Source organism: Lactuca virosa, chromosome 6 (assembly GCF_052849685.1).
Source record: "Lactuca virosa cultivar CGN04683 chromosome 6, Lactuca_virosa_CGN04683_v6, whole genome shotgun sequence".
In the NCBI taxonomy this organism is placed as follows: Eukaryota; Viridiplantae; Streptophyta; class Magnoliopsida; order Asterales; family Asteraceae; genus Lactuca; species Lactuca virosa.
Window position 1 is genome coordinate 125888926 of NC_136431.1, and position 72089 is coordinate 125961014.

Below are 72089 nucleotides of genomic sequence, written 5' to 3' on the forward strand. Positions count from 1 at the left end.
GTCTTCAGGAATGATTCTTTTCTTTCCCCTCTTCTTACTAATCGACGTAGCAGTAGGAGTCCAAGAGAAATTTGGATTCATTTGTGTTTTTTTGGTTGCTTCTTGATTGACGTAACCTTTCTCCATTCCCCCTTACGATCAGACTTTCTTTTCCCTTCTTCTGATCCATGGTCGCAACCCAAAAACTATCCTTTTTTTCTAGTCGACCATTGCATCCCAAGGGGATAATTATACGATCGAATTAAGCTCCAAAGAAAAGTTTGGGTCGACTTCCTCTCCAGGTAGCATAGTCGCAAGAAGAAAAATGGAAGAATCGATCAAGTCTTCAATTTCATTAAACACGTCGACGATTGAATTATGGGAGTTTCCATTCAATTTTTTGATTAAACTCCTCAAACTTTCAGCCATGAGCTCCTTACACCCTAAACCTAGTTTTGATGAAATTTTGAGTTTCTTTTAATGACACTCTAGCCCCTCACACCACTCACATCAATTAAATAAATTGTATTTACCCAAAAGACCAATTGATTAAGTTGTAAACCTTTTATATATATTTAATCATTCTTTTAGGTATATAATAACACCCTTTTTATTTAATTTATTTCAATTTATAATCCTTAAAACCAAAATCTTTCACTCAAAAATAATTATTCGAGTAACGAAAACTAACATCATTGTCGGTAGGATTTTCAGGTTGTTACATATACAGTTGGGACCTCGATTTGTCAAACCTTTTCGAGAAGTAGCCAGGGTGGGCAAGGTGGCCTCCAGTTGGATCTGCATAAGGAACTTAGTCATATTCATAGCACCTTCCATGTTTCTCAACTTCGGAAGTGCTTGGTGGATTATACAGTGGTGGTTCCGTTAAGTGACATTCAGGTTGATGAGTGACTGAATTATGTGGAGAGACCGGTGGAAATCATGGATAGGAAGACGAAGGCCTTGCATAACAAGGTGGTGCCCTTAGTCAAGGTTCAATGGAACCATCTGAAGGGTTCTGAATGGACTTGGGAGCCTGAGTTGGAGATACGCGAGCACTACCAAGTTCTATTTGTAGCTGAGGATTTTGAGGACGAAATCTAGTTCAAGTGGTGGAGAATTGTAACACCAAATTCCAGAAGAAGGAATAGATTTTGGTGGATATATCCAACTTGCAAGCCTCCTCATCATCTTCTACCACATACTTTGGACATTCGTGAGTATTTAAGCTCCAAAATTTATGATTCTATGTGCTTAAATATAGACTTTTATGAGTGTTTCTCCATGTTTAGGCTAGTTAGAGTGTTAGGATTCCATAAAGTTGGCAACTTTATCAATCCCCAAAGTCCCTTTGTAGTTAGAAATGTTAGATCTGACGTTTGGTGGAGTTTTGAACTCATGCATGAGGTTTTGACCTCCTTTTCACCATTTGTGCCCTAACTTGAGCTCAAGAGTTGCATAAGACATGCATGTCTATAAAGCATCAACTTTTATGATCCCTTAGGTGTAAGAAAGCCTTCTAGAATGTATGGATTAGTGGGTTAAAGGATTAAGAGCTTAATGGATTAAGCTAGCTAGAGTAGCTCCCCCGATGAGGAGGATTGACCTCCACTACATGGCAAGAGGTGGCCACACGACTGTTTTTGTCCTTTAGTCTGCACGATGTGGCAGAAGCCTGGCCACGTTGTGGCGACCGGCTATGAGACCATTGACTATTGAATTTGACTTTGACCGTTGAATTTTGACCAAACTTGGGAAATTTAGGGCCATAGATTGAGGAATTGTCTCTATTTGATGAACAGGTGACTCGTCGTATCAGTTCTTGTCTTCTAGTGGGTTGTGTGGATATCTGATAGCTGGAGAGGTGAGTTTTCTCAATATACTTTGTACTGTAGTATGTGTCCTTATGTGTAGAATATTGTTATGTTGTAGTGATCCGTTAGACTGGTAGATCTGCTACGATTACCTATGCTTTCTTTTTATTGTTTTGTGCATATATCGACATAATGTGGTTGGTTTAAGGTGGTACTGATTTGTGCTGTAGAACAACATATCCAGGAGCGGTCCAGTTATATGTTGTAGGGTTGGGAGCAATCCAACTTTATGTTGTAGGCTCAGGGGGCGGTCCAACCCTATGTTGTAGGTCTGGTGTACATGCATCATATGTATATTGTTGTGTGAGGTATTTTAGGGGAACTCACTAAGATTTGGCTTACAGTTATGGATTTAATTGTTTTCAGGACTTCAGATGATCGGGGGAAGACGAATGCATCATCGTACACATCCTCCTGCTGATCTATGTCTTGAGATATTATTTTGATACTCTAGTTCCTATAGATTTGCTTTGAAAACAATGTTTGTCTATTTTATGGATTTATGAAAATGTATTTTAAAAATGTAAACTTTGTCAAGGTTTTTGGGATGTTACAAGAAAAGGAAAATGACGATGTTAAAGGTGATAATGAAGAGGATGATGAGATGATGATGAAGATAATGATGAAGATGATGATGAAGATAATGATGGGTTTGAAGGAGGAAAAAATCTTGAAGTTGGAGAGAAACACGATGAAGGTGGTGAGAATGTTAAAGGTGGAAAGGAAGAAGAGGTAGAGAAGAAGGATATTCCAAGGGAGAATACTGAAGGATGAGGTAAGTAATAGTATATATATTTCTAAATCATATATGATTATTAATAACATCTGTGTACAATCACATATGATTAACCACATATTTTATTTATATGCAGGTTTCGAGGGGAGAAATATGGATGAAGGAGAAGGTGAAAAAAGTGATGATGATAAGGGAGAAGAGAATGTTGAAGCAAAAGGTAAAAACCAGTAATCACTTATGATTACATATGTTATTATCACATGTGATTATAGTCACATATGATTATAAAGAATCATATCAATATCTTTGTATAATTACGAATGATTAATAAATTATTATTAATTTCATTCAGGTGTGGTGGGGAGGAATGTAGAGGAGAAGAAGGTTGGTAAAGGAGAAGAAAAAACTAGTAAAGAAGAACAAAATGTTGAAGGAGGAGGTACATATGATTAAAATAAAATATTTTTATTATGTTCGGGTTTGGAAGTGGATGCAGGAGTAGTTATCAAACATGTATTAATTGTTTTAAAGTGTTTTGTATGTAATTTGTACAATTAATTGTTTTAAAATAAAATATTTTCTGTTAAAAATGTTGTATTGAAAAATAATTGTTATGTATTAATTGTTTTAAAGTCTTTTGTATGTAATTTGTACTATTTAAAAGTCTTTTGCATGTAATTTATAATCAAATATGATTATAATAACATATGATTATTACAACTTATAATTTTCTCCTCCTTGGATATTCTCTATAACTATTGATATCTTTATGTATAATCACATATGATTATACAAAAACATATCATTATTTATAGATAATCACACATGATTAGCACAAAGTTTTAATTACATATGATTATAGAAAAACATATCAATATTTATATATAATCAAATATGATTAAAGTAATTATGGATTTTGTTAAATCCATAAATCATTTTTAAATCACATATGTTTAAGATATGTTATAATCATATGTGATTATAATACGTTATGCTAATCGTATATGGTTAAAATACCCAAAAGTGATTCAATCACATGTGAGTAAAAGTTTTAGCCATATATGATTAAAATAATTTTTTTATTATGTTCAGGTTTGGAAGTAGATGCAGGACCACGTATTAACCATTATTTTCTATTAAAAATGTTGTATTGGAAAATAATTGTTAATCATTAATTATTTTAAAGTCTTTTGTATGTAATTTGTACAATTTAAAAGTCTTTTGCATGTAATTTTTAATCAAATATGATTATAATCATATATGATTAATACAAGTTATAATTATCTCCTCATTAGATATTATCTATAAATATTTATATGTTTTTGTATAATCATATGATTAACACAAAGTTATAATTACATATGATTATAGACAAACATATCAATATTTATATAGAATCAAATATGATTAAATTAATTATGGATTTTGTTGAGGTTAAAACTTTTACTCACATGCGATTGAATCTCGCTTGGATATTTTAATCACATACGATTATACAACTTTTATACATCAATCACGTATGATTATACACATAAAACAACCCAAAAAATCATATGTGACTAGAAAAACAACTTTTATACATCAATCACATATTATTATACACATAAACAACCTACACTCTTGGTTAATCACATTTGATTACCATCTTTTATATTCATAAAGATATCCAATCACATATGATTATGATCTGATAAGAACATTGTATAGTGTTTTTAAGAATCATATATGATTACAGGGTGTTTAACACTTGTATCCACATATGATGAACACTAGTTTTTCATTTGTGTGATATTTATATAAAATATAAACAAAGAAGATGTGGAAAAAACAATAGAGAACGTTGTGACGAGTATTTTTGGGATCACATCAAAAATACCAAACTCATAGTTCCTAAATGACAATGAGGTCAACTTTATTTATTAAAAGAGAATGAATGGTTATATAAAAAAAAAGAGGATTTTAATGCCATCTTATGATCTCCAGATAAGCCAGCTGACACCACCAGATAAAACAAAAACAACAGAACAAAAACTTATCGAGAACAAAGAGCCAATAAAAGAGGTAATACTTCTTGTTTTTGTATAATCTCCTCTGTTTATTGTCGTAATCACATATGATTTAGATATTTCTTAAACTTATACTCACATGTGATTACTAGGAATTATCAGTTTTTTAATTAATTTAACTTCATTTTATGTTTTATGTATACTCACATATTATTCCAATGTTTCTAAAAGTTATAATCACATATTAATCACATAATCCCACTGAAAAATAAAAACTTAAAGTAAAAAAAGAAACTACAGTGGAGGAAGTTTAAGATTCAAAACCAAAAATACTGAAATAGCTTCTTTCAAAAAACGATATTAAATAAGTTGTGCCTACAATTTCTGAACATAAAAATGTTACGGGTGAACCTCAACAAAAAAAGGAAAATGAAGCCTGTAGAAAGCAGGAGGTCTCCTTACAAAGAAAGAACTATTTTCTTGAGACTAAGATGACAACAAAATAAGAAATGTTCAGTGAATGGCTATTCAACCTGCAAGGAAGCGAATAGTAAGTTATTCATATGTGATTAACACCTATATAAATCACATTAGCATACTTGTTCAACTTTGATCAATCACATTTGATTACAAACATAATCACATGTACTTATAGTTATGTTGTGCATACTTGTTCAATATTCATCAATCACATGTGATTACAAACATAATCATATGTGATTATAGTTCTGTTGAGCATACTTGATAAACATTGATAAATCACATATGATTAGAAAAATACATGTGCTTGCAATTACTAATATACAATAATATGAACTAACAAAATGGTTTCTATATATACAGTGATGAAATGTTGTCAACAATAAACAAAATGGTTGTATTTTGTTAAATATTTAAAAGCTTGTATCAAGTAGAATATCTATTTTATGATGTAATTAATTGTTGTGCTGAACTGCTTAACTATTTTTAGAAGGATAAAGATATAAAAAAGCTCTCCATACAGAGTATTCTTCAAGATACAAATGAGAGTAAGGTAAACATATATGATTCTAATACTAAATTAATAATAGTTGTTTAAATTCATATATGATTATACACTAAATCACACATGACTAACCATGTAGACAAGTTATATTAAAGATGAGCGAGTCACCAAACCAAAAAATAATGACAAGAAAAAGCAAGATGACAAGAGAAAATAAATAGACAAAAAGATGAAACAAAAACTGGAATTGGAAGCAAAGGAAAAAGATTAGAAAAGATATAATCTCTTCAAGCAATATCTTGTCGACTGGTTAATGGCGATGAAGAAAACATTCAAATGAAATGAGTTGACCTCGTAAGTTATATAAAATCTTATTATAGTTTCTATCCTTACAAGCATAGTGATCATAAACAATAGCATATCAGGTGTAACGATGCATGACAAGTACATGCCCATACATAAAAACCTTGTAAGTAACATTTGATTATTTTAAGAATAAAAACAAATGTTGATTTATAAATTATATATCATAATCATATATAAAAGTTGATTATTTGAAATCAAATGTTATTATAAACATCCATATTTTTAATTAAATAAAATATTTTTAATCACATGTAATTACTTGTACCAATCACATATGATTATATAAATTCGAATAAAAATTTGTAAACATATGTGATTATACGTTTGAACTCAAGCATAAAACATTATGCTTGTAATCACAGGTGATTATATAAATAGTAATAGTATTTTTTTTCTATGTGTAATCATGTGTGATTAAATGTCTTATTTTTTTAATTTTCAGAAAAAGTACTGCACATGATATTTGCAAGAAATAAAACATCCAAGATGATATGCCTTGGAAGACCCACACGTGAAACCAGATCTGCTGGATTTGTTATGTAAAACAAGAAATAATAAAACAAATTGTGGAGTATTTTTCCTGAGATATATGTAAACATATAAAGGGAAAACATATGGGTCATACAAAACTGGATTTCCAAAAGAAGGATATCAAGACACAATGTTGGATTGGGTAAGAAGCAGATATGCCTACACAATCATCATTTCTGAAATTAATTACTTGGAAGATGATATCTTGGAATTTGTATATCAATACAAAAAAAGAAGATAAATAATAAAGAATAAATGATGCAAAAAAAGCTTGTAATGAGATCCAACAAATGTTGAAGATGGATGAGATATGGTGGATGTGTGAAGATGAATAGGATATGCTGATATGGTTGATGTTTGAGGATGGATATGATATGCTGATATGGTGGATGTTTAAAGATGTATATGATATGGTGGAGGTGAGGATGTTAGTATATATGTTTGTAAAGGGATATATGAAGATATTGTGTTATAGTGTAATTGTTTGTGGAGGTGAGGTGGTGAATGTGGTTATGGTGATATGATTTTGTGAGTAAATGATGTCGATAATTTACTTATTGCTTTCTTAAGACAATGTTTTGTTTTTAGTTAGACTTGTTTTTAATTAGATGAATATGCTTAAATTTTTTATGTTTAATAGTTGATTAATGTTTAGACAATTTTTAAGTTTAATCACATATGATTTTGTTATTTATTAAACTTATAAAATTTATTATTCTTTGTACATTCTCATGTGATTTTGACTATAATCACATATAATTTAGATAATCATATATGGTTTTAATATTTCATACACTTATAAACTTTCTTGATCTTTGTAGAATGACTCTTATCAAATATGATTTCCATAATCACATGTGATTACAATCAATCACATGTGATCACAATCATGATATTTTACGCTTAATTAAAAAATCTCATTTATTTTATTATCTAATCACATATGATTATACATATAAACATAATTAAAAAACCATATGATTCAATCACATATGATTTGAATCTATTATGAACACTGTATGATTTATACATCAATCAAATATGGTTAGACACATAAACATATTTCATATATCAATAACATATGATTATAGACATAAACAACCAACACACTGGTATAATCAAATAAGATTACCATTTGTAATTTACACAAATAAATTCAAGGGATAATGACTTAAAATGGTAATGTATTTTTCGATTTGTACACATTTGGTTACTGAGTTTTTATTTCGTCCACATTTACCCCTTCAACTTGTTAAACTGTACACATTCAGTCCTTATAACCGGCTACTGTAGGTTAGCCGGTAAAAATGACTTAATAGGGTAATATATTTCTTACTTTATACACATTTAGTCTTTAATATATCTGTACACATTTAGTCCTTAATATTTTTTTTGTTGCGAAATAATTCATTTTTGTTTTTTACTCATTCAATACTGATGAATGATTTCTTTAGGTTTTTCTCACGGCATCTTCCGTGGGACAATCATTAATGACGTCTTTGGGGCTTTTGATGTTTATGTCCATCGCGATCTCGACTACTTGGTAGCTTAGGTCATGTGTTCTGAACGTCATAACTTCTTCATACAATCTCAGATTTTAACGATCTTTATGTCCATGCGTTCGTAATTTAATCTACTACAACTTTCGTTCAGATTACTCCCGTTAAAAGTAATATATTTTTACTTACGATCTTTATATCCGTACATTTTTTTTGAATGCATGTATGAATGTTCTTTTTATAAAATCGTAAGTAAAAATATATTACATTTTAACGGGGGTAATCTTAACTAAATTTGTAGTAGACTCAAAAAATGAACACTTGGATATAAAGATCGTTAAAATTTTATATCGTACGAAGAAGTTACGACGTTCAGAACACAAGACCTAAGCCAAACCACAAGACATACACAACCAAGCAGTCGAGATCGCGATGGACATAAACATCAACAACCCCAAACACCTCATCAATGATTGTCCCACGTAAGATGTCATGAGAAAAACACAAAGAAATCATTCATAAGTACTGAATGAGTACAAAAGCAAAAAAGACTTATTTTGAAACAAAAAAATATTAAGGACTAAATGTGTACAAAATGAGAAATATATTACCCTATTAAGTCATTTTCCCTGCTAACCTGAAGTAGTCGGCCATAAGGACCGAATGTGTATAGTTTAACAAGTTAAAGGGGGTAAATGTGGACAAAAAAATCAGTGACTAAATGTGTACAAATCGAAAAATATATTACCCTTCTAAGTCATTATCCCTAGATTCAATCACATATGATTTTCATATGTCATGAACATTATATGATTTAAACATCAATTACATGTGATTAGACACATAAAAATCTTTTATATATAACGAAAGGTGATTACCATATGTAATATACACAAATGGATTCAATCACATATGATTTATATCTGTTAAGATTAGACACATAAACATAATTTATATATAAATCACATATTATTTTAGACATAAACAACCTACACAATGTATAATCACATGTTTACCATCTATAATATACACAAAGAGATTCATTCACATATGATTTACATATGTTATTGTCACACCCCCAAACCTGACGACGGAAACGTCCGGGGGTGGATGACTTCATGTTTAAGTATCACAACACATGCATCGTAGTAATCAAAGTACAACATCCATTGCATTAATAAGTATAAGCTCTTACATAAGTGTTCAAACATTGTATATTGACAACAAGAGTTATATAACCAAAAGATAGAAGACATGACTCTATACTGCTTTGTCTTCTCCAAAAACTCCGAGGATGTACCTGTCTACTGGTTCCATGAGAATACAAGTATTTTGAAAAGAGAGTATCAACATAAAAGTTGAGTGAGTGCATAAGTATTTATGTTTAAAGTTTGTTTTTTATTCCTTGAGTATGTTTACTGTTCCAGAAAATCCTATATTTTCTGATGTAATTGAAAAGTAGTTTTAATTCCATAAAACCATTCGGTCTAAGTTTGATTGTACTTATAAAATAGTATAACATAGTTTTAGTTCACAATAAGACTATAAGAAGACTGTTTTATATATTGTTATGTTTTATTTGTTATAAACCGATACTTTGTAGATGTACCCTTTTTAATAAAACCCGGTACTTTGCAGATGTATCCCGGTACTTTGTAGATGTACCCCATATATAACCCGATACTTTGTATTTGGACCCCATATATATATATATATATATATATATATATATATATATATATATATATATATATATATATATAACCCGGTACTTTGTAGATGTACCCCATATATAACCCAGAACTTTGTATTTGTACCCTAGTATTTTGTATTTGTATTCCTTTAATATATTATCCATATTCTAAAAGTATTATTCATATCTTGTTGTAAATAAATGAATTGATAGTACGTTCCTTTCCTAGTATACTTGGAATGTAAAGTATATGTACATGAATCATACATGTGTGTTTAGTTTTGTATTGTATCTTTATCTGGGTAAAGTAGTGTAACTTGTATATTTGACTTAGTAAAATAGCGTTCTTGAATCATAAATTATCCCTATTATAATTTATATGTATGTTCTGTATTAGTACGAACTGTTCATGAATACACCCCTTTGCTCGACATGTTACAAAGGGTGTTGAAACTGAATGAAATAACATTTATATTTATATACATATATAAATATATATAACTAAAATTTAAACGACATTCGGACAAATAACTATACCCTAAGCCCACATCCAAACAAGGAAAAGGAAATAAAGCAAGTTATTAGTCCTAAGCCCTTTTAATCTTATATATATATATATATATATATATATATATATATATATATATATATATATATATATATATATATATATATATATATATATGATTTTTGGCAAATATAAGTTTAAAAAAAGTTTGTAAAACATTTTAAAAGAGTTATCAATATTTAAAAGATTTTTGGTGACATGATGTAATTTTTGAAGTATTTAGAAATCATTTGTTTGTAACACAATTTCCTTGTGTTAGAATTGTATTCCCCCCTTAAAACTGTAAAAATAGTAAAAATGTAGGGGTATGAACTCACCTTTTGTGGGTATTTTGATTGAAGGTTCGATATAGGATGTTATTTCCACGAGTGAAGTCTCGAAGCAAAGCGGAGTGAAGTAGGGGTGTTAGAAGCAAATTGCGAGACTGTTTGGGGTTTACGGCTAGAAGAGAGCATTTGCGGCCACCTTTAAGTGTGTGTTCTGGGTGTTCTTGGTGAAACCAAGAAGATTCAAGGGTTGACGGCCCAAAGATATGAAGTTTGGAAGATGTTTGCTTGGAGAAACGGAGAACACTCGGTGTTCTTGGCAAGATCCGAAGGAGATTCAAAGGAATTTGGATAATAGTTGAGAGAGAAGTGTGAGTTTTCGGATAGAATTGTAAGAATGAGAGAAAAATCTGGACTTCTCATATATATTCATGCAAGTTTGCGGCCGAAAACACTTTCCGAGGAGATAAGATCTTCGGGTTCACGGTTGCGAACCTCGTTTGCGGCCGTGAACTCCGTTTGCGGTCCGAGGGTTTACCGCCTAAGCGAAGGTTTGCGGCTCGAATGAAGGAGGCTGCGAAGGCTATTTGCGGTTCCTGCGAAGCTTCTCAGACTTTAGATGTTTTTGCTTCTTTATTTTAACAACACTTTTACCAAGTGTTTAAATGTATCAAATAGATTAATTTAACTTTATTAATTTAACAAAGCACTAATATTGACTTTTGTTGAATTTTACAATGTAGAAAATAACGGGGTGTTATAGTTATAAACATTGTATGATGTATACATCAATCATAGTTGATTACCATCTATAATATACATAAAGAGATTTAATCGCATATAAGATGTTATGAACACTGTATGATTTATAAATCAATCACATGTGATTAAAAACATAAACATAATTTATATATCAGTCATATATAATTACATACATAAACAACCCATACTTTGGTATAATCACATGTGATTTCCATCCGTAATATACACAAAGAGATTCCATCACAAATGATTTGCAATTTTTATGAAAATTGTATGGTTTATACATCAGTCACATGTGATTAGACACAAAAACATAATTTATATATCAATCATATATGATTATACAGATAAACAACCCTGGTATAATCATATGTGATTACCATTTGTAATATACACAGAGAGATTCAATCACATATGATTTGCATATGTTATAAACACTATATGATTTATACATCAGTCACATATGATTAGACACACAGACATAATTTATATATAAATTAGATATGATTATACACATAAAAACCCTAGTATAATCACATGTAATTACCATCTATAATATAGGTAAAGAGATTCTATCGCATATGATTTGCATCTATTATTAACACTGTATGATTTATATATAAATCACATGTGATTTGACATCTAAACATAATTTATATATCAAGCACATATGATTATACACATAAAAACCCACACTCTCGTATTATCACATGTGATTATCATTTGCTATGACCATTGTGTGTTTAAAGACTTGAAAAAAAATCTATTTTTACAACATAACTGAAAGCTGTTTGATGACCATATAAAACTAATAATCACATATGAATAAAATCTAAACTTTATTAAAAAATATTATTCATAAATGAACGTTCTAAAAAATTTATAAATTTATTTATATATCTTTTTTGAGGATCAAATCTCGTTGGAAATGTACAGCTGTTGTGTGGTTCTCTTTTAACACATGATGAGCATTTTCTGGTCTTGTTTTGTGATTTCGTAATTGATTTTCCAATTTCACCAACAAGTCTTTTATTTCCACATCCTTTATTATGTTGAACATTTGCAATATGAATCTCAACCTCTTGGAATAGTAACCTCATAAAGTTTCTCAACCACATTTGGATTTTTAATCGACTTTTCGATTGAATAATTAGTCTTTACATCCTTCAAGAAAAGTTGTGTTATTTCAGCCAAAGACACTGGCTTCTGCTTATCAACTCTCACAATATCTAAAGAAGATTTGATATTAAAGAAATACTTTTTTAATCGGTTTGGTAACATCTACATCCTCTTCATCAAAGCGGTCTCTAGTTAGTTGACAATTCAAAGATATTACATCCTTTCTTCGTTGCCTAATAATATATGGTTTGTGTATTTCCTTACAAGTTTTGTTCATCAGTACTCTGAAAGCATGTCTGCACAGTATACTGAAACGGTTAAAATGTCCACAAGTGCATTTCACTTTTTTTAGCAAATTTGAGTTCCACCCGTAACAATGCAAAGTCACATATGATTATACATCAATCAGATATGATTATACAAATAAACATCACACACTCTGGTTTAATCACATGTGATTACTATATTTAATTCACACAAATATATTTTTTTACATTAATCACATATGATTATATAGATGAATAATATAAACTCTACTTTAATCACATGTGATTACCATCTTTTATATACAAAAAACATATTCAATCTCATGTGATTAGCATGTGAAAATTATAAATCTTTGTTTATATCTCATTTGATTATAATCACATCTGATTATGATCAATCTACACATAATCGCATCTGAATATTGTTGGATTAGGGTGTCTAAGGTCTTAAGTAAATTAGTATAATCGATTGAATAATAGTAAAGTCATTTTTGGGTTGTCCTTATAACCAGGAAAAGGACCGAGATTGATTATAAGAGAGAGACGATTAATTTTAATACATTATGGGATTGATATATTAATTAAAAATGAAATTATTAATTAAGAATTAGTCAGAATTAATTTAAATAATTGTGATGAATTAATTAGAATTAGTTATTGAGTCTAAGGGGTTAGAATGCAATTGTTCAATAGTTAAACAAGAGGCATTCTAGAACCTCCTTGAGGGGGGACGGTTCTGGTGCTCTCTTAGGAGGGTTTTGGAAGTTCCTGATGGGTTTTGAGCACTCTAACAACCCTATGGTGCACATACAACCCTAAATTATTTGGATCTATGTTTTCTCTAATTATACATGCAATTTGATTTTCCAAAGCACTATCCTAACTAGCATACAAAGCATGGGTACTTGAATAACAAAAACTAGTTAGATGACATACCTCTTGTTGTAGCTTGTTAACCTCAATCTTGAAGACCCTAGCACCCCAAATGTGATGCCTCAAATGATTCAGAAAACACCACCAACAATGGAGGACTTGAGAGAGAGCTTCTTGTCACAAAATCGGCTACGACTCTTCTTAGGAATACTTGGGGGCCGATTTTGGATGCTAAGGGACTTCTTTTATAGTGTGGAAAAACTAGGTTTACATCCATGCAAACCCTAATGCACCATGACCTTTCATATTACTTAGGATCCACAGATTAAACCTCCATGGACTATCCATGGACTACCATATTGGTTTAGCCCATCCTAAATAACCATTGGCCCACACTATAAGAATCATTGATTTACCAAATCAATCCCCGTATATTTAATTAGTCTCTTTTTATCACTAAATTAATTCCAAATTAATTCTTGATCAATACTAATTAAATATTATGATTTCATATTAATATATTAGAACTTATAATATATTAATAAATCATAAATAACCTCTACTCAAAAGTCCATCCTTTCAAATTGTTCCGGTGAAATGCAACCCAAATAGACGATGCTATTTTCGGGTCAAGTACATACCAATTATAGTTATGGACTTAGACACCTTATCCAACAGTTCCTTGGTCACCAAGGAAACTAATAAGGAAACAAGGAATATTTTATCCAACGGTTCCTTGGTCACCGGGCCCGACACATAAGTCATAACAAAATCATCGAGGGGCCCAAGATATTGCTTTTAATCCTCTAATGACTAAAAGGAACAGATAAACTTCGACAGTATATGCTTGTACTAACTACTTGTTAAATCATACACAATAGTGCGTTTTATAACATCAAGTTACTAATGCGGTTTCGCACTATCAATGTACAACCAACTCATAGTCAACAACTCATATATCTTGGTTTGAAGACTTATATGATATTATCGTCTCACGATCACTCGAGATAAATTCCATGAAGTGATTCAAGTGAGCATGGGTTTGATCCAATACTCAGATCTTATGAGCACTCATGAATGTTGTAGCAAACTTTGCTATGTCTAATACACTTCAGACAATCTACAAGCCAAATTTATGACTGTCTCGCCTCAATACCTACTTCCAAAGTATGATCGGCTGTGGACAGTTTGAATAATATAATTATTCTGGAAGTCAAAACATGCAAAATGAAACAATAGTAAATGATTGACATAAGATAGTAACATTACTTATAAATAAAAACCACCTTTTATTCAATCATCAAATGACAATTACATTTCAACTATTAAAAGTTTCTAAAATTCTATCTAATCATTAAAACTAATATCGTCCTTCAGCCTGATGCGCCTCGCATGCTGTAAGTGCTTAACCCTACTCAGTCCCTTCGTGAGGGGATCTGCTGGGTTCTCCTCTGACGATACCCTCTTTGCTACTAGGAGTCCTTCTTCTATTCGATGTCTAATGAAGTGGTATTTTCTGTCGATGTGCCTGGATCTGCCATGATCCATTGGTTCCTTGGCTAAGGCAACCGCACTCTCGCTGTCACAGAAAATCTCCATTGGCTCCTTTATAGCTGGTACAACTCCAAGGTCTCCGATGAAGTTCTTCAACCATATAGCCTCCTTCTCCGCTTCGCTTGCTGCTATGTACTCTGATTCGCACGTTGAATCAGCTACAGTATCCTGCTTGGAAGTTTTCCAAGTTATTGCTCCTCCATTCAGGGTAAATACCCAGCCCGACTGAGAGCGTAAATTATCTGTCGGTCTGAAATTTGGCGTCACTATACCCCGTTACTCTCAAGTCATCACTCCCACCGAGGGTAAGGACCCAGTCCTTAGTCCTCCGCAGGTACTTAAGAATGTTCTTCACCGCAGTCCAATGTGCTTTACCAGCATTCCCTTGATACCTGCTGACCATGCTCAAAGCAAAGGCCACATTAGGGCGAGTAGAAGTCATAACATACCTGATCGAACCAACTGCGGAAGCATATGGTACTCGACTCATCTCAACTATCTCAGCCTCTGTACTCGGACTTTGAGTTTTACTCAGTTTTGTAATGACTTGCATGGGTAAGTCGCCTTTCTTGGAATCCATCATGTTGAACCTTTTCAACAGCTTATCCAAGTAGGTACTTTAACTAAGTCCAATTAGTCTTTTACTCCTGTCTCTCAATATCCTTATGCCAAGAATATAGGCAGCTTGTCCGAGGTCCTTCATAGCGAAACACTTCCCAAGCCAGGACTTAACCTCCTGCAAGGTTGGGATATAATTTCCTATGAGAAGTATGTCATCCACATACAACACCAGAAAGCTAACTGTACTCCCATTAGCCTTGACATATACACAGGACTCATCGTTGCTTCTCGAAAAGCCAAACTCTTTGACTTTTTCATCGAAACAAAGATTCCATCTGCGAGATGCTTGTTTCAATCCATAAATAGATTTCTCAAGCTTACACACTCTATTAGGGTACTCTACATTGACAAAACCCTCTGCCTGAATCATGTAAACATCCTCAGCCAATTTTCCATTAAGGAAAGAGGTTTTGACATCCATTTGCCATATTTTATAATCATGAAATGCAGCTATGGCTAGCATAACCTTAATATAATTAATCTTTGCTACTGGTGAGAACGTCTCATCATAGTCAACTCCGAGAATTTGAGCAAAGCCCTTCGCAACCAGTCGTGCCTTATATGTGTGTACCTTCCCATCCATGTCAGTCTTCTTCTCGAAGATCCATTTACACCCGACTGTCTTACGACCCGGTACATTGTCAACCAAGTTCCAAACTTGATTGCCATACATGGACTGAATCTCACTGTCTATAGCCTCTTTCCACTTTGTAGACTCAGGGCCTACCATGGCTTCCTTGTAATTGTTAGGTTCATCCAAATTTACCAGTGTGCTATCACTGATAAATGTATTACCCTCAGATGTTATATGGAAACCATATAACACAGGTGGAACACCAACTCTACTGAAACGCCTCAGAGGTACGGACTTGTCAACTGGATCAATAGGAGTTTCCTCCTCAAGTTGATTTCTAGTGTTTGAGGTTCCTTCACCGCTTGACACTTGAAGCTATTCAAGGTCAATTTGCCTCCCACTGATTCCTTGGCCTATGAGTTCACTCTCGCGAAAGACACCTCTCCTTGCAATGACGACAACATTATCACTCGGTCTGTGGGTAGCCGATGAAAATACATCGCTCACTACGAGGTTTGAGCTTGTCGTGAGTCTCGCGTCTCACGAAAGCCTCGTAACCACAAACCTTGATGTGTGCTAACGAGGGAACCTTCCATGTCCACGTCTCGTGAGGTGTTTTGGCAACCTTCTTAGTTGGGACTAGATTAAGGATATTGGCGGCAGTCTCTAAGGCATACCCCCAGAATGAGATAGGTAACGAAGCTCGACTCATCATGGAAGGAACCATGTCCAACAAGGTTCGATTGCGCCTCTCAGGCACACCATTAAGCTGTGGTGTCCTAGGTGGCATCAGTTGTGAAACAATCCCACATTCCTTAAGATAATATAGGAACTCGATACTAAGATACTCACCACCTCGATCGGATCGGAGCATCTTTATCTTCATGCCCAGCTGATTCTCCACTTCTTGCTTAAACTCTTTGAATTTTTCGAAAGTTTCTGACATATGATTGATTAAGTAGATATAACCGTATCTGCTGTAATCATCAGTAAAAGTCACATAGAAGCGGTTAGCATCCCTTGTGGCGGTTCTGAAAGGTCCACACAGATCGGTGTGTATGAGATCTAACAAACCTTCACCCCTTTCACAAGAACCAGTGAAGGGTGATTTAGTCATCTTTCCAAGCAAACAATATTCGCAAGTGTCATCCGTCCTTAAGTCGAATGACTCCAAGACTCCAGCCTTTTGGAGTTGGCATATGCGCTTCTTTTTGACATGTCCAAGACGACAATGCCACAAGCATGCCTTATCTAGATCATTGGAGGAATCAATGTGCAACACATTATTTCCTAACTTGTCTACAACCATCACAGTTTCATATACACCATTACAAGGCAATGCTTTAAAATAAAAAACACCATTATAAAAAGCATTAATAGCACCAATTTCATTATCAAATGAAAAACTAAAACCTTGTTTATACAAACCATGAAAGGAAATAACATTTCTCGCCATTTCAGACGAGTAGCAACAATTATTCAAATCTAATTCTAACCCACTACTCGTCAATAAAGAATAAACTCCAATCTTGGTGACAGGTGAAACCTTCCTATTCCTCATGATCAAGTTCATCTTCCCGTGCTCCACATCCTTACTTCTTTTTAGTCCCTGCAAATCAGAACAAATGTGAATTCCACAACCTATATCAAGGACCCAAGAACAAGAATGTGATGAGTTATTAGATAGAATAGTATAAATACCTGCATGGGTGGGTTTAACCTTCCCATCCTTTCGATCCTGCAAGTATTTGGGTCAGCTTCGCTTCCAGTGCCCTTTATCATGACAATAGAAACACTCTGCTTCCTTAGGAATGGAAGAGGAAGCAGCAAAATTAGCTTTGGTCCCACTAGAAGAGGATCCATAAAGAGACTTTCCGTTGCGGCTCTTGGAGGGAGCCTTCCTCTTCTTCCCTTTCCCATGTCCCATTGCCAAGACAGGGGCAGTAGCTGTAGGAGTAGGAACAACATTTTTACCTTTCAGACTACTTTTAGCAGTCCTCAAAAGGCCTTGAAGCTTGATAAGAGTGACCTCCTACTTGTTCATATGATAGGTCATACAGAACTGATCATAACATGGAGGTAAGGAGTGTAGAATGATATCTATGGCCAACTCCTCATTGAAGTTCACATTCAACTTTAGTAAGCGGTCCATAAAACTTTGCATTTTCTACAAGTGGGCCGTGATGGATTCACCATCCGTCATCTTTGTTGTTATCATGGAGGCGATGATTTCATACCTCTCTTGACGAGCACTCTGATGGTATCTTTCCATCAGGTATTGGTGCATCTCAAAATGGTGGAAGTCCTCATAGGACTTTTGGAGTTCAGCTGTCATAGTAGCCAACATGATACAAGACACCTTGGTGGCATCCTTCTCATGAGTCCTAAACTCAGCGATCTCCTCAGGAGTAGCAGAAGACTCATCAATTTCCTTAAGCTACTTATCGAGGACATATTCATTGTCCTCATAACGAGTGACCATCCTGATGTTCCTAATCCAATCATTGAAGTTGGTACCATCAAATATGACTCTCCCATACAAGTTCATGAGAGAGAAGGAGCCAGAAGGGTTTGAGCCAGAAGCAGTGTTGGAAGACATCTGAAAAAGAAAGACAAAGTTTAGATTAGATTATAATCCTTAATATAACACCCAAAATGAAATATTTAGGCTAGGATCCAACACAATATTTTACAATTTGGAAGAGGGGTGTCGTAATCCAACTTGCAAAATATTTGAAGGTAAGTAAATGACGATTTACCAATTTCCACCATGAAAAACGAAATTGATTATTAAGTTTTAATTGGATTGAAATTCCTAGATTCTTTTGAGATTCATTGAACTTTTCAATGGCATGTTTAAATCTCGATTATGCCCTTCAAGTTTGTGACTGGGACAGCGAGGATCACAAACAAGGTGTGAATAACCATGCAAATTTACTTGGTACACTTGAAGTCAATTATCACCTAATCAATGTACCAGTTAACCACACATGCTCCATTGATCTATTAAAAACATCAAGATACCCTTTGCCACCCTTACTCGTCCATGTTAGTGTGTCGGTTAACCCCACACGCTCCACTAACGACTTGGCAAGGTGCAAAGTGCAATTTCATGGATTAGCATCAAATTCACATTTTTCCTAAAGTAACTAAGATTGGGAATTTAATAAAAGTTTAGTTACTTTACAATTATCATTATACTTTCAATGAGGATTAATGTCCTATCCTACCCGTTCGGCTAACGACCCTCCACCAGTCAAGGAAGCGGTGGGTGAGAGTGGACACCCATTAAACTGTCATGTTATAGGCAGTAACCTTATACCCCCCTTATAGACCGGGTTCATGAATGAGGCCTACTAAAGGTAAGACTGACTTGTCTTATACATATATATATATATATATATATATATATATATATATATATATATATATATTATTAAACTTATAATATTATAATAGTATAAGGGTTGAATTTTAAACTTTTAAAATTCTAGGGTTTGGAATTAAAGTGTTCATAAGTGTGACTTTACAAATTCCAAAACTTCAGGGCAAGTTTTGAAACTTTTCAAAACTTTCCATTTCCATAACTTATGAGTTTAATGACTTTTTAAAGAAAAGACTTTTCATTTTCAATAACTTGAGGACAAGTTATGGAGTCCATTAAAGGCATTTAGATCATTATTTTAATTAACACAATAATCAAATAATCTAGGTAAACTCATAAGATCAAGATAATTCATATCAACAATCTTCAAGAAATTAGCCTAATCATATAAACTAATACAAATCTTGAAATTATGACAATTATCTTTTAATTGGACAAGCATGATCACTACCATATCAAAAAACAGATTTCATGGTTCAAAAAATAGTTTGGGGGTAATGATCCTAATCTAATTCTGGCCAAAAACTCGAAATTCTGCACACAGGAGCACCAACTCGGCAAGTACATGAACATGACTCATCGAGTTGGCTATTTCTGAGTGGACTCGGCGAGTCAGCCAGTGGACTCGGCGAGTTCACCAGTCAGATGCAAAAAAATCGATTTTTTCAACTTGGAAAACCAATAAGCATCAAGTATAACATAAAACAATCCTAGGCTCTGATACCACTGATAGGTTTTGAGCACTCTAACAACCCTATGGTGCACATACAACCCTAAATGCTTTGGATCTACGTTTTCTCTAATTATACATGCAATTTGATTTTCCAAAGCATTATCCTAACTAGCATACAAAGCATGGGTACTTGAATAACAAAAAGTAGTTAGATGACATACCTCTTGTTGTAGCTTGTTAACTTGAACCTTTAAGAGTATAGCACCCCAAATGTGATGCCTCAAATGCTTCACAAAACACCACCAACAATGGAGGACTTGAGAGAGAGTTTCTTTTCACAAAATTGTTTATGACTCTTCTTAGGAATACTTGGGGGCCGATTTTGGATGCTAAGGGACTTCTTTTATAGTGTGGCAAAACTAGGTTTACTTCCATGCGAACCCTAATGCACCATGACCTTTCATATTACTTAGGATCCATGGGTTAAACCTCCATGGACTACCATATTGGTTTAGCCCATCCTAAATAACCATTGGCCCACACTATAAGAATCATTGATTTACCAAATCAATCCCCGTACATTTAATTAGTCTCTTTTGATCACTAAATTAATTCCAAATTAATTCTTGATCAATACTAATTAAATATTATGCTTTCATATTAATATATTAGAACTTATAATATATTAATAAATCATAAATAACCTCTACTCAAAAGTCCATCCTTTCAAATTGTTTCGGTGAAATGCAACCCAAATGGACCATGCTATTTTCGGGTCAAGTACATACCAATTATAGTTATTGACTTAGACACCTTATCCAACAGTTCCTTGGTCACCAAGGAAACTAATAAGGAAACAAGGAATATTTTATTAATATTCTGGATTCAAATCAAGGTTTCCTAGAAGTATAAATAGGGACCTCCATAAAACTCAAAGGACCCAACATTTAAGTAAGGAATTTCGAAATCCCCCCCCCCCTCTCTTATTTCGATCCTAGAGTTTTTTCTAGGGTTTGGGAGTGATTCATTAGAGGCTTCCACACTATTGGGGATAGCATTCCAAGGGTCTTAAAGTACATTGTTATTTTTGAAAATAACAATAAAGTATGTTATTCATAAGCCTTTTGGTTTTTGATTTTAGCTAGGTTATTTAGTAGTTTGAAAGTATGTTGCTATTATGAGAAAAGGCATAGAATTGTTTCTAGGATTGCATGTGCCCATAATTAGTTATTTGAAATTCCTTAAGTACATAGAAGTAATCTAGAAAACCCATCAGTGGTATCAGAGCCTTAGGATTGTTCTATAATTTGAACATTTCTAAAAACCTAAAAAAACTAGCTTTGTTGAAAATTGATAGCCCTCTACGGTAGGGATGAGCAATGGACCGGACCCAGACCGAACCGACCCGGAGACCGAAATCCAAAGACTGGAAATCATGAATTACCTTACCCAAAAACAAGACCGGTTTAGGGTGTATCGAGTCAGGTTTTTATTCGGTTCAGTTCCAGGTACCAAACCGGGTTTCAGGTTTTAGATCGAATTAGCTTTTAATTAAAAAAACAACACTTTTAATAAAAAAAACTGCACTATTTATTAAAAAAACTACATTTAATAGCTTTTAATTAAAAAACAACACTTTTAATAAAAAAAAACTACATTTAACTGATTTATTTGTAAAAAACAACAACAAACAACTCATTTTATAAAAAAACTGGAGTAGTATTAAAAACCTGTTTTTTTAATATAAAAAACAACACTTTTAATAAAAAAAAATGCACTTTTTTTTATAAAAAAAACAACTTTTTTTAATTAAAACTGCACTTTTTCCAAGAGTAAAAGATCAGCAGCATATTGTACGTCGACCAACAGTGGGATGCGAGAGTTTTCACAATTTCGATTTTTTTTTCGGTCCAGTTCGGTCCTACCGGTCGTATGCTCATCCCTACTCTAGGGTTTTCGAAATCGCCTTGCCTCCTTGCATTTTTCGAAAATTGCTAGGGTTTCCTAGTTTCTTTATTTATAATTTTAATTACCTTAAAATTTAAACAACTAGAACAAAGTAAATCCTAAAGCCTAATTTTCAAAATCAATATATGGAAGGATTAAGATTAAATAGATTAATTAATTAATAATCTAATTAAATATAAAACTTAATTCTTATGACGATTTAATTAATTTAGCAAATTGGTTAATTAGAAGATAAAGATAAATCTTAAAAAGGTTTTAAAGACTAATTAATTAATTGTTAATCAAGATAATTAAATTTAAAGCTTTTATTTTCAAAACTTTTTAAAATACACCTTATACAGATTTATAATTATTATAATACTATATTTATAACTAAAAGTCATTCAAATCAATATTATGACTCATTCGCAAAGCCACATTATAAGAGAGGTATAAGAAAACGACCTATAAAATGACCGTTGAATGGGTGTCCTTTTCACCCACCTCTTCTTTATGTTGTGGAGGGTCGTTAGCCGAATGATTTGGATATGATATAATCACATTAAAAGTATAATATACATGTTCTAGACCATTCCAAAATCACACTCTTGTTACTTAGGACAAAAATGTGAAGTTGTATGATAATCCATGAAAACGCACATTGGTTCGTTGCAAGTCGTTAGTGGAGCATACGTGGTTAATCGACACACTAATTGGGGACTACAAAGTTGAACAATGGCACAACTTGAGTTTATGGTTGTTGTTGGAGCATGTGTGGTTAACCGGCACGTCAATAGATCATAAATGAGAATAAGGTTGCCACGTGGGTTTGCATGGTTATTCACATCTTGGTTGTGATCCTCGACATCTCAATAACAAATCAAAGAGCATAATATGATATTAAACATGCCATTAAATAGTTTAATATTAGTTTGGGTTAAAATATTTGAGGATTAATTAACTAACTAAAATCTTGTCTCTTCTTATAGATGTCTGGAAATGGTGATCTTCGTCTTCTTCCTCCTCATCTACCTCCTCCACCCACTCAAAACTTCCATTTCTTTCGATCATTTCAAAGGAAAAGCTCACTGGTCCAAATTACATGGACTGGATACGTAATTTGAAGATGACCTTGAGATACAAGAACAAAGATATGTTCTTGAGGATCTAATCCTAGAAATTGACAAAGGTACTGCTACTCTCGAGGAACTTGCTGATTAAAATCAGCACGTAGATGATGCCACCAAGGTCACTTGCATAATGATTGCAACCATGCAACATGTAACACCTGATTCCTGGTGCGTATTTAATTCAAGAATTTCATGTATTTTTCTCTAGGACTTGACGAGTTGGTGGCCTAGGTCGTCGAGTAGAGTCGTGATCCGCGAGGACTTTAAGTGACCTACTCGACGAGTCGGGAGACCGACTCGGCGAGTAGGTGTTGTTTGAGTGAAACCCTAAATTTGAGGGTTTGCACCGTATTTAAACAACTTATCTCAGCCTCCGTCGTCCCTTATACTCCAAGAAGACATCATATCGAAACCCTAGCCTTGTTTGAGTATTCTAAGGCCATGTTGGTGCATTTTGGTGGATTGTGAAGCTTGAGAAGGGGAAAGGAGCTTGGGAGTTCAAGTTGGAGCTTGAAGATCCACAGATTGTGTTCCATTTCCAGCTCATTTAAGGTAAAAAACTCCTCCTTTGATCATCCATGTGTTTATTCATCTTTAGGGTTTGGATTTTGGGTATATTTAGGGCTTTCTAAGCCATTTTCGGGTTGTGAAGTGTTATAGGGAGTATTGACTTCAGATCTTGGTCATTGGAGGGGTCTCATGGCATAAAGGTGCCAACTTTATGGCCATGAGAGCCCCATGCATCTTTTAGACATCATTTGTAGTCCTTTAGGGCTAAAAGACCCATGCATGGACGTAAAGTTCGTGGCTTTACATGCTATATCGGCCCTAAGAGGTCAGATCTACCCTTTGGATGAGATGAGCTTGACAAAAATCGAGTTTATGGACATGGAATTTAGTGGACTCGGCGAGTTGTTCATGGGACTTGACGAATCGGGTAGTGGTTCTCCAACCCTTGCTGTTTTGGGGGTCTGGTTGAGTCTAGAGAAGGACTCAACAAATATGGACGAGATTATAGACCTGGGAATCATGGGCCTCGACGAGTGTTTGAGCAGACTCGGCGAGTCCAACGCAATCTTCTAATCTTTGAAGATGGACTCGACGAGTTGTTCATACAACTCGACGAGTCATAGACTGGACACATTCTTATGAGGGAGATGAACTCGACGAGTTCAAGGTCGAACTCGGTGAGTCGGATGAAGATGGCCCCAATGGTATGACTGAAGAAGAACCCGTCGAGTTCTTGCTAGACTCCACGAGTAGAGACGGGGATTGGTTTGGGTTAGAGAAGTATGGACTTGACAAGTTGGTAGACCAACTCGGCGAGTCAAGTCAACTGGATGTTGACTTTGACCAAAGTTGACTTTGACCGGATTTGAGTTGACCTTGGTTAGGGTTGCCAGTACAAGTTGATAAATTGGATGGGGTTGTCATGTAGGCATTAAGGAGTCAAGGAGAGTCGGTTTTCATGCCGAGGACAGTTCGGACACTACACGACTTTGAGGTGAGTCTTCTCCTAGTAGGGGTGGGTCTACGGCCACAATTCCAGCCCACAAGTAAGAGTACTGGTTAGCAGTAGGAGTGGTGAAATAGTCCCTGGTTACCGGTTGAAAGATACCGATGGGGAGGGTAGTTCCTAGGTACCAGTTGAAAGATACAAGGGGAGGGTAGTTCCCGGTTACCGGTTGAAAGATACCGAGGGGGAGTCCAGCTCCCGATTATGTTTGACAGTTACCGGTTGAAAGATACAGAGGGTCATGTATTATTTTGGTATGGGTATGATGGGGGAACTCACTAAGCCGTTGGATTAATGTCTAAGTCCATAACTATATTTGATATGTACTTGACCCGACCCGGCATGGTCCATTTCAGTTGCACTTCACCGGCACAATTTATATGGATAGTCTTTTGAGAATAATATATTTATGATTTATATTAATATATTATAAGTTCTAATATATTAATATGGAATCATATTATTTAATTAGTATTGATCAAGAATTAATTTAGAATTAATTAAGTGATCAAAAAGAACTAATTAAATATGGACTCTTATATATATGGAATGGGCCAAGTTCATTTAGGTTGGGCTAAGCTTTCATGGATGGTCCATGGAGCTTTTAACCCATGGATCCTATGTAAATGAAAGGTCATGGGTATTAGGGTTTACATGGATGTAACCCTAATCCTCCATAATATATAAAGGGGTCCTTGGCTCACAAAATTGGCACAAGTGTGTGAAAATAAGAGTGGGCCGATTTTAGTGTGCATACATATTCTCTCAAGTTCTTCCAAGGTGTTTTGGTGATTTGTGATTCCATTTGAGGCTTCCACACTATTGGGGCTAAACTCTTAAAGCTTGAAGACATCAAGCTACATCAAAAGGTATGTCATCTAACTAGAACTTTGTAGTATAGGTGCTTCATAATATGCTAGTTAGGATGAAACCTTGGAATAGTTAATATTTGCATGTATAATAGAGAAAACATAGATCCAAGGTTTATAGGGTTGCATGTACACCATAGGAGTGTGAGAATGCTGAAAACCCAACAGTGGTATCAGAGCCATGGGTTGTTTTCTGTTATATTGATGCAAATGTTTTATTTTCAAGTTGAAAAAAAAGGAAAAAAAAACATGACGTTTGTCAAATTTTAAGATAATTACTTGTTTTGTGAAAAATGAATTATTTGTAAAATTTGAATCATTTGTTATATGAGTTGAATTAGGTCAAATTTAGTAAAAGATAAAATGATATGATTATTTTATTAGTTTTAAAAGTTTGATCTAAATGTTTTAAGGAGTTACATATTTTGTCATAAAATTTTGGAGCTCAAAAGTTTTTTTTAAAGTTGTGATCTTAAGGGTTTTTGAAACTTCCATAAGTTATGGATATGAAAGTTTTTTTTTAAAATTTTTTTTTTTTGATTCAAAGTTTTTATGGAGTTACAAAATTTGGTGTTAATGTTTTAAAGAATTCCATAACTTGTTCTTAAGTTATGGAACATGGAAAGTTTCATCATAAAACACCATTAATTCCATAAGTTATGGAATCCAAAGGTTTTCAAGAATTACAAAACTTGCCCTCAAGTTTTGGAATTTGAGAAAAGTTTTTTATGAAAAAAAGAATTGAATTCTAAAACTCTTGGGTTCATAACTTAAACAATTAATTAAATTGTTTTAATTTTGAGTTTAATAATTGGAATTATGATGTTTTGTTGAATAGTTCAAATTAACTCTTATGGACTTTATTAATAGTTAATTAAAGCGTTTAATTAAAAGAGTATTATTAATCCATAAATATATGGTTTGAGTTTAATTAAATTAAAAGTCTAGTTTAATTAATAGATTAAACCACTAAGTATTTTAAATGTCTAAAATACACCCTTATACTATTATAATATTAAAAGTTTAATATATTATATGTATAAGAGCAAGTCGTCTTACCATTAGTAGGCCTCATTCACGAAGCTGGTCTATAAGGGGGTATAAGGTTACTGCCTATAAAATGGCAGTTTAATGGGTGTCCACTCTCACTCACCGCTTCCTTGACCGGTGGAGGGTCGTTAACCGAACAGGTAGGACAAGGACTATAATTCTCCCTTCATTATAAGTATAATGATAAATACTAAGTAACTAAACACTTATAAATTACCAATCTTAGTTACTTAGGGAAATGTGAATAAGGTGCTAATCCATGAAATTACACTTTGCACTTTGTTTAAGCTGTTAGTGGAGCGTGTGTGGTTAACCGGCACACTAAGCTGGACTTAACAAGGTAGGCAAAGGGTAACTTAATGTTTATCATAGTATCGTTGGAGCATGTGTGGTTAACCGGCACATCGATTGAGGGGTAAATATTAAGGGTACCAAGTATATTTGCATGGTTACTTCACACCTTGTTTTGTGATCCTCGGCATCCCAGTCACAAAACCTGAAGGGCACACTCGAGATTGAAACATGCCATTGAAAAGTTCAATGAATCTCAAAATAATCTAGGAGTTTCAAAACCAATTAAAACCTAATAATACATTTCGTTTATCTTGGTGGAAATTGGTGAATCGTCATTCACCTACCTTCAAATATTTTATAGCTTGGATTACGGCATCCCTCTTCCAAGTTATAAAATAGTTTATTGGGTCCTAGCCTTCATATATCATATTGGGTGTTATATTAAGGACTTAAATCAACTTTACGTGAATTTCTCCCATTATTGATGTCTGGTTTAGACAACAATGATCTTCCCAAACCAAGATTTCCTAATGAATATGACTTCCCGAGTTTGGCTCATGGAAGTCATACTTCTCTTCCTCCACCTCCTCCAATTATTCTCCCTAACCAACAAGTTCAAGGTCACTCAAGCCCTAATGGCAAGCAAGGTCTATGTGTGATCACATCTTAGAGATGAAGTCACATATTGACAAGCCGGGAGAGTTGGGTGTCAAAGTCTTGAGAAATTTGGATGTTCAATCACTTTCTAAGTCACATAGTGAGTTCCTTTGGGACTACTATGAAACAGACTATGACATGAACCTTAATGATCATATCTATTTGCTTGGTGCTGCTGAATCAGCAATGATTTGGAACGATAGTAAAGAAAATTTGATTAGAAGATCAACTTCCCAAAAACTTTATGGATAGTGACAATGGTGACACTGGAAATCTAGAAAAAACATTCTCTTCCCAATGGAAAGGGATTGGCCATAGTCAACCCGGTTGACCAAATGGTAAAGAGAAAGGCTAAGTCTGAGATAGTCCCATTACCAAAGGGTCCATATGTTTATTTTGCCAAAGGAAGGGGCGTTGATTGCAAAGCTGCCAAATTTACCTAAGGATGTTAAAGTCAATAAGTTTGACTTTACATCAGGTAGAGCCCATTATCTAACTCTGTTAAGTTCTATTCTGAGATCCTCATTACATGATGTGACTGGGTCACATGTTGATGTTTTAAGAATCAAAGAATAGAGAGAAATCTTAAAGGAAATATATGCTGATTCTGATCGCGAAGGTGGATTTCGATCGCATCAGAATTTTGAGCAGTTGCTTAAGAAGTTATGATATATTGCTAAGGAATAGATAACAACAATTTTCCATGTGGATTGTAAGGATAAGTTTTTCCGTAAAGTTTTAAAATAAAAGAAAATTGTTTAATTTTATTTATTTGAAGTATCCTTACAATGGCATTTGTGGAAAATTGTTGCGTATATGATTCCACTGACAGCAATATTGGAAAATGGATTTGATTCTTTCATTTGTGGTAGTGTCTAAATTTACCAAATCAGGAAAGTTCCTCATCACCCAAGTTTTAATTGGACCGAAACTTGGAATCATGCAAGTTGAATAGTATAATGAATGAGAACTTTCAAGCATTGGAAAATCAAGACTAATTACTTGTTCACATGGATGTGTGAGTCAAGTGAAGGACTAAAGGGATCGAGTACACATTCTTGTGCACTGGTCATGTCCACCACAAAGCTCGTTAAGACTATTTGATTTACTAAAGTTTAGTAAATATGGTTATACTTACAAGTTTAAGTATAATTCTGAAACATTGGAAAAGTCTCAATGTATGGCAGAACGAATGGGAAGAATCAAATTAGGCAGAAAGATAAAAGTTTCTCAAATCTGAAAAGATGGGAGAGTACTTTAGTATCATGTTTGTGATCATCTTAATGATTTAGAAATCATATCAAAATTAGTCCTCTAAAGGTCATCTTAGTGCATTCTTATGACTAAGAAGAGGAGTCATGAATTGTTAAATGGTTAGATCAGGAAGATGAGTCATACTTCGTTCCAAAACAATTCTTAGAGTCATACTCCAAGATTGTAACTTGAGTGACATATCTTAAAGAAAGGTTTAAAACACTTGTCAAATGTAAGAGTAAAAGTGTCCTACTCTTGTACATTTGAAATTGGTAAGTTGTGATGTTTTGGATAAAACAAAGACCAACTAAGGCCAATTGTGTTAAGTGTTTGTCTTGATAAAGAATCCGCACTATCTCTTGAATATTTGGCAAGATAGTCTTATATGTCAAGAGGATAGTGGGAGTCTTAAAGATCCTAAAAAGAATTTCAAGAACTAATCAAGAATAAAACCTGAGGTTCTTCACTAGCACACGACTTGAGGTTTATAACCTATCGTGTTGACATATTCTGTGCCCATTCCAGTTAAAGTTGGCTTTGCATAGGAGTTCTGAAAGTTCTCAATTGGTTGCATAACAACTTGGAAGCAATGGCAGGCCCTGTACTGCCAGGTGGCAAGAAGTTAAGATTGCATAAGTTCAGTCCATATGAGTTTGGATTTGTTATTATCCTTGTCTTGTGACTATGGTTTTGACGATTCACATGGATAAGAACACATACACCATAAAATCTAAGGGTCATAAGGTTTCTCTCCGATTCATGAAAATGATGGTGAGGAAACACTTCCACCAAGTAGATTTGAAGCAGATGGCAAAAGGTCTAAACAATTGAGACTATGATTACGGCATCCCTTTTCATAGTTCTGAAATTGTTTAGACACACATGCATGCTATCTAAGGAAAGGTGTATGATTTTGATAAAGTTTTATCAAAGCATATCGTATCAGAAATCTGAACTTTGGTAAGAAAGTCAATAAAGTATTGATTTCTAGAAGTCCAGCTGATTTATGAGTACATGTCAAAGCTAGTGGGAGCATAAGTGTTATGCTAATAATCATCGTGTTAGTGGGAGCATGATAATTATTGTTAGTGTTGCAAGTTAGCAATGTTAATTATAGAAAACAAAAGTTTCAATTCGTGAGGCTACAGGGATTGAAAAAGTTGTTTTGCTATAATTAAGGGAGAGGATATACTTCATTTCAGTTCTAAAGGCTTAGATTGAGACCTTAATCATCTTTAGTCAAGAATATATATATGAATTTCATGTTGGATTGGTTCAACTTAAGGAAATTCTATATATTGCGTTCTCAAAATTCGATTATGATTACGGCATCCCTGTTCATAGTCAAATTTTGAAAACATGGCAAATAAAAATATTGTAGCAAAAGACTGGTCTAGAATCATGTCTTTATGTGAGACATCATGAATCGTGTACCATTTGCTTTGGGTACAGGATCGATTGCATGTGCTATAATATTTGTCATTTCTAAATTTTTCCAAATGCCCAGAGGCATTAAGAAGGGAAAAGGTCTAGAATTGGATATGACTAAAATGATTAAGCAATTGTCGAGGACAATCTGAGGTTTACCAAAGATTGGTTGCTCAGGGACAGTTGGAAGTATAGTGCTAATTTTGGAAGGACCATATTGACATATTCTGAAAAGAGGCATCTCTTATTCAGAAGTGATAGTCAAAATAAGAATATGGAGTTGTCTCCATAGGTGGAAGGTATCTGTGTAAGATTAGAAAACTTAATGCACGAAGCATGTCCAAAGCAATGTACTTTGAATATGAGACTTAGTTTCCATGGAGTTGATCTCCATTGGAATACCTTATAATGACTGTTGACAAGTCTTTGTGACTTTATACATATTCATTACAGGAGGGTCAGTGCATATAAGTTTAAAATCTAAACAGATTTCGATAAATGATAGGAATTTGAAATTCTCACATTTTTCGATAAGGATGTGGGAGTGTGAAATTAGAATCATTGAAATTATGTTCAATTGGTTTATTTCACAAAGTAAGGATCATAGACAAACATAGAGTGCATACTTGGTGTATGGCAAAGCTATTGTTTAAGAAAAACATAGTGTACATGCTTGGAGCATGGGACAACTAGTGTTTTTAATTCAAGTATAAAGTTGATAAAACCGAAACAATGAATAATGAGTAATCAGTATGGTGATAAATAAAAGTGTTTATTTATATTCATAAGGGTTTGATACCATATTTGACTCATTTATTCTTGTGTTTCACTTTGCATGTTTTGACTTCCAGAATAACTAAGTCGCTCTTCCTGAATGATTAAGTTATTCAAACCATCCACAGTCGGTCATATGTTGGAAGTAGATATGAATCAAGACTGTCATGGGTTGGTTTGTAGAGGTCCAAGTTGGTGGAGAAAGTGGTGCTACAACACTCATGAGTGCTCATAAGTTCGGAGTATTGGATTCAACCCGCGCTCATTTGAATCACTTCATGGATTTTATCACGAGTGATCATGAGACGATAATATCTTATATTCTTCAAACCTAGAGATATGAGTTGTTACTATGAGTTGGTTATACATTGATTGCACGAAAATGCATTTGGTAACTCGATGTTATAAAACGTGCCTTTGTGTATGATTCAACAAGTAGTAGAACAAGCCATATGAGTCGAAGTTTATCCATTCCGTTTACCTTCGGGATAAAAGCGATATCTGTGGGCCCCTCGATGATTTAGCGATGACACATGTAAGTGCTTGGCCAAGCCGGAACTGATTTGATTTGTTCAATCAGTCAGTCATCATAAATCGAAAATCGGGAAACAACAAATGGACAGAGAGAATGATTATAATCCATGTCTCAGTCCATATGATATCTAGAATGGAGGAATATATGATCCCTTATCTAATGGACAAGTCATTGACAAGGTCAGAGTTCGACAGCGGCTTTAAGAGCTACGATTGCCAGTTAGGTTTTGAAGTCATACTCAATAATAGTTTTAGACTTATCCAAGTGGGAGACTGTTGGATTAATGTCTAAGTCCATAACTATATTTGGTATGTACTTGACCCGACCCGGCATGGTCTATTTGGGTTGCACTTCACCGGCACAATTTATATGGATAGTCTTTTGAGAATAGTATATTTATGATTTATATTAATATATTATAAGTTCTAATATATTAATATGGAATCATATTATTTAATTAGTATTGATCAAGAATTAATTTAGAATTAATTAAGTGATCAAAAAGAACTAATTAAATATGGACTCTTATATATATGGAATGGGCCAAGTTCATTTAGGTTGGGCTAAGCTTTCATGGATGGTCCATGGAGCTTTTAACCCATGGATCCTATGTAAACGAAAGGTCATGGGTATTAGGGTTTACATGGATGTAACCCTAATCCTCCATAATATATAAAGGGGTCTTTGGCTCACAAAATTGGCACAAGTGTGTGAAAATAAGAGTGGGCCGATTTTAGTGTGCATACATATTCTCTCAAGTTCTTCCAAGGTGTTTTGGTGATTTGTGATTCCATTTGAGGCTTCCACACTATTGGGGCTAAGCTCTTAAAGCTTGAAGACATCAAGCTACATCAAAAGGTATGTCATCTAACTAGAACTTTGTAGTATAGGTGCTTCATAATATGCTAGTTAGGATGAAACCTTGGAATAGTTAATATTTGCATGTATAATAGAGAAAACATAGATCCAAGGTTTATAGGGTTGCATGTACACCATAGGAGTGTTAGAATGCTGAAAACCCAACATAAGCTTCATGCTTACAGTTTTAGTTTTGGTTTCAGGTACCTCTTCGTCTAAGGGGAAGGAGTCGGCGGTGTAGCAGCGCATCACACACACATGGTTTCCGCATTGAGTTTCTGGGATTGTACTCTGATTTTCATTACATCTGATGATATTGTTTTGAGACACGACATTATGGTTTGTATAAGTTGATGTAATATTGACAATGTTTTGGTGAACTGTTTTATGAATTACCTAATTAAAAATCAAAAGTTTTGGCCTCAAAATTTGGGGATGTTACAAGTTGGTATCAGAGCCTTGGTTTGAGGGATTCGGACACACCCTCGGGGGTGTCTGGACTCAAACCGAGGGATTAAAATATTTTTCACAAAGAAAACAGTTTTCTAAAATTGAAGTTAAAGAATTTTGAGAAAGAACAAGGTGTGTGATGCGTGCGACCGGCCGAGCTCAAGTAAGTTTTCCCCAAGATACCCATACTTGTTATGTTATGTTATATGATTTATGATTCTGAGAACTGCATGCTAGATTAGGGCTAAGGATCTAGGAGGATGCCTTGTATGCCTGATGTATGATTCTAAGAACTGCATGCTAGAATAGGGCTAAGGATCTAGGAAGGATGCCTTGAATGCCTGTTGTATGAGCTGTATGCTAGGACTGTTTAGTCAGCGGTAGGATATCCTAATTAGGTTATGCTTGATGTGGTGACTCGATGCATGAATGCTGCTTGCTTTGTGCTATAGGGGTTCTGGCTAACTTTAACTAACTAGTGAGCGGATATGTAACAGTATCCGCAAGCTAGTTAGGGAAAGGTGGTAGGGACTCCTAATGCAGCTGACGGCGGAGAGTAAGTCGGAGAGTGTCCTAGGAAAGCCTAGGATGAGCTTAGTTGGGAAGTTGTGTTTATAGAAAGGGACTTAGTGAAGTCAAGGCAGTTCTTGAGGAAAGTACGGATAGATGTGGAAGGTAGTATGGGCCCGTACTACTGGAAGTAGAGGATCTGTACTCGAATCAAGAAAGGTTGAGACAGAACCGGGAAACTTGGAGAGTGTGCGAGACCTCTCAAGGATATGTATGATCCTGACGTTTATATGTTTATTTTCAGTAAGGCGATTACACGAAATGGAGCAGGATCTGGGTTAGGACCAGGGTCACGCTCGGGCGCGAGATCCGAGTAGGTTGATGACGGGTTACGCGAGTTCATCGCGTCTGAGATCACTAGAGGTATCCTTGAGTCGACCCCTATCATCTTCGGGTCGATCAAGGAGGGGATTATTGAGTTGATGGAGGATCGCCTCCAGGCATTCAGGAGGGACGCAGCGTCCAGCCAGTCGGATCCACGCATACTGTCCTTCAAGGACTTTAGAGGGAGTGGTGCGCCGGAATTTCATGGGGTGAAGGACCCCATTGCTGCCAGGAGATGGATCGCAGACATCGAGTCCGCGCAGTTGACGAGCTTCTGCCCGGAAGGGTCGAAGGTCCGTTTTGCTGCAGGTTATTTGAGGGATCGAGGTAGAGATTGGTGGGAGTTAGTTGGGGATTCGTTGGGGGCCCCAACCATTGAGGCTATGACTTGGTCAGATTTTGTGACCAGGTTCAGGGCCGAATTTGCGCCAGCTGTGGAGCTTCAGCAGCTGGCCAGGGAGTTTCTGGATATGAGACAGACTACGGAGACTATGGCGGAGATCACCGCCAAGTTCCGCGAGAGGGCTTTGTTGGTTCCTCAGTATGCCGGGGATGAGGAGATGCTGAAGACCCGCTATCATGATATGTTGAGAGCCGACATTCGGGAGCATGTCAGCTATTCGGCCTGCCCGACCTTGGAGTCCATGATTGCCAGGGCGCGGGAGAGGGAGATTGATTTGGAGCACCTCATGAAGAGGAAGGCAGAGACTAAGCAGGTTACAGGGGTTTCGGGGAAGAAACCCAAGGGATTCGACGCTAGGTCGAAGGGACAGTAGGGCCGGGACCGCTGTGGGAAATGCGGTCGGTCACATGAGGGAGTTTGCCGCACTAGGTCGGGTTCTGGCTGCTATAAGTGCGGCAAGACTGGGCATTTTGGCAGGGATTGTACTGCCGCTGCTCCTACGGTTCAGACATCAGACCTGATTTGCTTTCATTGCAATCAGAGGGGCCATAAAAAGGCCAACTGCCCCAGATTGACGACAGCAGCAGTGGCGCCAACTCCGGTGGGTACACGGGTTATGGATGGCTGGAAGGTCAAGTCAGAGGCTTCAGTGGTGCGGAGCCGAGCGTTTCAGTTGACAGCCGAGGAGGCACGCGCCGCACCCGATGTGGTAACGGGTATGATTTCTTCTCTTTGCTCTTTTATGTTATGTCGCTGTGATTTTGATATGATAAATGTATGCTCTGTTTAGGATCGTTCCATGTGAACGGTATCCCAGTTCAGGTGTTTTTTGATTCGGGTGCTACCCGATCGTTTGTCTCTCTTGCGCTTAGCAATAAGTTTCCTGAGTCCTCGGTCATGTTGGATTGCCCTCTACAGGTCGAGATCGCAGACGACCGGTCAGTGCGAGCATCAGAGGTCTTCAGGGACTGTGTTTTGAGATTGTTCGAGGAGCGTTACCTGGTAGACTTGGTTCCCATACCTTTGCGGGGGAACAAGGTTATTATCGGTATGGATTAGCAAAGCCCCAATGGGGCGGTGATTGACTGCGCGCAACAGTTGGTGCGGATCAGGACCCCAAGTGGGGGAGAGCTGGTGATTCAGGGCGAGAGGCCACAACAAGGACCAGCTTTATGTTCAGCAGCAAGGGCTAGGCGCTACCTTCAGCAGAGTTACGCAGGATATGTCGCCTATATTATGGATACCCCGGAGGTGGGTAAGGTGACGGTGGGCGATGAGCCAGTAGTATGACAGTTCGCGGATGTATTCCCAGAGGAGCTGCCTGGGATACCTCCGGAGAGGCAAGTGGAGTTCAGGATTGACCTAGTCCCTGATGTGGCTCCGATAGCCAAGGCACCGTATCGGTTGGCTCCTCCTGAGATGCAGGAGTTGTCTACACAGCTGCAGGAGCTGTTAGACAAGGGATTCATTAGACCGAGCAGTTCACCCTGGGGAGCCCCGATTCTGTTTGTGAAGAAGAAGGATGGGTCATCGGATGTGTATAGATTACCGGGAGCTGAATAAGGTAACGGTAAAGAACCGTTACCCACTCCCGAGGATTGATGACCTCTTTGACCAGCTGCAGGGAGCATCTTGGTTCTCCAAGATTGATTTGCGTTCAGGCTATCATCAGATGAGGGTCAAAGAGGAGGATGTGCAGAAGACTGCCTTTCGGACGCGTTATGGTCACTATGAGTTTGTGGTGATGCCCTTTGGGCTCACGAATGCTCCTGCCGCGTTCATGGATATCATGAACCGCGTGAGCAGACCGATGTTGGATCGGTCTGTGATAGTTTTCATCGATGACATCTTGGTTTATTCCAAGACGCGAGAGCAGCATGAGGAGTACTTGCGAGAGGTTCTGGATACTTTGAGGAGGGAGAGCTTGTATGCTAATTTCTCCAAGTGTGAGTTCTGGTTGCGCGAGGTGCAGTTTCTTGGGAACCTTGTCAACCAGAACGGGATTTCGGTCGACCCGGCCAAGGTGGAGGTCGTGATGAGATGGGAGGTTCCGAGGTCTCCATCTGATATTCGGAGCTTTCTGGGACTGGCAGGCTATTATCGGAGATTCATTCAGGACTTCTCCAAGATAGTTGTGCCCCTGACCCGGTTGACAAGGAAGGCTGTGGTCTTTCGCTGGGGGCCTGAGCAGCAGGCCGCATTTGAGACGTTGAGATAGTGATTGAGCGAGGCACCAATCTTAGCCCTTCCGTAGGGCATGGAGGATTTTGTATTATATTGCGATGCGTCCATCTCGGGTTTGGGCGCGGTATTGATGTAGAGAGGGCATGTCATCGCTTACACTTCTAGGCAGCTGAAGCCTCACGAGGCGAACTATCCGACACATGATTTAGAGCTGGGGGCTGTTGTTTTCGCCCTCAAGATTTGGCGTCATTACCTCTACGGGGTTCGTTGTACCATTTACACGGACCACAAGAGCCTGAGGTATCTCATGGATCAGCCAAATCTGAATATGAGGCAGCGTTGGTGGCTCGATGTGGTGAAGGATTATGATTGCGAGATCCTCTACCACCTGCGGATGGCCAATGTCGTGGCCGACGCACTTATCCGCAAGTCAGCGCCGATCAGGGATATCTGTATGAGGATGACGGTTGTGACTCCGCTGTTGGAGCGGATTCGGGAGGCCCAACAGGAGGTCATGAAGGAGGAACACCGTAAGAGCGAGCGTATTGTGGGTCAGGTTTCCTCCTTTGATTATGACAGCCGTGGATTGTTGATGCTACACCATAGAGTGTGGGTCCCATATCATGGGGGTGTGCACCAGGTATTGATGGAGGAGGCGCACAAATCCAGGTTTTCTATTCATCCCGAGGCGACGAAGATGTACAGGGATCTTCGTCCTGGTGATTGGTGGCCCTGCATGAAGAGGGACGTAGCCTGGTTTGTTGAGAGATGTCTGACCTGTAGGAAGGTCAAGGTCGAGCACCAGAGGCCGCACGGCAAGACGCAGCCGTTGGACATTCCCATGTGGAAATGGGAAGATATTACTATGGATTTTATCATGAAGCTTCCCAGGACTGCGCGAGGGGTGGATTTGATTTGGGTCATCGTTGGTCGATTGACCAAGAGCGCCCATTTTATTCCGATTCAGGAGAGCATTTCGGCCAAAAGGTTGGCCGATATCTATATCAGGGAGGTAGTGGCACGACACGGGGTGCCAGTCTTGGTGATTACCGACAGGGACGTGCGGTTTACTTCCAGATTCTGGAAGAAGTTTCACGACGAGTTGGGTACTCGTCTGCATTTCAGCACTGCTTTTCACCAGCAGACGGATGGTCAGAGTGAGCGGACCATCCAGACTCTGGAGGACATAATGCGGGCATGTGTTTTAGACTTCGGAGGTAGTTGGGATACTTACCTTCCTTTGTCCGAGTTCTCCTACAATAACAACTATCATGCGAGTATTGACTGTCCTCCTTTCGAGATGTTGTATGGGAGGAAGTGCAGGACCCCGATATGCTGGGGTGAGGTTGGACAGAGGGTCATGGGGAGCACCGAAGTGGTACTCAAGACTACAGAGAGGATGCAGCAGGTTCGGAGCAGGCTTCAGACTGCTCAGAGTCGGCAGAAAAGTTATGCCGACAAGCGTCGATCGGACCAGCAGTTCCATGTCGGGGATATGGTACTCCTGAAGGTGTCGCCTTGGAAGGGCGTCATTCGATTCAGGAAGCGGGGCAAGCTGGGCCCCAGGTGTATTGGACCTTTCAGGGTTGTAGCCCGGGTGGGCAAGGTGGCATATAGGCTGGACCTGCCAGCCGAAGTCAGTTAGATTCATATCACTTTTCAGGTCTCCCAGTTGCGGAAGTGTCTGGTGGACGATTCGGCAGTGGTACCTTTAGAGGATATTCAGGTGGATGATAGTCTGAACTACATCGAGCGGCCAGTGGCGATCCTTGACAGGAAGTCGAAGGATCTGAGGAACAAGAGAGTGGTGCTGGTAAAGGTGCAGTGGCAGCACCGCAAGGGCTCGGAATGGACCTGGGAGCCGGAGGACGAGATGAGGGAGCACTACCCCGAGCTTTTTCCGGACTCGGCAGCAGACTTCGAGGATGAAGTCTAAAATAAGTGGGGGAGATTTGTAACACCTGATTCCTGGTACGTATTTAATTCAAGAATTTCATGTATTTTTCTTTGGGACTCGACGAGTTGGTGGCCCAACTCGTCGAGTAGAGTCGTGATCCGTGGGGAGTTTAAGTGACCTACTCGACAAGTCGGGAGACCGACTCGGCGATTAGGTGCTGTTTGAGTGAAACCCTAAATTTGAGGGTTTGCACCGTACTTAAACAACTTATCTCAACCTCCATCGTTCCTTATACTCCCAGAAGACATCATATCGAAACCCTAGCCTTGTTTGAGTATTCTAAGGTCAATTTGGTGCATTTTGGTGGATTGTGAAGCTTGAGAAGGGGAAAGGAGCTTGGGAGTTCAAATTGGAGCTTGGAGATCCAGAGATTGTGTTCCATTTCCACCTCATTTAAGGTAAAAAGCTCCTGCCTTGATCTTCCATGTGTTTATTCATCTTTAGGGCTTGGATTTTGGGTATATTTAGGGCTTTCTAAGCCATTTTCGGGTTGTGAAGTGTTATAGGTGTTGGGTTTTGAGCATTCTAACACTTCCTAAGTGTACATGCAACCCTATTAAACCTTGGATCTATGTTTGTCTAAGATACATGCAAAATATTATTTTCCAAGGTTTATAACCTATCTAGCATCGCATGGGGTACATTTAAACATAAAAGAACTAGATGAGTTACATACCTTTTGTTGATTGTTGATTCCTTGGAGTTTGAGAGCCAAGCACCAATAATGTGAATGCCTCAAATGGAAATCACAAATCACCACAAACTTGGAAAATATATGAGAGAGTATACTAACTCTTGATTTTGGCCACCACACTTACACACACATTAGTGTCTTTTTCATGCAACATAAGCTTGTTTATATAGTGTACATGGTTAGGGTGAAACCCTAATAACCCATGTCTTTTCCTCTTCCAAGGATCCATGGGTAAAAGCTCCATGGACTTCCATATAAGCTTAGCCCATTCCAAATGAGTGTTAGCCCACACCATATAAATATAATAGCCCATGATTTAATTAGTCTTCCTTTTAATCACTAAATTAATTCATAATTAATTCAAGATTAAAACTAATTAAGTAACATGAATTTATATTAATATATTATAACTTATAATATATTAATAAATCGTAAGTATACAACTCTCATAAAATTATCCATAACAAGTTCGGGTGAAGTGCAACCCAAATGGACCATGCCGGGTCGGGTCAAGTATATACCAAATAAGTTATGGACTTAGACACCTTATCCAACAGTCTCCCACTTGGATAAGTCTAATAACTGTATTTGCGTATGTTACTTCAGGAACCAACCAGCAATCGTAACTCTCGAAAACTCTGTTGAACTATGAAGCGCCATTTTAGATAAGTGATCATATAATCCTCTGTTCTCATGATATCAGCCGGACAAATACATGGAACAACGTCGTACTTATTGTCCAGCAGTTTGTTTCCCGATTTCCGATTTGTTTGACAAAGAACTAAATTGAACACATCAATTAGGTTCTGACCGGGCCCGGTACATAGGTCAAAACAAAATCATCGAGGGGCCCAGATATCGCTTCTAATCCTCCAAGGACTAGAAGGAACAGATAAACTTCGACTCATATACTTGTTTCTACTACTTGTTGAATTATACACAAAGGCACGTTTTATAACATCAAGTTACTGATGCGTTTACGTGCAATCAATGCACAACCAACTCATAGGTAACAACTCATATCTCTAGGTTTGAAGACTTATATGATATTACCGTCTCACGATCACTCGAGATAAATTCCATGAAGTGATGCAAGTGAGCGTGGGTTGAATCCAATACTCATAACTTATGAGCACTCATGAGTGTTGTAGCCATGTCCAACATCTTAGACCTCTACAACCAACTCATGACAGTCTTGATTCATATCTACTTCCAACATATGACCGACTGTGGATGGTTTGAATAACTTAATCACTCGGAAAGAATAACCTAGTTATTATGGAAGTCAAAACATGCAAAGTGAAACACAATAATAATCGAATCCAATATGGTCTCAGAACCCTTTTGAATATAAATAAAACCACCTTTTATTTATCACCATATTGATTACACATTATTCATTGTATAATGTTTCAAATAATCAACTTAATACTTGAACAAAAACAACAGTCGTCCCATGCTCCTAGCATGTACACTTTGTTTTTCTAAACAATAGTTATGCCATACTCCAAGTATGCACACTATGTTTGTCTATGATCTTTACTTTGTGAAATAGATCAATTGAACATGATTCCAATGATGCTCATTTCACAATCCCAAATCCTTATTGTAAATGTAAGAATTCCTAATTCCTACCATTTACCAAAAAACTGTTAGATTTTAAACTTATATGCACTGATCTCTCGTAATGATTATGCACAAGGTCACCAAATCCTTGTCATCAGTCATTACAGAGGATTCCAAAGGAGATCAACTCTATGGAAACGAACTCTCATATTCAAAGTACATTGCTTTGAACATCCTTCTTGCACTAAGGTTTTCTAATCTTACACAGATTGAACAACTTCCACCTATGGAGACATTTCCATAGTCCCATTTCGACTATCACTTCCGAACAAGAGTCACCTCTTTTCAGAATATGTCAATATGGTCCTTTCCAACAATTTACATCATACTTCCAACTGTCCCTGAGCAACCAATCTTTGGTGAACCTTAGATTGTCCTCGACAATTGCTTAATCATTTTAGTCATATCCGGTTCTATTCCTTTTTCCCTCTTAATGCTCTAAGTATTTTGAAAAAATTTAGAACGGATGAATATTATAGCACATGTAACCGATCCTATACCCGAAGCATATGGGACACGATTCATGATGTCTCACATAAAGACCTGATACTAGATTAGTCTTTTGCTACAATATTTTTTATTTGCCATGTTTTCAAAAATCGACTATGAAGAGGGATGCCGTAATCATAATCGAATTTGAGAACGCAATATATATAGAATTTCCTTATGTTGAACCATTCCAACATAAAATTCATATATATATCCTTGACTAAAGATGATTAAAAACTCAATCTAAGCTTTTAGAATTGAAATGAAGTATAATTTCCTCTCCCTTAATTATAGCAAAACAACTTTTTCAACCCCTACAACATTACGAATTGAAACTTTTGTTTTTCTATAATTAACATTGCTAACTTGCAACACTAAACATAATAATCATGCTCCCACTAACATGATGATTATCAGCATAACACTTATGCTCCCACTAGCTCTGACATATTTCCAGAAATCAGCTGGACTTCTGAAATTTAGATTCGTACACCCTTTCTTAGATAGCTCACATGTGTGTCTAAACAATTTCCAGAACTATGAAAAGGGATGCCGTAATCATAGTCTTAATTGTTTAGACCTTTTCCATTTCTCACAAGTCCATGTTAGTGTGCCGGTTAACCACACACGCTCCACTAACGACTTTGAGAATTCAAACATCACAATTGCTATCTACTTAAAATCTTCTTAGTGAAAGCATTTCCTCACCATCATTTTCATGAATCGGAGAGAAACCTTATGACACTTAGATTTTATGGTGTATGAGTTCCTATCCATGTGAATTTGTCAAAACCATAATCACAAGACAAGGTTAGTAACAAATTCAGCCTTACATGGATTGAACTTGTTCAATCTTAATTTCTTGTCATCTGGTAGCACAAGGCCCACCAATGCTTCCAAGCTGTTATGCACACAGTTTAGAACTAACAGAACTCATATGCATAGTCAACTTAATAGGAACAGACACAGAAACAAGAATTATGTCAACTTAATAGGTTGCAAACCTTAAGTCGTGTGCTAGTGATAAAACTCAGGTTTTACTCTTGATATCTTGAAATCCTTTCAGGATCTTAAAGACTCCCACTGTCCTCTTGACATATAAGTTTCCCTAGTCAAGAACCATTCCTTGACAAAACAAATATTCAAGGGATAGTGCAGATTCTTATCAAGATAAACACTTCACACAATTGGTCTTAGTTGGTCTTTGTCTTATCCAAGACATCACAACTTACCAATTTCAAATGTACAGGAGTAGAAAACATTTTACACTACATTTGATAAGTGTTTTAAACCTTACTTTATGTCACTCAATGTTACAATCTTGGATTATGACTCTAAGAGTTGTTTTGGAACGAAGTATGATCCATCTTTTTGATTTTAACCATTCCAACAATTCATGACCCCTCATCTTAGTCATAACAATGCACTAAGATGTCCTTAGAGTATGAATTTGTGATATGGTTTCATAATCATTAAGATGATCATAAAAACATGATACTAAAGTACTCTCCCATTTTTTCAGATTTGAGAAACTTTTATCTTTCTGCCAAATTTGATTCTTCTCATCCGTTCTGCCATACATTGAAACTTTTCCAATGTTACAGAATTATACTTAACCTTATAAGTATAACCATATTTACTAATCTTTAGTAAATCATGACGAATTGATCTTTGTGGTGGACCTTGACCAGCACACACCGAGTGTACCTAATTCCTTAGTCCTTCAATTGACTCACATATGCATGTGATCAATGAATTAGTCTCAATTTTACAAAGATGAAAATTCTCATTCATCATACAATACAACTTGTATGATTCCAAGTTTCTGTCTAACTGAAGCTTGGGTGATGAGAACCTTTCCTCATTTGGTGAATTCAGACACTACCACATATGAGAGAATCAAACTCATATTTCCAATATTGCTAGAAACATACAAACATCAATTTCCATAAATGCCATTGTAAGGGGATATAATATAAAATAAACTAAACGAAACTTTTATTTCTTTATTAAAATGCGGAAAAATGTTCCTTACAATGCATCTTCAAATGAAAAATATGATATTACATATTTCCTAGCAATCTATCATAACTTTTAAGTAGTAGCTCAAAAATCCGATCCTCGAACCATGCGATAGAAATCCATCTTCGTGATCAGATTCAACACACTCTTATTTTAACCTTCCTTTTGCTCGATCCTGCTAAACATCAAGATGCGACCTAGTCACATCATGTAATAAGAATCAACAATTAGGAATTTTAACAAAGTTAGATAGTGGACTTACCTGAAGCCGAGTCAAACATTTTGTCTCTACTTGCTTTCAAACATTTCAGGTATTCAGGGCAGCTTCGCTTCCAATGTCCCTTCTCATGACAATAAAAAGATATAGACTCTTTGGGAATGGTACACGAGACAATCACAGACTTAGCCTTTCCCTTTACCTTTTGGTCAACCGGGTTAACCAAGGCCGATCCCCTTCTATTGGGACGAGAAAGCTTATCTGGACTTCCAATGTTACCATTGTCCATGTCCATGGAAGTTTGAGAATTAGACCTTCCATCAATATTTGCTTGACCATTGCGCCAAATCATTGCTGATTCAGCAACAACAAGCAAATAAGAAAGATCTATTAGGGTTATGTCAGGATCTGTCATATGGTATTCTTTAATAAACTCACCATACGACTCAGGAAGCGACTGAAGAACCCAGTCAACAGCGAACTTCCTTGAAATAACAGCACCCAATATTCTCAACCTGTCTATGTGTGACTTCATTCCTAAGACATGAGAGCACACAGGTCTTTCATCTTTATGTTTCATTTCTAGTAGAGCTTGAGTGATCTTGAACCTTTCAAGTCTTCGGGCTTGTGGGTCAGGGAGAATAAATGGAGGAGGTGGGGGGAGTGAAGCATGATGTTGAGGGACATCATCTTCAGGAGGAAAGCTTGTTTCAAGCGATTTGGGAAGATCATAGTTGTCTGAACCAGACATCTACAATGGGAGAAAATCAAGTTAGTTGATTCAAGTCCTTAATATAACACCCAATATGAAATATTAAGGCTAGGACCCAACACAATATTTTATAACTTGGAAGAGGGATGCCGTAATCCAAGCTATAAAATATTTGAAGGTAGGTGAATGACGATTCACCAATTTCCACCATGAAAAACGAAATAATTTATTAGGTTTTAATTGGATTTGAAACTCCTAGATCTTTTGAGATTCATTGAACTTTTGAATGGCATGTTTCAATCTCGATTGTGCCCTTCAGGTTTTGTGACTGGGATGCCGAGGATCACAAAACAAGGTGTGAATAACCATGCAAACTCACTTGGTACCCTTAATATTATCACCTAATCGATGTGCCGGTTAACCACACATGCTCCACCGATCTATGATAAACATTAAGTCACCCTTCGTGATCCTTACTAGTCCAAGTTAGTGTGCCGATTAACCACACACGCTCCACCAACGACTTGGTAAGGTACAAAGTGTGAATTTCATGGGTTAGCACCATATTCACATTTTCCTAAAGTAACTAAGATTGGGAATTTATAAAAGGTTTAGTTACTTTATAATATTCATTATACTTTTAATGAGAATTTAAAGTCATTGTCCTACCCGTTCGGCTAACGACCCTCCACCGATCAAGGAAGCGGTGGGTGAGAATGGACACCCATTAAGTTGCCATTTTATAGGCAACAACCTTATACCCCCCTTATAGACCGGCTTCGTGAATGAGGCCTACTAACGGTAAAACGACTTGATCTTATACATATATCTAATAATTAACCATTAATGTTATAAATAGTATAAGGGTTGAATTTTAACTTTTAAAACTCTAAGGGTTTGGAATTAAAGTTTATTAAAGTGTGTGAAACTTTACAAATTCCAAAACTTGAGGGCAAGTTTTGTAACTATCCAAAACTTTTCATTTCATAACTTATGAATTAAAGGTTCATAAAAATGAAGACTCTTCATTTTATGTAACTTATGTGTTTTAAGTGTGTGTTTAAAAGAAGTGACCTTTGGATATCCATAACTTGAGGACAAATTATGGACTCCATTAAAACACATAAATGATCAAGAATTAATCCTAAACAATTCAGCAAATAATTCCTATCATCTTCTAAATTCATAAGAACATGAACATGATCATCAAAGTTTCAAGAATTATATGAACACATACAAAGCATGAAATTTTGATATAAGCTATTGTAAATGGATTAGAACTACCATTACACCAACTAAAACAAGTTTTAAAACACCAAAACCGTTTAGGGTAATGTTTCTAGTCCATTTCCAGCAGCAAAAGTCGAAAATCTGCATTCTGAGGCTCCTACTCGCCGAGTGCACGAACCTACTCGGCGAGTAGGATGAGTTTACACATGAACTCGGAGAGTCCCCCCATGGACTTGGCGAGTTCATCAGTCAGACAGCAAAAAATCGACTTTTTATCACTATTTTGCATCAAGTATCAAACAAACAAGCTTAGGCTCTGATACCACTGTTGGGTTTTGAGCATTCTAACACTTCCTAAGTGTACATGCAACCCTATTAAACCTTGGATCTATGTTTGTCTAAGATACATGCAAAATATTATTTTCCAAGGTTTATAACCTATCTAGCATCGGATGGGGTACTTTTACACATAAAAGAACTAGATGAGTTACATACCTTTTGTTGATTGTTGATTCCTTGGAGTTTGAGAGCCAAGCACCAATAATGTGAATGCCTCAAATGGAAATCACAAATCACTACAAACTTGGAAAATATATGAGAGAGTATACTAACTCTTGATTTTGGCCACCACACTTACACACACATTAGTGTCTTTTTCATGCAACATAAGCTTGTTTATATAGTGTACATGGTTAGGGTGAAACCCTAATAACCCATGTCTTTTCCTCTTCCAAGGATCCATGGGTAAAAGCTCCATGGATCATCCATGGACTTCCATATAAGCTTAGCCCATTCCAAATGAGTGTTAGCCCACACCATATAAATATAATAGCCCATGATTTAATTAGTCTTCCTTTTAATCACTAAATTAATTCATAATTAATTCAAGATTAAAACTAATTAAGTAACATGACTTTATATTAATATATTATAACTTATAATATATTAATAAATCGTAAGTATACAACTCTCATAAAATTATCCATAACAAGTTCGGGTGAAGTGCAACCCAAATGGACCATGCCGGGTCGGGTCAAGTATATACCAAATAAGTTATGGACTTAGACACCTTATCCAACAATAGGGAGTATTGACTTCAGATCTTGGTCATTGGAGGGGTCTCATGGCATAAAGGTGCCAACTTTATGGCCATGAGAGCCCCATGAATCTTTTAGACATCATTTGTAGTCCTTTAGGGCTAAAAGACCCATGCATGGACGTAAAGTTCGTGGCTTTACGTGCTATATCGTCCCTAGGAGGTCAGATCTACCCTTTGGATGAGATGAGCTTGACAGAAATCGAGTTTATGGACATGAACTTTAGTGGACTCGGCGAGTTGTTCTTAGGACTCGACGAGTCGGGTTGGTTCTCCAACCCTTGCTGTTTTGGGGGTCTGGTTGAGTCTAGAGAAGGACTCAACAAAGATGGACGAGATTATAGACTTGGGAATCATGGGCCTCGACAAGTGTTTGAGCAGACTCGGCGAGTCCAAGGCAATCTTCCAATCTTTGAAGATGGACTCGACGAGTTGTTCATACAACTCGGCGAGTCATAGACTAGACACATTCGTATGAGGGAGATGAACTCGACGAGTTCAAGGTCGAACTCGGCGAGTCGGATGAAGATGGCCCCAATGGTATGATTGAAGAAGAACCCGTCGAGTTCTTGCTAGACTCGACGAGTAGAGACGGGGATTGGTTTGGATTAGAGAAGTATGGACTCAACGAGTTAGTAGACCAACTCGACGAGTCAAGTCAACTGGATGTTGACTTTGACCGGATTTGAGTTGACCCTGGTTAGGGTTGCCACTACAAGTTGATAACTTGGATGGGGTTGTCATGTAGGGATTGAGGAGTCGAGGAGAGTCGGTTTTAACGCCAAGGAAAGTTCGGAAATTACACGACTTTGAGGTGAGTCTTCTCCTAGTAGGAGTGGGTCTACGGCCACAATGCTGACCCACAAGTAAGAGTACTGGTTAGATGATTGTCTTTGTGATAATTATCTGGGTCTGTGCTTGATATGGTTATGATTGTTATGCTTATTGTGCTTATTATGTGTTAGCAGTAGGAGGGGTGAAATAGTCCCTGGTTACCGGTCGAAAGATACCGAAGGGGAGGGTAGTTCCCAGATACCGGTTGAAAGATACCGAAGGGGAGGCTTGTTCCCGGTTACCGGTTGAAAGATACCGAGGGGGAGTCCAGCTCCCGGTTATGCTTGATAGTTACCGGTTGAAAGATACCGAGGGTCATGTATTATTTTGGTATGGGTATGATGGGGGAACTCACTAAGCTTCTTGCTTACAATTTTAGTTTTGGTTTCAGGTACCTCTTCGTCTAAGGGGAAGAAGTTGATGGTGTAGCAGCGTATCACACACACATGGTTTCCGCATTGAGTTTCTAGGATTGTACTCTGATTTTCATTACTTCTGCTGATATGGTTCTGAGACACGACATTATGGTTTTTATAAGTTGATATAATATTGACATTGTTTTGGTGAACTGTTTTATGAATTACTTAATTAAAAATGAAAATTTTTGGCCTCAAAACATGGGGATGTTACACAACAAGACCTTCAAAAGTTCTGTGAGGACTAGTGGTCTTATGAGATGAACATGGCTCTTGCTTAAATGTTTCATAAGAAAGCGAGACAAGAATGTTATTAAGTAAAGGCCTTAATTGAAATGCAAGTTGAAAGAAGGGGAATTGTGTGTGCTCATGTGCAAAAGATTCAGAGAAACGTTGAAAGGCTTGAGAAGGTCAATGTGAATTTCGACCAGGAGCTTTACATTGACATGGTTCTCAATTCCCTACCGAGTAGTGATGATCAGTTCAATTTAACTTATATCATTTGAACAATACTGAGACCACATTGATTGAGCTTCAGAGCCTATTGCAAACAACTAAAGCAAGAATAAAAAAGTCTCATTCCAATAAATCTGCAAGCACGCAAGTAATGGCTATTCAATAAGGAAAGGGCAAGAAGTTAAAGGCCTACTCCCAATCCAATTCGGAAAGGATCGAGTATCGAAACAACTATGTCTTGTAAAATAGATAGAGTGTCGAAATCATACTACTTTCGACACTATACAGACACAAAGTACATTCGACTCCTCACTATATACATTCGACCCCTACATTTTGGATTTAGATGTGTAATGATTAAGTGCTTAATGAAGAGATGGCACTTCAGACGGTTTCCCACGGTGTGGCGAAGGTGACCACGACGTGGCGGTGTCTGAAACCTCAATTGTTTTGTCCTGGCGTGGCTACGACGTGGCAATGGTCTGTATAATGATTGTTTGACTTTCACAGTTGATTTTTTTGACCAGTATGAATTTTGGTCAAAATTGAGTAGAATTGAGCATTTGGATAAGGATTGATTCGGTTTGGCTTTATGAAGCTTGGGTTGGCTGTTATGTTGTTGAGGTGGCGGTTGAGCTTCCGATAAGTAGTTCAGGTGAGTTTTCTCACTATATTGTAGGACACTAGGATTGTATGTGCGTGTAGTCTTTGTGACTCCTGCTGTATGTGTTGTATGTCTTTATGCCTATTTGCTATATGTATGTGGGGTAAAATAGACCGGTACAGCCTTACGCTGACATATGAGTTGAAATAGACACGGGGGTGAAATAGAGTTGCGGGTGAAATAGACCTGATACAGCCTTGTGTTGACATATGAGTTGAAATAGATTCTGGGCTGAAATAGACCCCGGGTGAAATAGACCCAGTACAGTCTTGAGTTGACGTATATATATGGTATGCGATATTTTTGGGAACTCAGTAAGCTTTGTGCTTATGGTTTTGTGGTTTAAACGTTTTCAGTTACTTCCAGTTAAAAAAAAGAGCCCTGTTTGATTGCACTGCATTCCCTGATGATTTATTCCGCACTGATTATTTATGATTTTACTCTGATGTTTTGAGAATACTTTTACTCTAATCGTCTTTTGAGATAATGAATGAATAGTTTTGACTTATTTAAAATGAAATTTTTACTCGGTATTTTTTGGGTGTTACACAAAGAACCAAAGGATCATGGTATATCATGGCACATCGACAAAAAATTCCATTTCATTCGACATCGATTAGAAGAAAGGAAAAATCATGGTAAATCGAGTATCATTATAGGATAATCCTATTGATCCTTTCACAAAGGGATTAAGCAACATCAAGCACTTTGAGCATGATAGGAGCATTGGACAAAGATATGATGTTATATTTTAGATTTCAATAGTAAGTTGATAATTTTGAAACATTGTAACATTAATAAATGTAACTGAATGGTGATTAATTAATGGGGATTTATTTATGATCAAGTTGTTTGATACCATTTTTCAATTAGTTTATTCTTGTGTTTCAATTTGCATGTTTTACTTCTTGATTATTAATTTACTCGAATTACCACAGTCAGTCGTACTTCTGGGAAGTTGGTACTGATTAAAGTATGCCATGAATTGTTTATAGATTGCTCATGGGGATTGAACATTGCATAGGGATTGTTGAAATATTCACGAGTACTTAGAAAATGGGGATTTTGAGTATTTGTTAAACCCGCACTTATAGATTACTTCATGGATTTTATCATGAGTAATTTTAAGACAATAATATCTTCTATTCTTGAAATGGAGATATATAAGTCATAGTTTATGAATCTGTTGTACATTGGTTTGCATCAATGCATCCATAACTGGATGTCATAAAGTTTATTTCCATGTAGAATATGATGTTGGGCTCTACGAAAGAAAAAATGGATAACAGGAAAAAAATGGTATAAAAAATTGGTGATAAATAAAAGGTTAAAATGAGTGTTAAAAAATAAAAAAAATATATTGGTAAAAAAAGGTTGCGGTATTTTCGGCTAAGCGAGGGTTAGAAGTAAGAGGGTATGCAAGGTTTACGGTAAATAGCTAGGAGCGTTAAGATACGGATGCCATGAGGACGTGTTGCGAAGAGGAGGTGATCATCGAAGACTTGATGATTATCGAAGATAGAGGTCTTGAGTGGGATAAGACAAGTCTGCACTGTAGGATTGAAGGTTTAGTAGCTAGGGGTGTAGCGAGGAGATGAGGAAGAGAAGAATCAGGAGGATGCAAAGAGTGGGTGTGAGTTGCATTATTCTTTAGCGAGGAGTAATCAAGAAAGTCTGCGGTATGGAGTCTCCAGTGTCTCAACGTGAGAGGGACCGCAGAGGCTGCTCTGGCGATGCGTGCATCAGAACTTCGGTATAACCTTTAACTACTCAGTATGGTCTTTGGCTTCGGTCAGGTCTTGGGCTGCGGTGTAGAGCACCGTGGATGAGATGGCTGACAACGAAAAATGCCATTTTCCAAGAAATCTTGATACCAAAGATGCTATAACTTCGTGATTATTCATAGAAATGTTTTCTAAATCATATGGAGATAAGATGGGTTATTGGGAAAGGGAAAAAGTGGAAGAAAGTAACTGAGAGAGAGGTAAAAAGTATGGGACAAGGCATGGGTTTAAAGGAAAAAGGTTGTCTGGGGTATCGGTTAAAGTAAAAGGGTGGATTAAAGGACACATGCATATTCTTAACATCTTCATATCATCCAAGACTTTTAATAAAGATCTACCAGCTTCAAATAAAGAACAAGAGTATCATACCTTCTGTGATTTCTCATATGCAGATTATGAACTCAAAAAAAATGTTGATAACATCTTCAAAAAGAGGTATTCTCCAATCTTTTTGCAAGATAAAAATATTCAAGCTGTATGAAGTCGAAAATTACATTGATATCTTCCTCACGAGCCATCTTTTCCATAAAACCCAATATCTTATGTCTACATTCCACATCATCATGATGCCTGGAGAAAAATCTTCAAATGATTGGGATAACAAATATCTCTTCCTTCTTCTTCTTTTTGATCAGCAAGAAAAAAACTTTCTAAACCCGGATTTTTGTAGAAACATGAACGAACATTGACATTTAATCTGTATAGTTGAATCGACACTTCAAAAATCGAAAACTCATCTTAAAATTTCTAGTTGCGAACCCAGAAATTTTATACAAAAATAAAAAAATCTTCAAGATAGAAGTAGCCAATCGGGCTTGTTCCCTTGAAATAATCGCTTAGATGTTTAAGGTACGACCCTAATATCAATTTTATGATCCCTTTTGAATATTACTAAATTTAAGAAAGGATCAGTTTGTAGGATCCCATTTGAATGATTGGCTTGTGTATAATAATAAGATACTAAGGATTTAATGATAACAAAAATATGAAGAACACAAATGATGAGTAATCCGATGATTTATATAAAGAGAGAAAATATTACAATGAACAACACATGGGTTGGCAGAGATAACTCTCCTATTCTCTCTAACTAGACAAAGACTACATTTTTGGTGCACTCAAAACAAATTACCACTCTCTCTCTATTTATAGAAAGAGGGCTACATTACAAACAATAAAACGGAATATAATAACCTACTTATCACTCATAATTTGTAGAGCCTTTCAGTACTCCAACACAATTAATCCCACTCTATTTCGGAAGAAAGTAGGGAATCATCAAAATGCTTGTTCAAAAATATTTGGTTCTACTGACTCTTCGTTGTCAAACGAATTTGAAGATTTAATGAAGATTAAATTTGAAATGAACATGATGGGGAAGATCAATCATTTCTTGGAACTGGACATTCGTCAAAGCATGGAAGGAATCTTTATTAATCAAGAAAACTATACAAGAGATCTGCTTGAACGCATTGGAAAGATGAATTGCTCAAACGCGAAGGTTCCCATGGAAGTCGACACTCGCTTAAGTCCTTCGTTGGACAAGCCAGCCGATGATTTAAAGACATATTGAAGCATGATCAGTTCGTTATTGTACTTAACTGCAAGTTGACCTGATATTATGTTTTTGGTTAGTAATTGTGCCAAGCCAATCGAATCCCAGGGAACCTCATCTCACTATTGTTAAGAATATTTTTTGATATCTACATCGAACTCCTACTCTTGGATTATGGTATCCATCAAACACAAGATTCTTTATTCAAGCATTTTCTGATGATGATCTGGGGGTTGTCAGTTGGATCGCAAGAGTACTACTGGAGGTTGTCAATTTCTCGACAGGAAGCTTGTGAATTGGCAGTCGAAAAAGTAGACATGTGTATCGATATCCACAGCTGAAGCTGAATATATTGATGTTGTGGCCTATACTTCTCAAGTGATCTGGATCCAAAGTCAATTACGTGACTATGCGATTAAGATGAAGAAAATTCCTTTATATTGTGATTCTCAGAGCGCAATTCGCATATGTCATAATCTAGTTCAACATTTCAAAACAAAACAAATTGCAATTCGATACCATTTCATCAAAGATCATGTTGAGGATGACAATATTGAAGTTCATTTTGTTAAAACAACATACCAATTGGTTGATATTTTTACAAAACCACTTGATGAAAAATCATTTTAGAGAATTTTAAATGGGTTGCGAATGATAGAAGCTTGTTATGTTCCAACCTCTAACTATTTTTTATTAGATTTGAATTGCGAAGTTTTGGAATAACAATCATTACTGACATAATTTCTTTTAGAGGTTACTGTTCACTTTCAGCGCTTCAACCCACTTCATTTTCGACATTATCTCTGACTCATTCATCAAATGTTGCCAACTTGCGAACTAGTATAGAAGAACTAATTAAAGTAATGACGAACGGGAACCACTACTAGAAAAAAACCCTTTTACGACGCACAATGTGTGTCGTAAAATGCTCAAACGACGCGCAAATGTGTGTCAAGGAAGGCCCTCTCATAACGAGAGACGACACACTTTTGCACGTCGTCTATTTACGACGTATATTTACAATGCGCAGTTACGACACGCAATGCGTATCAAGGAAGGCCCTGTCATAAAGGAAGACAACACGCATTTGCGTGTCGTAACTTTACGAAGCGTGTTTAGGACACATATTGCGTATCATTAAAGCCCCTGTCATAAATAAGGATGACACGCATTTGCGTGTCATAAACTTCAGCAACCATTTACGATATGCATATAGGACGTGCCTTTACGATACTCATTTACGCATAATACAAAAATATAGAAACAAATATAAACCAAATCAATCAATTTAATCAAATAACATCATGTCAACAAAAAAATCCTCCATATCATTGGTTTGCCACCTGGTGTACTGGGCAGCTGTCCACCGGGCATGGATGGCAAGTAATGACTTGAATATTAGCTGAAACAAAAAAGCTTTTATTAATCATACAATCAAGTTTAGCTACATGATAGAGTTGTTATATAAATATTTTGTTAATTATATAATCAAGTTTAGCTACCTGATATAACAAGTTGACACTATACCCTTCTCCAAACCTCTTACAAGTACACCTCCCTTTCCATCATCCATGAGTGTCGAAGAGGAAGTGTATTTGTTGGAGCTTCCCATCAAGAAAGTTATATAAAACACTCATAAATCTGTAAATATTTTGTTTAATTAAGAATTTATTTTAAGTGAAAATAAAGAATTCTAAAAAAATGACCTTGAGTAGAGATCTGGAGAGGAAGTGTTTTTGTTGGAGCTTCTCCACTTTGTTTCAGCAGATGTTGAATTGAATTTTGCTGATAAAAGCCTTTCATATAAAACTTGAAAAAAAAATTAAAATTAAAAAATATATATATATATATATATATATTGAATATTGAATATTCTTACTTGCTAAAGCCTAAAGAGGTCATAAAAGCTATCATTCCCATAAAAGACATGCAAATCTTTTATTTCACCATTATCACATAAAGGAGTTGCAACACGTTTTGCCAATGGCTTGGCAGTTGACAAAAGCTGCTCAGATAGGGGCAAAATCGTCAAATCACCACCACAAACTAATTTGAACTTTGCCATAGGAAAACTATGGTGTCATAGTCTATTTATTCTTTTAAAATAAAAACTCATAAAACACAACAAATTAAACTGAGTTTTACACACACAATATATATTAGAAAACACTCAATTTTTTATCCATTGCTCACACAAAACGACCACTCAAAACAAAATGTAACAGATATCACAATTGTTAGCATTGTCGGTTATAGCTCTTTAATCTATTTTTTCATTATTGATGAAATACAAAATCAAAAAGTAAACGAAAAGTCATAGTTAATCATCTTTTTCATTGTTTAAGAAGAAAAATTCAAAATAAAAAAGAAATAGAAAAGCAATTGGCATTACGACACTTAGAGGTTAAGAACATGTCTCCAAGATGAATTTCCTGTGATTTAGAAGATAGGGGTAATATAGTCCATTTATTTTTTATCTTTTCATTTTTATGCAACAATTCTAACTCATCATATGCATATTCAGATGTAAGGGTTTAGATATCCTCAAGTAAAAAAAGAAGCAATCAATACGATACCCTTGCCCCATGTATAGACAAGACAGACTCCGAACATATTGATAATTTTTTTCACTTTTCAACATCATATGTCTAAGCTCAAATGTGTGTTCAACCATCTTTTCTCATAAATAAAAGCCAAATATTTTTTAATTAAAATTAAAATGTGCAAGTAGTAAAAGCTTACCAATTTCATGAAGTGCATTGTTACCATTAGCAACATTTTTAGTTGATGTCTCCATGAAAAAAAGACCATTCTCCTTGGCATATACACGTGCCTCCTACATATCATATTTTCAAAATGTGATATGTAAATATACATGATTACAAATATACACTTATGCAAACAAAAGGCAAAACAATAACGTCAATATCTTTATAAATGTAACTGAATAAGATTTGATTAATGATGTAATGGAACTCCATTTTAGTTGTTTCGCTGAGCTTACACACAAAAATTAGAAAAGAAATAAAATTTTCTTTTTCCAAATATTAATAATTCTTGGGGTAAATTTTGCAATAAAAAATAAGGAAAAGGGTAAATACTTATGTTGTAAGTGTGCTCTTGTCTTCCAGGTCGACATTATTTCCAGGAAATGACAGTACCATGTTTAGATTACTTGTACCAACCACAAAATGAAATATGACTTCATTTAAGTTTTTCAAAAGAATAGATAAGAAATACAGAGGCGGACACAGTCAACTGCAGAAAATCAAGAAAATGGTGATCATTAATTGGACATCGTTAACATCAAAAGGCCTGGAAAGGAGTATAGGACAACTATGTTATCATTAGCAACAACCAGTTCACTTCAATAGCACAAATTATAAAAACAATCTGCATGAAATTGTCAACAGAAGCATACAGGTCTAGATGGAAAATACAATGAAGAAATAAAAATTGTTACACTATTTCATTTGAATTATTTTCCATATTTTCCAATTAATAATTAAAGATTTGGTTGCCAATTAAGTAAAACAAGCCCCTCATGAAAAAAATCCTTTGATAAACTGACACTACATGTAGGTTAAAATTTTAGTTGTGCAGATGTAATGCTTGTTGGATTAGGTGTCTAAGCCCATAACTATTTTGGTATGTACTTGGCCCGATTATGAGCATGGTCCTTTTGGGTTGCCTTCACCATAGCAACTGATAGGATGAATTAAGGAGAAAGAGGATTAATTATGATTTATTAATATATTATAAGAATAATATATTAAAAGAGAAATCATATTGTTTAATTAATATTAGTCAAGAATTAATTAAGAATTAATTTTGTGGCTAAAAGAGATTAATTAAATTAAGGGGACTGATATTGCAATTATATGATAGTTGCAATTGGGCTATGGATTCCTAATGGAAAGGGGATTGGACGAAGTCTATGGGAAGCCCATATGGATTTCGTCCAAGGGCTTTCTAGAGGGATTGCATGGGTTGCTTAAGGCCTAAATAGAGAATTAGGGTTTCACCTAAAACCCTAGCAGAACACACAGGTATATAAAGACCCATAGGGCTCCCAAAAACGGGGCTAACACTTCTAAGAGAACCCTAGACGTTCTTGGTGCCTCCTCCTTCCTTTCCTAAGTCATCTTGTTTCTCATGGTGTTTGTGACTCCATTAGAGGTGCAACACTTGAGGCACTAAGCTTTCAAGAGTCAAGATCAAGGAGGTTTGCAATTGTTATTGCTACATAACAATCAAGGTAAAGATCTAAACCCTTTTATTATGATAATATCGATTATTATATGCTAGATCTAGGGTTTATGAGCTTTGGATGATTATTGCATGTTCATTAGAAAAACTAGATACAAAGCTTTAGGGTTTGCATGTACACCATAGGATTGATGTAGTGCTCAAAACCCATCAATGCTGACCTGGAGGTTCATCTTTCGGACATTGATTAGTTCCCTTTCTTTCCTTTTGAGACATTTTATAAGGATCTTTCTTTTTCTTTCTTGAATAAGTCTTAAGCAGAGGAAGAGCCCGGGGAAGCAGTAATGTCATCATTAACTTGGTTATTTTATGTCCAACTGAATCTGAATCACTCTTGTAAGAATTATCACTCACAATACCAGTACCAATAACCATCTCATCTTTTGCATGTGACTCTGTTACAAACAACCAGAAATATGGTGATAAAATTGTCAATGTATGTCAATACCAAATCATCTACTATACACATGCGATTTTCATTCCATGCAGGAAGCATACATCAAAGAGGCAATAGGTTCTCCTTTACTAGACTCTAGCCTAACTCCAGAACACTCAGTAAGATTTCACATACATGTTATATGTAATATTTTTTTATTACTTGTGGTGTTATATTATAAATTAGTTTGATATTAATTTATTATGTATATTTAATTCACTTTCTCTTGTGATGCATGTTATATTGTAATTTGTAAAAAGCTAATAAGTAGAAAAGGTTGTTATTGAAACTCTACAAAAAAGGAATATTCCTTTTTTGTATCCTAATAGTAATAGTATTTGTTGTTGGGAATTTACAGGTAATGATTGCTGAGGAGACATATCACAACATTTCAAATTGTGACTTTCAGATCACTTTGTCAAGACCAGCTTTAGCATTTAACAATAAAGCAATCCTTGATTTATATTCAGGTCAATCTTATTTGCTCCTTTTTTATATGAATTTCTTAGTAAACTTTTATATTATTATAATATATATGTACTTACGTTAAATATAATTATGAAACCATTTAAAAACAATGATAATAACAATATTAGTTTTTGTGTGAATAGGGAATACAAAATTTGCAGAGGCGCTGAAGGTATATTTGTTGTTCAGGGACCACTTCAATCTCAAAACAGAATTTCTAGTGGGAATTAACCAGGTAGGTTTCTCTTCAAAAAAGAAAACATGTTATTTTATTTTATTTTTATCAAATTCAAAAGAAATTAATATCAGGTGCATGGAGGTCCAAATCATCTAACATCTGTGAATCCTTTTTAGCTAGTGGGTCACCTTTTTCATCTGTTGTTTTCATAATGTTGTTATTTACTAGACAAGGCTTAAGAATAAGCATTCGATTAAAACACCAACAACCAAAAATAAGTTAACAAAATTAGCAAAGAATATCAATACCTAAGGCTGGATCCAAAGTATCAGGTGCATAGAGGTCCACATTATCCATCATCTGTGAACCTTTATGAACTGGTGGGTCTCCCTTTTCATCTGCTGTTTTCGAGGAAGTGGGCTCTCGTGTGCAGGTAGATATCAATACATCAGGCTGTGAAAAAGCATTTCAGTGCAACATTAACTAACTACCAGTGAAATTATGTATAATCCACCAAATTAGAGCAGAGATAACTTGTTAGGATGATACTTACATTTTCCTGGTTTTTGAACAAGTTGATACCTTCTTTGTTGGATATAAGATCTTTGGAACCAATAGATTGCATTAATAAGTGTAGAATGGGTAACCAGGACCTTTTACTCTGCAATTCATTTTTTTTTCACAATAAATAAACTATTAATGCCAATTTTCCCTCTTACTCTAAAATTAACAAGAATATGCTAATTTCTAGAACATAATCGAATTCACTTAAGATTGAACAAGAAACAAGATGCGTTCTCACACAAAAAGATAAGAAAAACAGATGAGTTATGTTATTATGAAAAAAAACTCATGTATAGGAAGAAGCCCTAAACTCAATGTTAAAATAGAGTGTAAAATAGAGATTTGAGGAAGAACAGCTACTTGAAAAAAAAACAGAAACGATCCAAAGATCTAAATGATAGAAAATACAATTTTTTAGTCCAACTAGAACTGTATTTCATTTTCGTTCTTTCGTTCGATCGGAATTGGTTAGTGTATTTCTTTGTCATCTCTACCCATTCATGCCTAAGAGAATCCGATTTGAACTGTGTTTTCTCATAGTTCTTTTTGTTGTTGGCCTCCATAGTTGACTTACTGAAGATGGTGAAGATTTTGCCGTAATTTGTCGGTATGAGAGGAAGAAGAAGAGACGTATAGTGTTAACGGATCCAAGTACAAAAAGGTACCGAGTGTGGATGGAGAAAAGGTAGATGAACGATGGTAAGCACAACATACATTTGTGTAACCAGAAAAGGAGAATCGAACTCGTAAATCGGATGTTGGGCTTGTAAGGAGAAGCAACTTTCGACCAGTGGAGAGAAGGGAGGGAGAAAATGAAGGTCTTTGTCGGCTCGTAACTCTGATTGACGAAGAGATCTCATTCATCATGGCATGCTGGAGAGGGGAGAAGCGGATCAGAGAAGAGGGAGAGGGAAGAATCGATTGCAAAGATGAAAGATAGAAAGAAGGTGGAAAAGCGGGTTTTCAAAATTTTGGGGATTTCATTTTCCCACGTATCTACAAAACGCGCGTTTCATTAAAAATATAAAGCGACGCTTATAGAGGACGCACATTTAACATAGAGTGCCCTCCGTGTTTTTAATTTTTTTTTCTTATGACACTAATTTAAGGGCAAGCAATAATGCGTGACCTAAATCCTTAAATTTTTTGAAGAGATGACACTTTTTTAATGTTACTCTCTTTTGCGTAACATAAATCAATGAGTGTCATGGTTTGCGGGTCGTAAAAGGGTCTTTTTCGTGTAGTGAAGCTAAGACTTGTGTCATGTAATAACGAATGGGAAGCTTGGACTCATGAAATTAATGGCGAATGGGAAGCTTATACTTATGGGAGGCGATAACGAATGGGAATCTTACACTAATGTGATGCAATAGTGAATAAAAAGCTTGTGCATATGTGAGACGCTAGCAAATGGGAAGCGATGGTAATATTGACAACTATTCATTAATCCATAACGATGGAGGAGCACTGGTCTACTTATGTTTCCTAACTGAGTAGAGAAGGTTCAAACCCAAATTCTCTAGGCAACTATTTGTCATCAATAACAAATAACTAATGCTGGTGATATCCTTTTTTTTTTGGAAAAAGTAAAAACTACAAAAAAAATTTCTTTATTTATGTTTTTTCTTTCTAAAATTGAAAAATCCAAAAAGAATTACTTTATTTGTCTTTTATTTCTAAAAATCAAAAATCCAAAAAGATTTGCTTTATTTTTGTCGTTTATTTCTAAAAATAAAAAATCCAATTTTTATTTTTTATTTTTTATTTTTTTTTTCATTTCTAAAAATAAAAAATACACAAATATTTTTTTCCTTATTTTTGAGATTGGAAAGTCCATTGTAACAATATGTTTCTCATAAATATGCCAAAGTGAAGCTCAATAGGGAACAAATATCATTCTTAATTCATATATTAGTTAGGTGTCCCTAGAAGCATGTTGCAACATGTTGTCCAAAAGCCTCAATGGCTCATTGTTTACGAAGCTCAATATTATTCCTAATAGGTTGTATTAACAATAGTCCTCGAGCTACATTTCTCTTCTCAATTTGAGTTAAGAGATGACTGCAAGGTCACTATCATTCGCAAAGGTACAAAGGATTTTGTTAACCAATATTTTTCACCCTAAAGTTATTAAACTTGCACACATAAAGACGCATATCCCAAGGCATCTCTAGTAAAAAACAACTAGGATATAAGTGTGCCAAAATTCTGTGTTCACGATCCTAAATCATTTTTCTGTGATGAGGGTAAGACCCAACAAACTTTACACTTAAGGAATTTATGGTGAACAATTTTATTGTTCAAGATTTTAACGAACCCTTATGTTTCAATGTGTAATTTCAAATGTTCAAAATCTCATTTCATATCTTATGAGTGATTTTAATGAAATGCACTAATCCCAAGTCATTTCCTCCAAATAGATCCAACCTGTTAATTTTCTTATGAAATGAGATTTCCGTATGAACATTTACTTTAATCTTAAGCCAGTTAAATTTTTTTCTAAAGCTTACTTGTTGTCGATTACACTGATCACACAAATATTTTCTTACAATGATTCTCTCTTATCTTAAGTTGCGAACTTTTTTGAAACTGAAGCCACCTACTAAGCTTATAAAAAAGAGGCCCTTCGTTACTTCTCAATAAGTAATTGATTGTAATTCATGAGAAATCGCACAAGCACTTTGATATCTCTCTTGATATCGAAGGAAGAGTATCTTTTCCTAGGATCCTACTGCCTTTATATCAAAGTGTATTTGATATAACTATATCCAATATTTTCTTATTTTTCTTCTATCTTTTCTTTTGGATTACACTTGCACTGAAATCCCCGTGGTTTTGGGTATTACCATCTCATACCAAGATTTCGCAAAGTTTAGCTCATGATTTCATTTATAATTCCCATAAGTGAATAAGGCCTAACCTTAGCTAACGAAGATTGGTCCTTTGTTCTTAACGAAGCTTAGTGGCGGTTCAATTCTTTTGGGAATGATGAAGTATCTGTTGGATGTGACGTTCCAAATGATTTCTCATGGCTCAAGACAAAAAGTGCTCATTACTTTTACATGTGGCGGTATAAGGGAATGACGGTTCATTTACCTACTTTACATGGGGCATTGGCTTATTGGAATGTGATTTGAATTGAATTTGACGTCGGTAATAAAAGCAGAAGTGATCATTTAGATTTCTTTTTCTAATTCCCGAAATTTACGCAAAGAGCCCTAACCCTAAATTGCGATCAAATTCAAAATTCTTATGATCATCATGTCTACTGGAAACATTGTTGTTGATCAGTTCAACACAAATGATGATGAAGTCTCTCAAAAAAACATGAAAGTTCAATGCAACATTCTTTGGTTTAATCCGTTGATCAAAGAATAACCAGATGAATTTTAGATGCTTGTTCAAGTTATGAATGATTTTGTACTCACACATGCTTTGACTGCTTCTTTTTATGTATCGATGAAGTGGCTGTCTCTTCCTGGTTCAACCACTATGTACAACAAATCAATAGAAATCATCACATTCCAGTTGGAATCGCAGAAGATAAAGAGGTTGAATAAGAAAGAATTTCCCAAATTATTAAACTACCATCTGAAGGTCCATTGGGGAGGCTAGGAGTGAACAAGTGTGGAAAATGTTTAACGAGATGGGGTATCATCCTTCTATTTCTCTTATAAGAAATTTCAAGAAGTCAAGTCTTCCTGGGGTATGAAATTTCTTTTTTGAAATAACACTTCGTTGCCTAACTAGAAGAAGTTTTGGTCATGATAAGGCAAAAATCAAATTCTACTCTGTTATGATTGGTCTTTACTATGGGTTGAATTTGGATTATGCTTCGTTACTATGGGCTGAGATTGCTTCCTCAATCAAGAATTTTAAGAAGTCGACAGATTTTTCCTGTGCTCGATTCTAGAGTTAGATCTTACATTAAGATTATATCCACACATGTGTTCCAGTACCTAAAGATGGTGAGGTTGCCACATTATCATAACTATACATTCCCAAATCAGCACTTGATGATCCGCTCATTTTTTCCCGCTGTTGGTCGTATTACAGATGCCATGCTTAATTTGGTATCTCCTACAAATAAGCTCTTAATAAAATACAAATCTTCTATGGCTTCAACTTCTACAAGTGTTATTCTAGAGAAGGTCACTTTTAAAGTTATAGAGGGAACTTCCAAAGATTCATAGCTCACAAAGAAGAAGTCAAAAGAGAAGCCAAAAGTTGTTGAGAAATAAGTTTCAACGAAACATATTCCTGAGAAATCTGGGAAGGGGGTTACAAAAGAAGTTCTTGAGAAGTATGTTGCAAGTGGTTTTGAGATGGTAGTTGAAAAAGTTTCCGACGAAGGTGTTAAGGAAACTTGTGTTCCTGAGGTTATTATCACGAAAACCAAGAATTTGAAAACAAATTCGAAGTCTTCTGGTGTGGTTGTTCGGGAAGTTACCGACGAAGTAAGCAGGAAAAGAAAAGCTATTGGTGTACTAAAATGCCTTAAGAAGCTTAGGGCTTTCAATGATGAAGAGCAACCTCATCACTATCAAAAATATTTGAAGTTGATAGAGATAGCAAAGACATAGAAGATGATTTCTTTCTCAATGATGGTCAGACTTTTAGTGTTTCACCTAGAAAGGATACCAATGTCAAATCGAATTTCGAGGAGATACGTATTCTTGATGTCACTATGAACGCATTAGATGCAGATACAAACATCATTTCTAGTGAACCAATTATCATTCGCTCCCTGAGCATACTATAGTCACACCACCTAAGGTTCCTATTTCTGAGTCCAATGTAGAGGAGGGTAGGACTTCAAACATCTCTAAGAACCTACCTAATAGGGACTCAAATATTGTCATGGGTGAAGGGAGTTCAACTCTAGCAATCGCCACTACAACTGTTCCACCACTACGACCTTCGTCACCACCACAAACATCCATAATTCCACCAACATCAGTTCCCACTGTGTCACAAACATTTCAAGGAGTTATGAATGAGCCAATTACTACATTGTTCTCTTCGCTAACAAGAGTTGAAACTTAATGAAGAATAGGAAGATAATGAAATGGTTGGATTTGTAGAATTGGAGTTCAATGTAGAGGAAGACAATGTCGATGAAATTGTCATAATGTATGGTAAATAGTTGAAGATTCTCAACTCTAAGCTCAATTCCATTCTTCAATTCTTAAATGACAGTGTTGGGAAATCTACTGTTAGTGGTGAGGAAGTTGAGTTTCTGATAAAGTCTCAAGAATCATGAACCAGTACTTTGATTGATGGTGTTGATAAAGGTATAGATGAACGTTTGGCTACTCATTCGTGAACTTTCAATCATGAAATTGAGAAATTGCAAGATGTTTCTCGTGAGCGACATGAGTTGTTTGATAAGCTAGTGAAAACTTCTAAACAATCAATCGAGTTTAAGATCAAGGAGTTTAATGATCTATTTTCTAATGAAGTTAAGAAGCTTGATCAGTTTTGTGAAAGAATTAAAGATAAAGTTGGTGTTTTTATTGGAGCAACACGAACCATGATTGAAGATGTTCGTGCTTTCCGTCGGGATTATGTTGTTTCTTTGAAAGAAAAGAAAGAAGAATATGGGAAGGTGTCTGATAACATTGAGAATTCTCTCACTGGGTTTCAAGATACACTATCGAAGTTTGATTTTACACCAACAACTTCGATTTCCCAAGAACAAATTTCCTCAATGGTTTCTTCTGTGGAATCGTGCTTCAAGACTGAGTTGGCACCAATTCTTGATTTGTTCCTTCGTCTCCCAAAAAATGCTCCACGTTCTGTGAATGTGTCATAAAGGGGAGAAATGGGACTTGGTTCGTCAAAGGATAAAGGGGGAAGACAAAGGGAAACTTATGGGGAAGTTGATATCTACTCAGATTCTTACTTCCTTACCTATGAAGCCAATATTGACAACTTCTTCAACTACAACTTCTATTTCTAATATAGAAGTTGAATTATCAAAGTTGCAACAGAAGAAAGGGATAAGTATTGGGGAAGGAGGATCAATTTCATCAACTGCGAAACCTGTGACAACCATTGATCCTAAAGCCAAAGGGAATGGTGTCCATGTCGAACCCTGTACAGAAGAAAAGAAGAGGCTCCAAGAACTAGAAATAGAAAGACTCAGAAAATTAAACAACATTATGAGTCGAAGAGCGAATGATCCACCATGACTCAACAAATGTGATCTTAACAAAGTTTATTGCTATGAAAAATTTGAGAGCACAAGTTTTAGTGAAGAAGAGGACTTTGTTGTGAAGCCAAAGAAGATCTATGAAATTGAAGATACTGAGTTCAATTAACTAAACTTCCCAGTTAATCATTCATTATTTGTCTTTCCACAGTTCAAGCTTGCAAAAAGTTACAAACACAAGGATAAGTTTAAGAAGATGAAAATGCATTTCCTTGCGGTGCTTGGGAAGAATGAGGAAGAAATATGGTCCTTGGTGAAGATAATTAAGTTTGTGTTAATAACTCAAAATGTTTTGTTTGAAGGAGTTTTCCAAGTTTTTGATACAATATTGTGACGGCGAACAATGTGTTAGTCGATTTCACCATTTTAGATTTTCCTATGATGAATGTAAATGATCTCATTACAACTTCGAAGCTGATGGATGATTTGAACAAATCCCAAATTCCAGATAAGGCCACATACATCATTGGATATGGGCATATCAAGGCCTTCTTGGATGCTTATTTTTCTCATTTATCCTTGACTGATATTGATCTCTCCATTGCCTTCAACAGAGAGTGAAAAGTTCCAAAGGATTTTTTGAAAGGAAAATTGAGCATTGAAGAATATGAAGATGGAGAAATTATTCACGATCCATTGGGAATTGTTTTTCAGAGCAGAGGAAAGAAAGGAGGAAAGACGAATTGTTTTGCACCGATGATGTTGAAACATACTCAAACCAACATCTTTCCAGTATCTTGCTTCGCATCAACAACTGTCAGAAGAATGAGAATGAAGACAGAGCAGAGATCAGGAAAATCATCTTATGGTACGTGGAGGTTCGCAAAGTGTTGCTGCAGACTATAAAGATACTATCCTCAGCCTGATGATTCATCATTGATCACAAAGAGGGAGAATCTAGAGTCTATCTGTGTTGTGATATGACTTACCATAGGTAGTGTCTTACATGACGAATAGTCTATAAATAGAGAATGTCAACATGACTTCGTTATGTAATGTATTTACTAGGCACTTTAGTGATTCGTATGTAATGTAGAGTCCTAGTATTTTTGTTTATGTGAGTACCCTATAAATAGGGTAAGTACATTAGGGAATCGAAAATTTTTGGGGATTTGTACGATTTGAGTTTTCTCTCACTACGACTCTCTTGTACTAATTCTGGAAAGTAATTGAGTTAAAACCATATCTTATTTAGATCACTGTGTTCAACCTTACTCTGTTTTTACTAAAGATTGATCAAAACTTAAATCAAACATCCTTTTAATTGGTATCTGTGACAACCGTCAATTTTTTGGCCAAGTCAATGTCAACTAAAGTCAACAAGTCAAACCGGTCAACTCATCTAACCCTTGTATATTAGGGTTTCCATTACGTTTCTTATTGTACAACTCGCAATCCTAATACAAAGTATCACTTAGATTTTTCACGTGTTCAGAAATTCTAAACCCTAATTAGGGCAAGTGATGAAACTATTAGATAAAACATTATTCCTTAACCCTCGGGGGCATATAACAATCATAACGAGACTTAACGAGGTTTACAAACCTTGCGTTACAAAGCCAAACACTCAAAAAGGTCACAAAATAAGTCTCTCCCAATCTCTTTCACTCTATCTCTCTCTACCTCAAATCTCTCCCAAATCTCTCTAAGTATGTGAAATCTCTCCCAAATCTCTCTAAGTATGTGAAATCTCTCCTAAATCTCTCCAAGTATGTGAAATCTCTCCCAAATATCTCTCTGTATGAGAAATCTCTCCAAGTGTGTGAAATCTCTCCCAAATCTCTCTCTGTATGAGAAATCTCTCCAAGTGTATGAAATCTCTCCCAAATCTCTTTCTGAATGAGAAATCTCTCCAAGTGTGTGAAATCTCTCCCAAATCTCTCTCTGTATGAGAAATCTCTCCAAGTGTGTGAAATCTCTCCCAAATCTCTCTCTGTATGAGAGATCTCTCCAAGTGTGTGAAATCTCTCCCAATTCTCTCTCTGAATGAGAAATCTCTCCAAGTGTGTGAAATCTCTCACAAATATCTCTCAAAATCTCTCTCAACTTCTTATAATCACTCGGGGCATCCCGACCCTTAATTTAATCGAAATCCGCTCGAAAACGGAAGTTTACGCGAAAAACAGCCTTAAGGAGCCGAATCCTCTTAAGGAACCGAAACCTCTTAAGGAGTCGAACCCTCTTAAGGAGCCGAACCCTCTTAAGGAACCGAAACCTCTTAAGGACCCGAACCCTCTTAAGGAGCCGAACCCTCTTAAGGAGTCGAACCTCCCTTAAGGAACCGAAACCTCCTGAGAACCGAAACCACCTCCTGAACCGAACCTGCTAAGGAACCGAACTTAACCTTCGGTCCGAGAGGCTACCTTCGGTCCGAGAAGACTACCTTCGGTCCCTTCTGATGAGTCGCCTACGAGACCTCTCGGTTCCCATATACAACCGAACCCTACCTTCGGTTCTATGCTCCTAAGGAGCCGAACCTTCGCACCTTCGGTCCTGAATTTCGGATTTTAGCAATTTCTACCCGGTTTTCAATATTTTTAGCGTTTTGAGCCCGTTTTTCGTGATTTTAACGCGGGATTTTCACCCAAACTCGTATTTTAACATAATAAACCCTAAATATTCATATTTTAATTATATTTTGGGGAAAATCCTTGCCTAAGAATAAAATCTAGTAGGTAAGATTTATGGGTGGAGTGTTGACCTTGCCTTAGTGTATGACACAAGCAACCACCCCATACCCACTCAATGACCACCCCTTGTCTTTCCACCATACCTGGTCATTTCATTGTCCTTTCCCACCATTTTTCCAGCCACACTCTTGGTCAAAGGCTGGAAACCCTTATCCCTCCTCACATTTCTCTCATTTCTCTCATTCTCCACCAAAGAACAAACTCCATTCTCTCTCACTTCTCTCTTTAAATTTCGAGATTTCAAGGATGATTTTCAAGTTCTTCATCTACTTTTGGTAAGTAATATTATCTTTCATATGATTATTCCACCTCTTTCTACTCAAATCATAGGTTGCTTACACAAACTTCATCATATTTGTGTTAGTTCTTCGAATCTTCAAGCAATCTTCTAAGTGTTCTTGAGTTGAACACTACCTTTGTTCAACATCCACCCACTGAAATCACACAAGGTGAGTTCATACCCCTAGATTTTCATGTTTTCTTCAAGTTTTAGGGAGGGAATACAAGTTAAAACACCAAAAACGTAACTAAACTCAAACAACAGCTTTCATCAGAAAAGTTGAGTCATATTCACGGACTGTTTTGACTATCTTAAACTTAATATATTTCAAAACTGTTTAATATGCAAATAGTTTAGGTTCATACCTTTAAAATTACTACTTTCACATCTCCATACGAATTTTCAACGATTTATGGTGATTTTTACAAAACTGTCTATCCTTTCAGAAAGGAATCCAGACCAGTCTGTGAATATGAACATTTTAACACAAGTTAAACACTTCTAAAAATCATAATAAAAATTATGAATAAACTAGACACATTTTGTGAACTCTCAGAATTTACGGATTCAGTTTTCGACTTCGTATGATTTTTCTATGATTTTTCTAAAACAGTGTAGAAAGGCCAAAATCTAGATAACAGCTTATAACTTTCATCACACTTTGTAACTTGTTGAGCAAAGTGTTAATCTTTGACGATTTCATATTTTACATGTGTTTCTTGTTGTGGTATAATTATATAACAGAAAATACTCATTGAATTGTAAGAATCCTCCACCATTACCATTAGTACAAAACAAGGCATGATAAACATAGTTATATTTTTTCTATACATTCGACTTACATAGAAAAAGGTTCTTATACACCACAAACAAACATGCTAAACTATAATAGGTATAGTTAGGTTGCATATATATTACAAACATTTTGATAAATTATAATAGGTATAGTTTAAGTTCATTTACATTACAAAAGGTTTTTATACAAAAAGGGGTACAAATACAAAGTACTGGGTTTTCATACAAAAAGGGGTACAAATACAAAGTACCGGATTCATACAAAAAAGGGTACAAATACAAAGTACCGGGTTTATACAAAAAGGGGTGCAAATACAAAGTACCACATTTTCATACAAAAATGGGTACAAATACAAAGTATCGGGTTCATACAAAAAGGGGTACAAATACAAAGTACCGGGTTCATACAAAAAGGGGTACAAATACAGAGTACGGGGTTTATACAAAAAGGGGTACAAATACAAAGTACCAGGTTTACACAAAATGGTTTTTATGATATTAAAACTACATATCGTTAGAATTGTTAGTTTTCAGCTATAATTGCTAAGTGTACATGTTAGAGTTATATAAAATTGAATTGAAATCGACTTAGAATTGGTGGGCCTGCCTTATCTCCTGTTCCTTGTTTGGTTGTGGACCTAGGGCAGACCCATTATATTCAACGGTTTATTTAACTTAAATTTTATATAACTTATATACGCTGAGTGATTATAGAAGGAATCTATGGTTCTTTCTAGGGTTCATTATCGCATAACATAGGAGCATTCATTTCACACTTAACTAAGAAAATATTGGATTTTCTGGAAATCATACTCTATCGCTTTTACAAGGAAAACGGTTTCTTCCTCAAACAAAACTCTTATGAACTCACCAACTTAATTGTTGACACTTTTCAAAACTACTTGTATTCTCAGGAAATCAGTGAAACAGGAAAACATCAGCACTTTGAGGATGGGACGTTAAATCGTCAAACAATTTATTTTGTCATCATAATGTAATTGATTTTGAAACATGTAAACATATACTATGGTGTAACCTTTTCAATTATATTTATGATGGTTGTATTTACTTTGAGCACTATTATACTTGTTGTTGTGATACTTTACATGAAGTCCTCCACCCCCGGACGTTTCCGCCATCCTTGGTTTGGGGGTGTGACAGTATCAGAGCGGACCCCCAAAAATCGAAGTGATTTTTCAAGGAACGGTTCTCGATTTGATGAATATCTACACAATCCATTGAAGATTCGTGTATTTTGGTGCTTGGGAATCAAGTTTCAAGTTCAACATTCTGTTCATGGAGATTTATGAAGTTTTCTATTGTTGATTGTGGTAATTTCGATCTAATTCTCTTTCAATTATTTTTTTGATGGATCTAATCTCTTTCTAGCCCAAATTCAATGTGATTTTTTTATTCAGCCCAAACAATTGATTCGTTACTATTCATATTCAATTCTAATCCCAAATTCAAATAAATTTCGTTCTTTACTTCTTTCTGTTCTTTCGTCAATTCACGACCTCATGTATCGAAATTGTTTGCTGACCAAAGATGCTAGTTTTAGTTCTTGAAATCCTTAGGATTAGCTTTGATATGAAATGGAATCAATTCAATTTAAGCTCTCGATTTCACTGATACATAGACTTTTTGATTTTTTCTCATTCTCAAATCCTTTCTTCACATATATTCTTATGATATATTTTTTGTGTTCAGATTGATAATCGATCATGTTCTTACATTGATTTGGTTTATTTGACCAAATTTGATTCCAGTTATGGATTAAATGTGAAGAATTGAGAATTTTGTATTATATTCGATGATGATGATGATGAACATTTCAAAAACAGATGAAGAACCTATAACTTTGGTTGAATTGTTGTATTTGATGTGAAAATTGTTTTGAAGGAGATCGATTTGATGTTTGTCAAGAATTAGTTTCAATGGTCAAAGCATATAAAGTCCAAATCGGTTTCAATGAACAATTATGCGAAGATTATTTGATTTGAGAATTGATAAGATGGCAGTAGGTGCGATGATCAAACAAGAAAAGTTAAAATTAAATATTACAAAGATTAAATCGGAATTGTGAAAATTTATGTTTGGAACAGTGCTCTCATCCGCGAATGTGATCAGAAAGCACTCTAATTTGGAAAAATGGTATCACAACTAGTGACATCTCTTCTCACAGATTGATCTTGCAATCGGGATCCATTGTCTTTCAATCGGAACGGAGGATCGTTGAAATGAAGGCAGGCGAAGTTACGACGTGATGAAGGTCTCGCAAATGAAATGCTTTGCAACATCCTAAAATTTTATAACCAGGTCCTTAAATTAATAAAGAAAATAAATGAAATGTGATTTATATAGGTAAATCATCAAGGAATAAACATATTGTGACAACCCGAAAATTTTATTCTTGAAAAATTACCTTTTGGTCAAACTTATTCCTTCCAAGATTCTAAAAATTTGATGGGTTATAACTATTGAAGCCTAGTTAAATAGGTGTGTTATAGTTTGGAAGAGAAAAGCAAAAGGAATTGAGAAACATCGCATGGCCGCAAACAACTGCGGACCGTGAACCCTCGGTTCACGGCCATGAACGAGGCTTCATCCGTAAACGAAGATTCGACCGTAAACGACGCTCTAGCCATGAACGAAGCTTCCGCCGTGAACCATTTGCCGACTTCGGACCGTAAACCCCTCCTAGCCGTGAACCCTCATATATATATATATATATATATATATATATATATATATATATATATATATATATATATATATATATATATATATATATATATATATATATGTTTTAGCTAGTTTTTGCTTCATTTATTCACTTTCACTCGAGATTTCAACTAATTCTCTCTCAAGTATCATCTTTCAAACCTTCAAATCTTCATACATTATTATTTGGATCTTCAAGGTATTCTTCATTCCTTGAAGAACACCAAGAACACACACAAATCTCCAGCCTAAAAACACTTGAATCTTCATCATCCTTCAAGAACAGCTGGCCGTAAACTCAAGAACACTTGGTGTTCTTGGGCCGTAAACACCTCCAGGTGGCCGTAAACACCTCCAGGTGGCCGTGAACTCCATTTCAGCCTCCTAACTTGCTTCTAACACTCTTTTGGTAAGTTATTCTAGTATCGTAGGTTGTTTCCTAAATACCTTTGTAGTTATATTCACTAACTATATACATATATGTGTCATAATATATTAAATAGGACTCGTTTGTGCTTCGGGATTTCACTCGGAAAATTTACCAATCTATACCAAATATTCTATTTGAATCCCTCAAATAAGGTGAGTTCATACCCCCATATTTTCCGAGCTTTTTAATGTTTTAAGGGGGAATACAAGTAAAACACAAGATTGCTTGTGTTTAAAAACATAATTTACTTAATATGTTTTCTCACCGTTTAAATGTATTTGAACTTGAAACTTGTTAAAATCATAGAAATCAACTTATAAACTATAATAACTATGGTTTATGGATCATAGGAACTATTTTACAAAAATCCAGATTAAAACATGGAAATGAACTTATAAACTATATTAAGTATAGTTTATGAAACAAAAGGAAATCTTTTTACAAAATTACTTGTTTAATTATAAAAGGTTTTACATTTTATGTAAATAATTAATATAGGATTGTGAACCACTAGATGTACCACTCAGGGTATCCGTTCGAATCTTAATTATAACCAGAGTCTTCATAAGGGAGAGCGCTAGTTGGTGTATAGATCTATACGGGACTAACTTTGCATTAGTGTGGTTATAATGAATATTCACAATAGTATTAACTAATTATTTACATAAAGATATGCTTTTCCTAAACTTTCTCAAGGAATACTAACTATATGATTT